This window comes from Macrosteles quadrilineatus, unplaced genomic scaffold, assembly GCF_028750875.1.
Source record: "Macrosteles quadrilineatus isolate MER2022 unplaced genomic scaffold, UCM_ALF_1.0 Scaffold_3__2_contigs__length_128488019, whole genome shotgun sequence".
Lineage (NCBI taxonomy): Eukaryota > Metazoa > Arthropoda > Insecta > Hemiptera > Cicadellidae > Macrosteles > Macrosteles quadrilineatus.
In genome coordinates, this window is record NW_026542596.1 from 120,553,680 (window position 1) to 120,625,768 (window position 72,089).

General features: G+C 34.3%; 2 protein-coding genes and 1 long non-coding RNA gene across 4 annotated transcripts; 2 read left to right on the top strand and 1 right to left on the bottom strand.

The window, feature by feature from the left end:
* Window positions 1–9,063: 9,063 nt before the first annotated feature.
* Window positions 9,064–13,346, top strand: LOC128990057 (uncharacterized). The gene is made up of 3 exons (XR_008490484.1): window positions 9,064–9,183; window positions 10,679–10,956; window positions 12,747–13,346. It is a non-coding gene; the product is annotated as an uncharacterized LOC128990057 (long non-coding RNA).
* A 744-nt stretch (window positions 13,347–14,090) lies between these two features.
* On the bottom strand, window positions 14,091–34,700 carry LOC128991080 (E3 ubiquitin-protein ligase RAD18-like). 2 transcript variants are annotated; one of them, XM_054413808.1, is made up of 9 exons: window positions 34,500–34,700; window positions 29,562–29,657; window positions 26,888–26,966; window positions 20,867–21,542; window positions 19,420–19,563; window positions 19,044–19,155; window positions 18,539–18,602; window positions 16,979–17,605; window positions 14,091–15,222 (listed from the first exon to the last, which is right to left on the bottom strand). In XM_054413808.1, exons 2-9 carry the CDS (start codon window positions 29,634–29,636, stop codon window positions 14,963–14,965), a joined length of 2,037 nt encoding a protein of 678 aa, XP_054269783.1. In that variant the 5' UTR covers window positions 29,637–29,657; window positions 34,500–34,700; the 3' UTR covers window positions 14,091–14,962. The 2 variants fall into 2 exon arrangements, with proteins under 2 accessions (XP_054269783.1, XP_054269784.1); XM_054413809.1 differs by having other exon boundaries at window positions 34,431–34,700.
* A 2,509-nt stretch (window positions 34,701–37,209) lies between these two features.
* LOC128988642 (glutamate dehydrogenase, mitochondrial-like) lies at window positions 37,210–57,132 on the top strand. Its single transcript, XM_054410125.1, has 9 exons — window positions 37,210–38,070; window positions 45,356–45,556; window positions 45,964–46,050; window positions 46,770–46,957; window positions 47,362–47,478; window positions 49,146–49,307; window positions 51,918–52,122; window positions 53,312–53,466; window positions 54,189–57,132. The coding sequence occupies exons 1-9, from the start codon at window positions 37,656–37,658 to the stop codon at window positions 54,303–54,305; spliced, it is 1,647 nt and encodes a 548-aa protein (XP_054266100.1). The 5' UTR covers window positions 37,210–37,655; the 3' UTR covers window positions 54,306–57,132.
* The last annotated feature ends 14,957 nt before the right edge of the window (window positions 57,133–72,089 follow it).

Consider the following 72,089-nt stretch of genomic DNA (forward strand, 5'->3'; position numbering starts at 1 on the left):
TTTAAATAGGCCTATACAATTTTTTGAATTTTCTTTGTTAGGCCTACCAATAACCGTACAAAAATACTTCAATATACTAAGTTTAAATTATTTGTTTTTTTGAGCTCTTTAAAAAGGTCTAGAGAGAAATGGGGAATTTTGTGTTTTGAGGGTCAAAAATTAGAAAAACCATTTTTTACCGAATAAAATCACCCGTAAAACCCCGTTCCCATTGTCCGATCATGCTGGTTTGCGAACTCATTCAAGTTTAGCCTGCCTTACACCTTCAAACCAAATTGAATCAAAATCGGACAAAAAATATTCATGTTATCGCGTTCATGGATATATATAATATACATATGTAAAAATTTGAACGAATGATGTTTTTGGTCTCTGGGGACATTTAACATGAAAAAGTAAAACGGTCCCGGGCCTAGGTCTTACCAAGCCACCTACTATAATAGGTTCCCTAGGGAAATTCGCTAAAAGATGCATATAAAATTTAATTCGTTGATTAACCAAATCCGATTTGTTTTAACAGGTTGCAAAAGCAAATTAACTGTCAAACTTGAACCTCCAAGTGAAATATAAAATTTAAAAAATTACAATCTGTCATACGTAAATTCCTATTTAGAGTATATAGGTATATAGCCTAGTATACAAATATTTATTGAATTAACAAATTATACAAGAATTTATCTATTAGAATTAGGCGTACTATAGCTATAATTTGAATAGTAAAAATAATACTACTTTGATAGCAGACTATATCAGCAAAAATAACAAAAAAAAGTACATAAAACAACAAGCATGAAGACCATGCTGTCGTAAATTATTTTAATATGATACAGTTGTTTAATGAGATGAGCCTTAGGCTTAGAACTTATCTGCACAGGAAAACATATGAATACTATTAAATGGTTGAACATAATTTTACACAATTCACTATGTTTGTGGAACAATAGATTTTTTAAACTAATTAAATACCTGAGCAATCCCCGAGCCCATTAACCCTCCTCCAATCACTGTCACATGGTTTATTGAAGCCGAAACACTCGTTGACTTGGAAAATCCTCTCACAAACACGGAAAATGGAAGAGACATTTTAACAAATGATGAGTTTTAGAATCCGGCAATATCACTGAAACAAAATATAAAACACTCAAGTAATCAGAAGATAAGAAAGAGGTTCAATGTACAAAAGTTACATTGGTTACCGAGTGTACTTCCTGATAAGATTTTGTCAGCTGCTTGTTCTAATTATTTGTACTTCCTGTTTAGTATTGGAAACAAAAAAAATTTCACACTTTATACTTTATATTTTATAAACTACAAATATTAGGCCTCTAACTAAAATTTCTGGCACTGAGCTTACAGTGATGAACAAAAATTCAAGAAATATATTACCAAAATATTACTACATACAGCACATACAATTTAACTACCGTAGGTTACTGTAAGTTATTCAAGAATATTTTATTTCAAACATTTTGAGTGTTTTAACCTTCAAAATGCCTAGCCTACTAGGATTGTTAAACAAAAAGTTATTTTACAATTGAATGGTACTTAATGGTAATGCCAAAACTACTGTATACCATCTTTACACTTTTATTTGTAAAATTAGAAGGTTCCTGTATATAACTTACTTTGTTATTTAATACAAGTTCTTACAATTCTTACAAGTCTCTTGAATATTTCGTGGTATTTAACTATTTCTCCTGCTCATAATTCATAAATGAGCCACGCCATTCCATCTGTTGACCGATATGGCTCATTCATGGAATAAGTTAATCAATAAAAAAACCAACAGTAACTTAGCCTATGTAGGCTACAGGGTGCCGGTAAGTAAACAGCCAAACTCCAGTAAATTACAAAAAGTATGAGTTAAAAATTAAAAGAAAATCTAGAATTAATTTTTTTCAAAATCCCTTTCTTAACCAGATACCTATCTGCCATTTTGTTCTTTAAGTTAGCAAATTACCCTGTAGGGAAGTAGCTACCGTAAGTGACATGGTAAGTTAAGACCTAGACCTGGGACCTACATAATTTTTCAATGTCTCTAGAGGCCAAAAATACAATTCTTACAAATTGTTATACATAATATGTACACAATTTATTATATACACCGGTACGTCCGTGAACGTGATAGCTTGAAAAAAATTTGTCTTGAAGGTGTAGGGCGGGATGAACTTGAATGAGTTTACAAACCAGCTTGATCGGACCATGGGAACGTGGTTTTATGGGGTAAAAAAGGATTTTTCTCAATTTTGACCGCAAAACATAAATTCCTCAATATGTTAACCATTTTAAAGTGATTAAAAAATAAATAATTTAGTATATTGAAGTGTTTTTTTATGGTTATGTCTATTGGTTACGGAAAACTTTCAAAAAATTGCCAAATTTAAAATTCCTAGGTAGGTATATTATTTTTATGGGATATCGAGTAAACCGTTGTAGTTTCCTTGTTTATGGATATATTTTGATCAAACTTGGCAAATTTATTTTTATTTAAAATAGGCTACTAAGCTAAATAGGCTATGCCTATTAATATTTCTCTAAACAACACACTATTACCCTCCCTGTATCAGTGAACCTAGGTAGGCCTACTTGTTAAACCTAATGTTGTTTCGATATATTTAATTGAAAATTCAATCAGACTAGCCTATTGGAAATTTGCTTTGTCTGTAGGTTTGCTGTGGTGGGGGTATATTACATGCTATCTTTGAACTGTTCCAGTAATGTTTATGAAAGTTGGGTATGAATTAGGCCTATTTTAATGTCACAGTTTTGTCAGTTAGTTTCTCCGTCACTTGGAGGCGTAGGGGTTGGCGATCCCATTGCTCGGTGGCTAGCCATTGCACACAGCCTCCCTACTCTTCAACTGAGCAGGGTCTGTCTGTTCACTCCAAGTTTTTCTTCTTCTTCCCAAGCATGAACCAACTGTCTTTCATATCTTTCTATCTCTGCTCGATTCTTCTTCCAACTTCTGCGCCCTCCTTTTCCTTCTTTTGTTATAGAACAAACCCAGGTGTTAGGTGGACCGTGCTGAGGGGAGGATGGCACCAGGCCTCTTTTGTAGGTATGGTGGTCCCGTTACCTGCAGGATACCAGGCGCCCTTCTGTAGTAAGCAGCCTTGCCTGGGCATGTAGGGGCTTTGTCCAGGTCGACTTCAGATCCCTGGCGAAAAACACATGGGAACGCGGGCTAGTACCGCAAGTCATGGAAAGGCAGGTAAAATGCCCTGACCTTTGAAGAACTACCCACCCAAAACCAGGAGAACCTGGGTGGAAAGGACGATCCTTGTAGAGTAGGGCAGAGCGGGGCAGGAACCCGCTGGTCACTTCTTAGAACAGGGCATGGAACTGTTAAAGAATGTTAACAGGTTTTCTAACTGACATTGAAAGCTCAGAGGTCATCTGGGAAAAAAAGAAAATCGTTCAGGAAAGTGACTGCCGATTCTATCAATCAGGGGAAGAAACACCCAGATTGGCTGAATGTGATGCGGTTGGGCAAAAGAGAGCCAAGAGCTTGGGATTGCACCAAGTAAGTTAAGTTAGCAGTTGGAGATTTTAAGCAGTTAGAACCCCACCTGACACTAAGCTTCAATATTATTCGTATCACTATCAGTTCTTCCTTCACTTTATTTACAGTAGGACTACCTAATGTTAAGTTACAGACAAGATTTTTTTTAAACATTATTTTATAAATTGTTCATTATTCATCTTGATGATCTTCACAAACAGTAACTTACCGGTACCTAACTTACTTAAAATATTAACACAATAAATAATTTAACCCTCCAAGTGTCCCTAGTTTAGGCCTTAATGTCCACCTATTTTTGGCGCATTTGCAAGGTTTTATTAAAACGGATCTGAGAAGCTTAAAACAATGTTAATTCTAATGTTCTATATACCATTTTGTTTGGAAAATCATGGGCTTCAATATTATATATAAAACATAAGGAACATTTTAAAAAAACAAAAATTTTTAGGTAAAAAAAATATAATTTCAAAAATTTTCAAAAAAAAAATAAGTTCGCGCTCAATGAAATTGTATAAATTATAGGCCTATAAATATTTGAAAATAGCCACTTTGTTCTAAATTTTATGAGGATTACAAATATATAATAATATAAGGAAGTAGATTTGCAAATAAATAAGTTATGGGCAAAAAACTGATTTCAGTACATAGCGTTTAGCTAAGAATGCATAGCCTAACCATAGCTAGGAATCTGGATGATAATTTACATCAATATCACTACCTACTTCTTCAGGATCATCAACCAGCACTTCAAAACCACTTAAATCTTCTTATAATGCACCACGTATATCACTACTTTTGATTTTTAACATTAAAACAATGATAAACGTAATAAAACACATCAGTCATCGGTCCGGGGGAACCTAGCTGTTTACAAATACACGCAGCTGTCTGCTACAATATTTTCGGAACTAAAATGAATAGCGCTTAGAGACAGACCTCTGGAGAAAGCTTAGAATATTACGGAAAGAACGATACCTAACTCGATCCAGTTCAATCCGATTCAGTCAGTCATAGAGCCTTCGCCGTAAACGATGTCTGCGTGTCGAAAAATCGACAAGTAACACTACACAAAGTGTGCTGCTTGTCGAATTTTCGTCAAGTAACACTGGGAGGGTTAAATAGCCTAACAAAAACACTATTTATTTTAGTCTGAACAATCCCACAATAGGACGCCGGCAGAGCGACCGACGGTCCTGCGTCGGATGAGTGTAGGCCTAGCTTGTAGGCTAGGTCTTTTTATTAATTATATTTTACCTAACGATGGTCTGTACATTTAACTTGCAAGTTAAGCTTTATGTAGGCCTAGGCCTAGACCCAATGTTTTCAGCAATAACAATTTCGAATACATAGTTCTCAGTGGAGGTTTGGTTACCGTTAGTTTGGGAGTTAGTTGGCCTTAAGGTACTAACTTAAGAGTGAAATCATAGTTAGCAGATCGCCTGGGGTTTGATGAAATATGCCGTTGATAGAGGTAATACCATTCCTAGGCTTAAGTTGGGCCTGGTACAGTGTCTTAACTGGGCTCAGAGGCTATCTCATATTTACTAATCGAATCAATAGTTTCAATCGATAAGTAGCCCAATATTCCTTAACCCTCTATCTGGCGCTGGTCGATTTTCGACCACTAAAACGTGAGTTCTCAGTGGCGCTGGTCGATTATAGACCAAGATGACATGGGTCGGGTTTTTCTATTATTAAAATATGAAAACAGTTTTAAAACGCAATAAATCGTATATCATTAAAAAGATGAGATTCTGAGGATTCATTTTCATGCATAAAACATTATTGAGTGAGTATTATGTAGCGAGAAACGGTAGTTTGAAAAACTAGAGAGTTCAAAATAGATTTTGGCGGTGGAAAGTTTTGGTCACCTGACTACGAAAACAGCTGTTTTTGGTGATTGTCAATTTAATTGTACACAATACCTATTTGTACATATTCTTAAACTACAATAAATTCCCTACAATTCCCTGTGAATCTATAAGGTTGATTGTAAAAATTTTATTTGTTTTTAAAAATGTCATAAATATTATGTTTTTGTAAAAAAATCTTCAAAATTTTACATTCCGACGTAAATTTCTCCGACATTTTAGAATTCAACTAAATATAACTATATATTTTCAGAAAGATCTTTTTATTACCTATTGTACAGTATCATTTCATTTTTTGTTGATGCATTCTATTATTTCCTACGTGACAAAAAGAAATTTGGTAGTTTTTCAAAAAAGAAAATATGTATAAAGAATTAATTTTTTTATAATTTTATTTTTATGAGTATTTAAAAAACATTGATATTTCGACGTAAGGAATCATATTTCACACAAACTTTACATTTAGATAAAATGTATAAAAGATTATTCTGTGGTTTTCTTGTGGGTTGTTTTTGAAATTTCTAATTTGCATAATCCAAAAATTTGCAAACCTTTTGCTACTACGCCTTAACGCATTGCTAGGAAAAGAATATTTTTATATTATTACTAGCTGACCCGGCGAACTTCGTATCGCCTAAGTTATAGGTTTCCCCTAAGACAGACCGATGGAAAGAAAGTACCGCTACGTTTAATTTTCAAGATGATCTCGTTCGCATCGCTCAATCACGTCCTGGTTGAAGTTCGTTCGCTACGCTCACTCACCTTTGGGTTGGAGCTCGTTCGCTACGCTCACTCACCTTTAGGTTGGAGCTCGTTCGCTGCGCTCACTTGCCTTCAGGTTAGCTCGTTCGCTACGCTAACTCGCCTCCAGGTTGAAGTTCGTTCGCTACGCTCACTCACCTTTGGGTTGGAGCTCGTTCGCTACGCTCACTCACCTTTAGGTTGGAGCTCGTTCGCTGCGCTCACTTGCCTTCAGGTTAGCTCGTTCGCTACGCTAACTCGCCTCCAGGTTGTAGTTCGTTCGCTACGCTCACTCACCTTTGGGTTGGAGCTCGTTCGCTACGCTCACTCACCTTTAGGTTGGAGCTCGTTCGCTGAGCTCACTTGCCTTCAGGTTAGCTCGTTCGCTACGCTAACTCGCCTCCAGGTTGAAGTTCGTTCGCTACGCTCACTCACCTTTGGGTTGGAGCTCGTTCGCTGCGCTCACTTGCCTTCAGGTTAGCTCGTTCGCTACGCTAACTCACCTCCAGGTTTAAGTTCGTTCGCTACGCTCACTTACCTTTTGGTTGCAAATTAGCTGTTGTCATAAATGTAAAAGAAATAATAGTGCTGCAACCTGTTGGTAATCCTTGTAACTTTAATGGTATTGAACATCATAGAACAGAACCAACTTGTTTAATTGAAACAGCTGTTAAGATTCATTAATTCCATTTCTCATAAGGTTAACATGGGAAACTCCAGAGCCACTGGGGCGGAGCCCTTTTAAGAATTTCGAAACGGGAAATAGTTTACTTTCTATTCGCATACCTACAGAATATACACACCAAATTTCATAACGATCGGTGAAGTCGTTCCGGAGGAGTTTGCAGACAAACACTGTGACACGAGAATTTTATATATTAGATATTCTAAATTCATCACTGAAATAGAAAATATATATATGTGTGTACTTATATTCACAAATAAATGTTCTGTGGCAAAATATATGATACCACTACAAAAGCGCCAAAATATACCCGCCACTGGTGAATAAAATGACCGCCAGATCTAAGGTTAATTTATAGCCTCTATTCATTGAATTTGAATGGTGAGATTTGAACTCACCGGGCTTCTTGGACCAACCTCTAAAAGACTAGGCCTACTTTACTTTGTAAAAAAATAGACTAATAAAAACTTACCAATATCAAAGATAATATTGCAAAGTTAAGATTGTTGCCTATGTATCTCTTTTTACATCCACGTCCACCCCAATATCTTGAGCTATCGAAATTTAATCTACCGTACCGTACCTACACTTCTACAGAGACAGGTGACAGGTTAATTCATTAGGAGACAAGACGTGACGTGACGTAAGACGACGACGACAGAAACAGACATGATAAACAGGACTGGACTGGCACTGGAATGACTGGGACTGGAATGGGCTGGATCTGAACTGAACCAAAATAGGACGAGAAAGAGACTAGACCTAACTATTGCATTGATTAAATATTTTGTTACGTCAGTGGCATTTTTATTTAAGTCAAATTTAGATTTAAAACAAATCCATTAAAGTTTTGTGGATTAGTTGGGGATCGTAACCGTCTCTCCCGCACCGAAGTCCGAGACGCAATTTGTAACAGCAGTAAGGGCCATACTAACTGGGGGGATACTCTGTGGATTATATCGTTTTTTATTGCTAAAAATATTGAAGACGACATTTTGTTACGGCCAAAAACAATTTATTCCTAAATAAACTTTTTTTCAATAAAGGTTTATTTGAAAGTAGCTTCCAGACTAGGGACGGGAAATGTTATTGGGCCTAGGGCGCCCAAATGATAGATCCGGCCCTGTTCCACCCCCATGTTACAGTTGTCACCAGTTAAAAAAAAAATTAAATAAACAAATGAAGTGAGCCACCAACAGATTGTGCTGATGTGAGGTAACTTACTCTGATTTCTGTAGATATGATGATTTAAAGATATACTTAACATCTTTTATGTCACATCAACTATCTCAGTAAAAAATAAATTAACACATACTTTCTCCCATTAGCTTGCTATTAACCCTATGATGGGCGGTAGAAAGTTTAGTATTTTATGGGTAAAATCACAAAAGTTGCAATAACTTAACATTTTTCACAGCAATGTACTTTAGTACATCTTTAGTACATTTTTTAGCAGCGAGTACTTTAGGGTTTGCTGCTACGTGGGGATTAATAAAGGGGCAATAAAGCCTGTGTTTATTGAAATGTTAATAGTATGAAATAAACAATCTTGATCAAAATACATATCCCTAAACAAGCACAATACAAACAGTTTATTTATTCTCCATAAAAATAGCAAGGGAATTTTAAATTAACAGTTTTTTTTGTTTTCTGTAATCATTAAATGCTCTTGTTTTCTCTGTAATCGTTAGGCTCTGTTTTCTCTCTGTAACATACTATAAATTATATCTTTTTAAGCTCTAGAAGATAGTTTGGAAAGAAGTTAAACATTTTATGTTTTGAGGGTCAAAAATGGGAAAAATCTATTTTACCACATAAAACGTCATTCTCATAGTCCGATAATGATGGTTCATGAACTCATCCAGATAAATGTAAATTACACGTTTGTACCGAATTACATTGAGAATTTTGGTGATTTTTACTTGATTCATCGTGCTAATATGATTTTGATTAGATGGTGTTTTTTATCTCTAGCAAAATCTAGAAATGAAAAAGTAAATCGGTCCCAGATCTAGATCTTGTCTTTTAACCGACAGTAATTTACTTAAACCCATATGCACTTGAAATGACTTTACATGTAATTAAAATTAGGAAAATTATTCATCATCACCATTAACGGTATTAAGTAGGTAAACAAACATCCTGAATAAGATTTAACTATAATATTTAATTAAAGCTTTGACACATTTAATAGAGTTGGGTCATTATGGAACAGATTACCCAAGTTACAAACAGGATTACAGCAAGGCAGCCATAAGAGTGCAGCACTTGTAGGGTTAGTGAACCTCCATAACCTAAGGAGGAACTTTGGCACCGATTCATCCACCAACACAGGGAGCTCCTCATGATATAGAACCAGAAAGGTAGGATGAGCTTAAATTTTAACAAACAACTTTGCTTAAAGATATAACTCTAAAATATGTCATTCAAATTCGGCACGTAATTTAATTGTATTTAATTTTATATTAAAGAAAGGTATGATTTTCTGCAAACTCCTATAGCTTGTACAATATATTATTTTTTATAAAAAAATCCGTAATTCACGTATATTCCTAGCGCAAAGGAAAACTGCAAACTTACTAAAAAGTCTATTTTAAAACTTTAACATAGAATCATAACAAACAATAACATATTAGCTCAGATCTTTTAAATTAACTGGTTAATTTATTGAAAGATGTAGATTTTACCTATGATAAATCAACTAAATTTTAAATTATTAACGTTGAGGCACATAAGGCCTAAAATAATAAACAAGAGGGTATATAGGATTTGACCGATTGAATAACAGAGTGGTAGGAGTAGGAGTCTTCTTCTTTAGATCCACAGGAAATGTAAATATTCCCTTTGATATTGGGATATTAATTAATAACACTCTAAGGTCATTCTCTAACAGTAAAACACTAGTATTTAAGCCGTTCTTATACAAATCCAGCAAAAGAATTGTGGTCTGATTGTTAATACATATAAATTAAAAGAAAACAAAAAGTATGCTGCACCCAATTTTTTTTTCATTTTAGCGAATTTCCCATATAGGGAATAAGCTATTACCGTAGTACTCATGGTAAGACCTGGACCCGGGACCGATTTAATTTTTCATTTTGAGGTCCCTAGAGGCCAAAAACACCATCCGTTCAATTCATATATATATATAGAGCGATAACTCGAGCAAAAATTATCCGATTTTGATGAAATTTGGTACAAACGTGTAAACCTACGTTTATTTGAACGAGTTCACGATCCAGCATAATCGGACCATGGGAACGGGGGTTTATGGGGTTTTTATGGGGTAAAAACAGGGTTTTCCCATTTTGACTCTAAAAACAAAAAAATTGCAATTTCTTTTTTAGAGATTTTGTAGAGATTTTGCAAACCGTTTTGTAGAGCTTAAAAAAAGAAATAATTTAGTATATTTAAGCACTGTTGTATGCCTAACGGTCACGGAGAAAATTCAAAAATAGTGTAATATGTAAAATTCCCATGTTATTCTTATGGAGAAAATGAAAATTGTTGTAGTTAACTTGTTCATGGATATATATTGATAAAATTTGGCAAATTTATTAATTTCATCCTATAGATACTATTGACGTATGGTCAAAAAACACTTTTTACCTTCCCCGTAGCAGCAAACCTAAGCACTTGTTAAATCTAATGTTATTTAAATAGGGAATAAATACGTCTTATTTATGGAAATATTTTAGTAAAAATGTAATCAGACAAGTTGAAATTCGCTTAGTCTGCAGGTTTGCTGTGGCAGGGGTATTTGTTAATTAATAGCGATAGTAAAAAAAAATAATATCCAACTTAATAAAGACATTACTTAGCATTGTTAACACAAAGTAACATTTTTACTACTTCCAGATAAAATATAATGAAGAAGCGCAGGGTTGCTCCAACCACCTATTCAGCATCGAGATCCGCCAAGAAACAACCTGAAGAAAAGATTGAGAAGGAGCCTGTGGATGATGATGAGGAAACTGGCTTTTCTCATTGGCTCAAGACAGGGCAAGGTGTTGAGTTTATGAAGTACTTTGTCATTCTAAACTCTCTGGGGGTTTTCCTGACTTTGGGCTGGCCTTCCATCTCCAAGAGCTATCACATCTTGAGATCTTTATTTTTTGAGGAAGAGGACTACTAGGGTAAGTAATATTAAGTAGAAAACCTTTTAGGCACTAAGATGTGCATTGACATTATATATTTGGTGAAAAATGTTCTTTCTAACAAAATTGTTTTGAATACCTGACACAAATATTACCAGCATGGATGTTAAAACAGTTACATTAAAACGATTAAAAGACAGTGACTATGTTATCGAGGACCTACTGATGAAGCGATTATGACATAATTACTGTATATGCCAAAAAGTCTTCCTTACAAGTTTAAAACTAGTTGTGGCAATAAGAACACAATTTTATAAAATATTTGGACATTAACTGTGCCATTAAAAAGCTTCCTTATGAATGTGGTTTCTTTTTAGCGAATTTCCCATATACGGAATAAGCTATTGCTAACATTGTTATTGATTCAATATTTTTTGGAATGTCAATGATTACCAAATAACATTATGGGATCTGGTTGATCAAACATTTTTTTCAAGGAAAAGCATGATGAAATTTGATTTATAAATCTTTTGTCGCAAAGGAAGTGTGAAAAAAGAAGCTACATTCTCAGAAAATCAAAACGAATTATTTGGATTGTTTGCTGTATGGACTGAGTGTAGTTAAGTTTTGAATATCATTAGTTGCAACTGTATTTTCATATTCTAACTAAACTGCAGTTTGTATTCACACCTCCTTGCATACTTTTTTTGCTTATACTGGAAAAAAATTTAATTATTTTCCTTAAGACATTAATTAACACGCCATATAAGTGACAGGTCATGAAGACCTGTGTGGTTTAATTAATAATAAACTTGATTGAGTTTTTTTTTCTTATAGCGAATTTCCCTATAGGGAAGTAGCTGTTACCATAGGTGGCACGGTAAGACCTAGGCCCAGGACTGATTTATTTTTTCATTTTGATGTCCCCAGAACCCAAAAACACCAGCTATTCAAGATTTTTTCATCTATATCCATATGTATATAATATAGATTTATTATGTGACTGTGAAAACGATAACTGAAATAATTTTTGTATGATTTTGATGAAATTCGGCTTGAAGGTGTAGGGCGTGATAAACTTGAATGCGTTAACGAAACACCATGATCAGACACCGAGAAGTTGGGAAATTTTGTGTTTTCAGGGTCAAAAATGAGAGAAACCAATTCCATAGCTGTGTATCTTGTATACTAGTCTTCTGTTAGAATTTTTAAATAAGCTTTTCTGACTTCGCATGTTTAATTTCAGAAAAAGTAAAAACTCTTTTTTAACATTCAAGTGGGTTTCTATTTTATTCAAAACTATTTACCATTCAAATACTAATTTTATTATTTTGTTAAAATCTTTTTAGTGGGTTAAAATTGGATTCTCTCATTTTCGACCCTGAAAACACAAAATTTCCTAATTTCTCTCTAGACCATTTTGAAGAGCTTAAAAAACCAATAATTTATAGTGGTATGTTTAAGTTTTTTTTACAATTATTAGTTACGGAGAAAATTAAAAAAATTGGGAATTTAAAATTCCTATGTTAATCTTATGGAGAATATTGAATATTGTAAACTGTTGCAGATTGCTTGTTAATTGATATATTTTGATTAAACTTGGTAAATTTATTTATTTTATGCTAAGCTATTATTAATATTCTACTAAAAACATACTTTATTATCCTCCCTGTAGTGGCAAACCTAGGTACTCGTTAAACCTATTAAAAAAAGAATTTATTGGAAATCAAATCAGGCAAATGAAAATTTGCTTAGACTGCAGGTTTGCTGTGGCAGGGATATTTAAATGTTCAAATATTGAGGATTTTTGTAAAAATTTGGCCTTTCAGATACACAATGGCTGTGGGAAGTGCTGTCACGAGCTTCTTCGTCCTAGTCGTAGTTCTGCTGTACAGTGCCATGGTATGGAGAAGTCTCGACCAATACTTTAGAGATGAGTTCAAAAAGCACCTCCAACAAGACAAAAACTATCAGAAGATGCAACAAGAGAAATTGGAAATGTTGAAAGAAATGGATTCTATGGAGGAGAAAACAAAGTTTGATGAGGGTTTTGTGCCTGACCAAAAAGAGGGGTGTAGCAGGGAGAAAATGCCTGCAGACAAATATAAAAATCAAGAAAACACTGAAGATTACGTGGATGATGGTGAAATGTGCCCTTTTGTGCTTCCTTTGAGTGTAAACGATGATGATAAAGGGTGAAGTACAATAATCGTGTTAGAACTTAAAATCTCATAAAGTGCTAGATTAGTTCTCCATAATCGATTGTCCCTGTTCCACCATGTGTAGTTTTGAAAATTGTAAATGTGTTTACAACCTGTAAATGTTACCGTTAAGATACTGTTTATGAATTAAATGTTGAATTTGGTTTTCCACAAAAGTTTACGTAAACCTTGAAACCATCCACTAACTTTCTGGCTTCAATTTATTATGAGCTGGAAGAATTTGGTGTCCAAGGTTCCTAATTAGTGCAGCAGCTAATCTCCACCCAAAATAGTGGTTTGAAAGTAATGGTATCAGCCTTGGAATACAAACAATCTTTTTAGGATCTGCTTTCCAGTAAAAGTGTTGATTCTGTCATGGAAACAAAATATTACTGGTGTGTACACTAAGGTTTAGACAGTCTCAAACAAACATATAGCATAGGTGGTTAGGTTGATTCATTAGTATGACTGGTATAGCTTGAAAATGGACTCAAATAGGTTCTTAAAAGGCTGGAAGTATTGGCTGATGTTTTGGTTTTACTAAAATGTTTGGCCTGCCGCACCAGGCCAAAATGTCCGTCACTTTCTGGATAGCCGTCATTTTGAACATTTCACTGACCTTTGTGTGATTACTAACAATGTCATCACATTCATTTAACTTTATACCTGAGGTGTTTTAAAGTTGGGTTGAAAATAAAAATATAATTATAAATAGTATAAACCAAATTTTTTACTGTTTACAAAATACAACAGGACATTTTCCTTTTGAGGTAAATACAAAAACTATAATATATACTAGTAAAGCAACAATTATGTCAAAAATATGTTTGGAAAGAATAGTTAAAATAATTTTCAGTACATTAACAAATTTACAGATTTATAATGAGTATAAAAAACACAAAATACACATTTACAACATAATATAAGGTGATAAACTATTTAAGTAGAGTAACAATATATTTATATAGATAATTTTGTTCGTTTGTAAACACTAAGCTTACTCTGAGGACCTGTAATGTTAAGAATACAATTTTTTATTGATTAGCCTTTAAGGTTTTTAAAGGCACTTTATCTTTTAAGTAAAAAATAATAATACCTTGTAATTGTATTCAATATGATGGAAAATCCGTAAACCCCATCTCATAATGTTGTAAATTAGCTATAATAAAATACTGACAACAAGTAAAGCAGGGTATATGTTTTAAATACTGTCACAGAAAATACTATTCTCTATTGACAACAGAACTGATAAGTCTAACTTCAACCAAATTAAAACCCAAAAAGTAAATTCATTCATCAATCAATTTTTTGTAACAAAGCCACAACAAAAGGAAAAATTTGAGAGGGTACATTAAAAAAATGATTGCGTAACAACAATAATTAATTTTTTAATTTAATTTAGCAGATTTTTAAATTTTTTAGCCCTTACAAAAATATTTTGCAGGCCTCAATTAATTTTTAATCCGCCACCCAATTCAAAACACCAAAAATGTTTCCATAATTAACATATTTTTTAAGAAGAAAATATTTCAAGATCCCACCTTCAAAAGATTGAATGTGCACAGCTATAAAACAATGTTTTCAAAATATATTTTTAATGTTTTTAAAATTTTGTTTTAATTATGCTGAGATTTTTTGCGTTTTCAGGAGTTTTGAACCATCTCTTTTACCAAATTTTAAATCACAATTTGATTATAGTTATTTTTCAATTAAAAAAGATTAATAAAGAGAAATCTCAGCTTTTTTGTAATTGTTAACCAAATACCCTTAGAAAGTGGATTTGTGATGGATTCTTGATCGGTTTTGTTTAGATAAAACTTACAGTTTACAAGTTAACTAATTGCTCACTTGTGCACTCTCCGTCTTGATCGTCTTGGACTAGGGATTTCATTTATGACTGGACTTTCTTTCCTTTTTCGTTGATTCCTTGTCCCAGGTTTCCTCTGAGGTATTAACACTTCTTCACTGTCCCCTTGTTCTTGATCTTCTGTGTTGACCACAAAGTCTGGATCATTGTCAGGGTTTTCTGTCCCTTCAACTTTCTCGGTAAACTCCAGTCCACAATTTTCAGAGGTTCGTTCGACTTGATTGCACAACTCAGTATCTGGAAGGAAATTAAAACATAGATAATGTATATGAAAATAAATGGTATCAGCAATCTGACACATGCTTTCTCCCATAAGCTTGTCAACAACCTTTATCATGGGTTTCTATGAGGTGGGAATATGGTTTTATAGGGGAAATCACAAAAGTTGCAATAACTTTTGAACCGTAATTGTTACAGCAATGGGGGGTTGCACTTGTTTAGAATTATAGGGACCATAACACATTAATTTTAATCAAACCAGCTTTTTTCTTAATATCAAATGTACACATCCACACACACAGACATAACTTCGAAAACCACCTTTTTGGGTTCAGGGGGACACAAAATGGATATATCGACTCAAAACTCAAATGTTGACGAAAAAAATACTTTCTCCAATACTATCGTATAGGGGGAGAAAGTAAAAAACAATCAATGTTTACAAAGTCACATAGAAGTCAAATGAAAAACTAGGTAGGCTAATATTTGAATCTTTGCTGATCTGGAGCTACATTACAAGAAATTGGTAAGAAATTTCAAACTTTAAATATCCTATTATTAAAAAATATGTCAAGTAGAAATGTTAACTTGATTAAATTATTGCTGTACAATGACCAATGATAAGTTTGATGAGCTTTGTACAGATGCGAGGAGGATAACTACAGTTGTGGGTAGGTTACGGTAAACCAAGGGTAGGGTCCGTTTCCTGAATACAACAAAAACATGTGATATTGTGATTTCTCTTAGGATTACCGCAAACTTCATTCCGAATTTCATGCAAATTTGCAGTAATTTTTAACCAAGCCACAATTTTCCATTGTTTAATTTGTACTAGAGGTCGTCCAGTGGTTGAAAACTAGACCAAAAATGTAATGTACGGACTTCCCTATTTTTACTTTCACCCCACGCTATAAATAAAACATGTGATAGGAATTTCTTCCATTTGTTTTTATTTTCTGTTTATATTCCGTTGTAATTACGTCACCAGCATGGCAACCCATAATAACTAGTTAATTTTTAAAATTTTAAATTAGTTTTATTTTTGAGCCAATTTTAATTTATAAAGGGATTTAGCACATCTACAAGAAAATATCTTTACGCCACACTACACTATTTTGACGAACTTCCCACGCATGGATTTAGTCCAGAAAACAGCTGTTTGCCGCCAGCTTAATCAAATGGGGTTTCATTACGTACTACTGTACTGCAATGAGTTTTACCGGACACCAATCAGCTGATTATACTGTATTTAGGTGGCAATGAGTGTTATAAACAAACACACCTCTCTTAGAGGTTATGACTAGTGATTTTTTGTCCTTTAGTTGGTGGTAATATATAAGGATCTGTACAGATTAAGTAGTATGGCGTAAACTATCGTACATCACTCGTCCAAAATGTGTGTACTGGACCCGTATGGTAATCCCGTAATCGACTTCGTCTCGAATGGGAATGATCACACTCATCCGGTAAACAATTATTTTCAGGACTAGTAACGTAATATACTATTCTAACAGGATGCGTTGCGTATATTTTCCCTGCGATGCACAGGAGCTGAGAATAAAGGTTTTCAAGAAACATGATTGCCTATTTATATTTAGATTTCTAATTTTAAAGCCAGTAATAAAAGACCAGCTGATTGGCTTGTTAACAATAGTCAGCTAACACCAAACTCAATCCTTGGTTTACAACGGCCAGTCCACAACTATAGTTAAAACACATCATCAATCATTAACTTATGTTTTTATTAAGTTATCATAATTAAAACTTAACTTACCTAAATTTTGATCTATGAGAATACTAATACTATTGTCGCTTTCACTCTCCGAGTGGGTTCTAATTATACAACTAGGTGCTGGAGGTCTGGAGGGGGAAGAGTTAAACAAATCTTCTGCATCACAAAAATCATCACCTTCATCTAACACTCTTGCACTTTCTTGAAACTTGGTGTCTTCTTCTCCATAACATTCTAGCTCATTCGCTTCAGCCTCAAAATCATCCCCCTCATCCAACAGGCTCACACCGCAATCTTTATTAGACCTATCTTTTTTAAAAGTTTTTGAATCATGGTTGATGTCTGGTTGGAAAATATCACAAATAGAATCATCCGAGAGCTGGTCAAGATTTTCAGGAGTGACCGTTTCTGCAGCTCGGTCATTTTCTACAGCTTTGGTAGTCCATGAATCAAGTACAGGCGATGAAGATCTTGAACACAAGTCAACCAAAATTTCTAAAGGTCCATTTGAATTGTTAGATATCTTCTCACGATCCTTCGTCTTCCGATCGTCTTCACCCTCATCATCACTAGAGAGCCTGTTTATGGGTCGCAAGGGTTTAATGTTACGTCCTTCCCTCTGTCGCATAGCTTCAATAAGTTTCTTGAAACTGTCCTTGTTTTCTTGAACTGAAAATAATTAAAAAGTTTGATTTTTAATCAAAAATAAACAAAAGTAAGTACAAAATCTCCATTAACTTTTTTGGAACTTTTTTGTCAATTCACTACAATTACATAGTTTGTACATAACTATGTACAACCGAAGTTTTTAGTTACATCTTGGTTCTAACCTAAACTAACCCAAAATAACCTCATCCTAAATAGGATTTTTAGATAGTTACAATATTTAACCTGAAAAAAATATAGTGGTTGTGAATTAACAAATAAAGTCAATTTTTGTTTTGATTCTTGTTTGTGTCTATTACAATAAAAACACTAACACCCTAGAAAAATGTTGTATTTATTTAATAAAATGAAAGAAACAGAGAATACATTGTAGTTTCACGAGGTTGACGGCCTCTTTTAACCTTACATTTGCTCATCCATATAGGGCTTGAGCTGTGTGAAACGTATCGGGCCAAGCAAGAGGAGAGCCGGTACAGTACAAGGTTGAACTGAACTGATAAACTTGGTGGCAGATATCAGGATCCGAACACAAGATATCGCTGTCATAGATTCAAACTCTGTCACATTAACAACTGAGCCACCAAAGTACTGCCAACCTAACGTGCTAATTATTTATTCAGCTCTGTAACCTTAATGATCTATTTAGGATTATTTTGTAAGTACCGACTATTAGAGAAGGGAAGGGAAGATGGAAGGGGAAAAGTTCTACATCAATCAAACAAATAATTTGTATCTTGAATCCAAAACTACCAATTGATATAAGATGTCAAGACAGTAAAAAAATTAAATGATAAATTACAAGTATTTTTTTCCTTTCTAGGATTACATTTTACATACGGTAGACCTAACTTTGTAGCAGTATGTTATTGCATTTTAGGGAAACACATAATCGACTCTTATTTTAGTACTAAGAGCAGAATGGAATTGTTCACTTACTGTACTTATTATTTTCCTCTTCAATGACCTTGGGATCAGATTTCTTGGTGACAACTCTCTGAAACTAATATGTTGAGGTAAATATTAAAAAAAAAACTCAACATAAAGACAAAGAACATACATGTTTATTAACACACAGAAGCTCTCAATAAAAGCTTACTTGAAAAAATAACAAGAGTAAATTATTTTGTTAAATTTTTTAGAATAGCCCAATGGAGTTTGCTGGACCATTGAGAATAATTTTAGAACCCTTGATGATTTACGTGTAGTGCTCTTTGAATCTTGTTTGATAGTAGAGAAACAGGGATTAAGATAAATCTTTTACAAAAACAACAAAAATACCAATGAATTCATTTTACAAATTAAACCCCATGAAATTTCCACCAGTGCTTACTAAAAAAAAACAATATTAATTGTTCAGAATAAGAAAACACATATACCCACTCAAGAAAAGTGTATACAAAGAATATCACAAATATAAGAGTTAATGTTTAAAATAGGTTACCTGTAGAGGTTGTGGATTTTGTTGTTTTTCTTCTCTTTCTACTTGCCGAATCAAGTCTGCGATGGATCTTGGATTTGCAGAATCACATTCTGAATTGTATAGAACAATATACCTGTGGCAGAAACAACTAACAAATGTAGAAACAATAAATTAACTGCCATAGAAAACTTGATATCAAACATAGTAAAGTAAAAGATTAAAAGGGAGCGTTTATGTATGGATGTCAAAAACAATTATATCAATATTCCTCAAGAAGATTTTAATAGTTAATTTCTAGTTTCAATACAGGAACCTATCTACATTTTAGTATTTAGGGCAATAAAACCAAATATGATTAAATATACTGTATTTTTATGATTATTTTGTCTCATCTTACCTTTGAATCCTTGCAATTAGAGATTTTTTATCACCTTGCGTGTTCAGGCCATACTCTTTAAGTTTCTTTCTCAAATCTTTTTCCGCCATCATATGCCACACCATTTTGGCTAACGGCTTTCTTTTAGGTACATTCTTCACAGGACTAAAACAGAATCAAACAAAAATGATTTGCTTAATTGCGACACAATAAAAAAAAAAAATAAATAACTCCTTTGTATTTACAATCCGATACAGGTTTTTAAATTAATTTTAATATTAATTTTTTCTGTTTAAAAGTAGTTATTATAGAGTACAGTAATATATCCTTAGGAAATATACCTACATTAATCAAAATGATTAATACACAGGTCTGGTAACATGTTAAACAACACTGTTTTATGATAATACTATAATTAATTATTTTACAAGTATCTTTTTTTACCTACTGATCTGAGGGGTTGAACTGGTTGATTTCAACTGATGATTCTCCTCCCCCCCTCACAACATTGGCAATAATTTTAACTACCGTTAAATGGTGTTGGTGTCCCAAAACATTTCCTAAACCAGTGTCTACTAACTATTTAAAAACATCTTGTGTGCATTGCCGCCAATTGTAAAGACTTAACTGATAACAACTTGAGTTATATTGTATCATTCATATTTTAACCCAAATACGAGCCAATGATGGGTGTGGAATGGAGTGAGATGATCTGTGTAACTTTGTTAACTGACTAAGATACGCAATTTCATTAGTCAGGACCATTTGCTTAAAGCCCAATGATCAGGAACAGCTGGGTCCAGTTTTAAACCGGATCAGAAAGCTACCAGTACTGGATTTTTCAGGATTCTCTTTGTTCTAAAGCATTAAATAATGTAATGAGTGTATTATAGCCATATGATGACAATTACAACTATCGTAATGGCCAGCCACAAAGATCTCAGATAATGTTTCTCAAACAATTATTAAATGACAGCCTTAATGACAAAACTTTTACTTGTTCACTACATTGTTTGAAAGTACCATTTATGTTGGCTTTGCTTATATCTTACAAAATTATAAGTTTTGTAATGCTCCACAACTGGGGCAAAGAGAATACTTTGTAAGGATTGCCTGGGTAGCCTAGTGGTGATAGTGTTCTCCTTCAAATCTGAAGGTCGCTGCTGGTACAAGGGGGTTACTGAACCTAGATGTAATTTGTCATCTGGGCTATCAACTATGATGCTATCTAACGATAAGGACGCCAAACATAGTAACAAAACCAGGGTTTGAATCGTTCTCTTAAAAATTTCAATAGCATGGATAAATATTTAAAAGAAACAACTAAGAATACCCAAAGCTGTAGCCTATAGTATATGGTTTCTCATAGTAACTCCTACTTTAAGAATCTACTTTATTCTCACTGCTTTCTGCAAAGTACTAACTATTGATATAATTAGTTCAGAATAAAAACGCAAGTCAGTATTACCTTCTTGCAGGTTTGTCTGCGTTCGCCAAACAATTGTCAAGATGAGTATTAATATTCCTCTCAGGTATCCCAACCAAACAAACAGGGCAAGTAACCAGTGGGACATCCGTTTTGGCTTGGATCGAGGTCGGTTCCTTCAGGAACATTGTGGGAACTGTTGGTATGTTCAGATCATGGTCTTCAGATCCAGGAAGAGGAGTGGAGTCTACATCGTGGCTACAAGTAGGCCCATTGGTGGCAGGAGATCCAAGGATGTCCTCTAATCGCTTTGAAATTTGTGATTTCTTCACACTTGAACTAGGAGTGCTCATCAAAGAAAAGTTTAACTTCCCTTTGGATGAGGTTGCCTGTGTGGATACATTTTTACCGTTCTTTGGCGTTTCAGTAGGTAAGCCTATCTTCTTTGCCGTACTGTTCTTAGGCGTTTCAGTAGGTAGGGCTATTTTCTTTGTCGTGTTACTTTGTGAAGGTGTCAGGGTTGGAACCGGCTTTTCATTACAGTTGAGAACTGCTGCGATTTTCAACTGTTTTATTAGTTTATCCCGTATGCGAAGAAATAGTTCAACAAGTCTGTCTAGTATCCTGTTATTTCTTAAGCTTGTTTCAAAAACTTCTTCGAAACATACAGGGCAGGCTGTTTTGAAAGATAGATATTTCCGGATGCAGATCGAGCAATCTACAAAAAAGAAACAGGTTAGGGATGTTACAAGTTTTCTGTTTTCTTTATGAACTACAGGTGATAACACTTGACTTTAAAATGGACTTAAAATGTCTTTGATGCAAAGTATTAGATTTTTTCCTTAAGAGTGGGTCCCAGTAAAACAAAATCCCGAAATGGCTGAAATTGGCACACTAGCGCGCGTGGAGTGCAGCGGACATTTGTTGAACTACGTGCGTGGCAGTCTCCTCGACGTCACAGGCATGTATCGATCGATAAGTGACTCACGGCGCGGGCGCGGTGTTGCCGAACCCTCGCCAGGCGCTAAGCAATGTATGGCAACGCCGCATTAGCACTGGCGATGAACGAACTGCGTCAGTGGACTCGACGGCGATTCCACCCTGCTCCTGCTCGGAGTGACGTAGTGCACTAAAGTCACTTCCATCGCTTATTTACTTAGAACACTCGATTTTGCTCACTGCTCTTCGTTGTTAGTGGGTTTATCTAGGGTGGTTATTTAGCCTGTTACAATTTTATATCATAGAGAATGCTATGGGAAAATAATCAGTTTTGAAACAAAAGTTTTGAAGTGAAACAAGGATCATACAAAATTTTCTAAAGCAATAATTGAAATTTCTTATTAAAACCCTATAGTTTATCATGTTTTCGGATAGAACATGCAATGTAAACACTTTTTTATTCGTGATATTTATTCCATAAACCCACTAGTTTAGGAGATACAGCCTATGAAAAAATGACTTCCGGTCTACTTTTTGTATCATGCAGCTCCTAAACGAGAAAGTTTAGCGCAAAAATGCGAAGAGTAAAAAAGTGTTGTACGAAAGAAAAATAGTGGAACAATGCTCATGAAAAATAAGCAAAAACAGGGTGAATAATATTTAATTAAATTGATCTGTTATATGTACATGGTGTAACATTATCAATTCTGAGATTACTCAAAAATGAAACAAGTTAAGTAATTACATTAATGAATGGTAAATCGGATCCAACACATGTTAAATTTCTGTATATATTAGGTTAGTTTAGTTTTAGTTTGACTTGAGTAAGTTTGAAAATCATGTATATGAAACTCGCTTGTAAATAAAGGCTTTTTATTTATTTATTATTTATTTATGTTGGAAACATTAGTTGAAGATCAAGTTTTCTAAATAACTTACCAACGTAAATACTGTTCAACTTTACAATCATGGTGGATGGCATAGGCCTAACTAAAACAACACTTGACAAACATACAATTTGTGAAACATTTACACTAGGCTTGTAGAACATCACAAAATGAAGTTATTTGCAATCTGTTTAATGCATAAGTTACAGATTTTTGTGATAAGTTACCGATGACGTTAATTGTGATAGTTGTGATACTAGATACAGTTATGGAACACCTGCTTAGCATATAATAATAATGCAAATATTTTTTTTTCAGTTATTTGAGCAAATTTTTTGTAGTTGAACAATTTAAGGGGGGAAGATGAATTAATCTTTATAATTATAATAACATCAGCAATGTTAATTAATTCATCTACATTCAAATACCGGTATCCTCCTCAACTCCCAGAAAATCAATTCAACAACTTGAGGCCTAAACATAATCATAGTATCAAAAGTATTTATTGCAACCATTGCAACTGTCCGCTCCTCTTTGACCGATTGAAAACGTATATTATCAACAACCACAGATAGTTCAGTGCTATGATAAGGAATTCACAGTCTGGAGGTCCCGGGTTCAAGATCCGCTGGGGAAGATAATTTTGATTCTAGTTTTTTTCTCAAAATTTGTTTTTATGAACTATTTAATCAAAATGCTCAACTGATATATATGCATTTCACACAAAATCTTTATCATTTCGTGTTTAGGATATGCCCATGGGATGGCTGGTCCTATGTGAAAACAATTTTCAACTTGTTGCAAAGTCAATTTTAAAATTGTTGTCAAAACAGTTTTTAAATTGTTGTAAAACTGTTGCAATATAGTTGTAAAACAATTTTTAAAATATTTTAAATTTTGCCGGTTGTTAACTATACTCATATTAATAACAGTTTTAATATAAGTTTAAAATTGATATTAAAACAATTTTTTTCTCGTTTTTCTGCTACTTGGGACATCAACATTTCTTATAATACTTAAAATTTCTTATAAAACTTATCTTCTATTTCATTTTAATTTCAACCCCCACACTCCATTGTCAGTCCTTTCCATTATAACGTTAAGCCTTTTAAATTTCATTGCATCTTTGTTCATTTGTTTCAATAAAACACCTTTTGTAATTCGTATATATTTTTTTAACTTATTAACTTATTTTTATTTAACTTTGTTAACTTATTAACTTTAAACATTGATAGAATAGGCCTAGCCTAAATGAATATTGTGAGATGAGTTTACAATTTCGGGAAGTAAACATTTCATATTCATATAAAAGGTTTCAAGTTTTTCTTTCATGTTTACTTCCCAAAAGTCATCGTCCCGATCAATTTTTACAGTTTTTAGACCTTTTGGTGTCCAAATGGCAAGTTTCCTCCCAACCTTTCGAAATTAGTTCTTCATGTTTGTCATACGTTTTCCGGTTCATGGCACGAACATTCATTGCAGACAGCAGCCGTTCTAAGGCGACAAATCCTCCACCATTGGTAATAGAACCGGCTACTGCTGCACTGTTTATGTCCATTGACATTGCATCTCCCCGAGGTTCAGGCCCGGCGCATATTGAGACGCAGTCGGAGCAGCACAGCGTAGTGCAGCGCAGGGCAGTATTTTGTAAACCATGTATTTGCTAGGACACGCGCATATTATGGCGCAGCGCAGGGCAGGGCAGTGCAGTCCCGCACGTGGACTGCGCGCACTTGTGATCGAGTCACAAGTGTCTGTGCCGCATTGCTCACCTGCGCCGGGTTTACTAGTGTTTTGTGACGGATCTAGAGGATAATTAATAGAAATTGTGCGTTTTTATCCAGTTTTTACGTTACCAGTCATAGTAAGTATATAAAGAGTAATTACAAGAATGAAATCTGGGAAAAAATACGAAAATCACTAAACTTTGTAAATTTTTTCGCCCATTTTTTCTTGTTCTCTGGTGAAGAAGAAACAATAAATCTAGATCAGAACCTGAATCTGAATCAAAACTCAAATCCTAATATTTAACTTAACAACATGTTCATACGAGAAACTGTCACTCCTATACGAGAACTGTACGACACTGCTTCCCAATATGCGATGTCAACTGTGCAACACAGACTTTTTGCTCAATTCTGCCCTGTGCTGTGCTGCACTGCCCGGACCGTGCCGCACAGCTCAATATGCGCCTGGGCTTAGAGGTAACAAATTTCCATCCTCTTCCCCACAGCTCATCGCCTCATCAGCAATCAGCTCCTCAACATCACTACTTAGTTTTCTTTTTCTACTTCCCACAACACCAAAATCTCTCAATATTCTCCACTCAGCCAACCTTTCACCACCTCTGTTTTTCGCCTTTCTTCGCAACGGTCGTTTTTTATTTCCTATAATACCACACCCGTAAATAAAAAGAAGCACACGAAATGACTTTCTACATTTGTAAGTAAGTAGCACTACGAATTATTACTAGGGAACTCTAAACGTCACTGGACTTGTGGACACAGCAGACCAAATAGGTTGCTAGCCTAGAACATAACCTCACAGTTCACAATAATATCTGGGATGGAATTGGCACGTTTTTTTCAACATTATCACGTGACTTGCGAAAATAAGAAATATAAGGTGTAGGGATGGGGCGAGTGCAATGTGTCTCGTGGTTACAGTGTGTACGGCCGAGACGTCGGCCAAGGTGGGAGGGGGTAACTATCTGTGCTGTGATCGACCTAGAGGTTTAGGAGATTTCCTTCCCTACTGATAACATCTTGTCTCGGTGGTGGTCGGTGGTGTAGTGGTTAGCGCACCGGAGAAACGATCTAAAGGTTACCGGTTCGAAACCTCAGGAGGCACAAACTTTTTGATTCGATTTCTTCATTATCGTTATAGTTTATAGTTTGGATAGGTTATGACAGTTTGATTTTATAATTATAAATTATGTTATTGAATTTTAGGCATTTAAAATTGTATTTTATAAACAGAACAATTTTTTATACCAGCAGACTAATTCGTTCAAAAATACATCTGTAAATATTAGTTAAATTATGAAATTTGCCCGTTATCACATGAAACGAATATAATTTAATGCCTTAAATGTATATATTGTATTAAAATATTTTATATTTCTACTAAACTGTATCTAGTTTCCAATCATTGCCTGGGACAGGAAGGCTCTGGCATATCATTTATATTGATTGTACACATGTTGGTTTTGTACTTATATCAGTATAGAACTAAGAAATAGTATTTGATAAATTTACAACATATTTTATACTTGTATTCAAATTTAAAATGTATTCAACACCACACCATTTCTTACTGTCCCCAGTTCATTTCCTTTCTTTCAATAACTATAACTATGACAACAATAATCATAACAATAATTTCGTAACGATATTTGTTCCACATTAAATAAAAAAGCTATAAAATTAGCAGCGCATGATGAATGTAGAACCATAATAACCTGATTTGAACTCCCGCCAAATGCGCGAGCGTGCTGCTATCTCACGGAGAACTGCCAGACTACTACGCCGAATTACCGCCGCGACGCGCAGCAAAAACATGCATTTTCTTAAACCATATCACGTGCACAGTTTACGTCGGATCTTCTTGAAACAAACTTTATTCGATAGATAATTAAATTTTGTAGGGGGTTTGCTTTTTCGAATTTCAAATATTCCTTTAGAAAATCCTCCACAAATTTGTAAACTTAAACAAGCGTATTTTTGCTATAATTATTTTAATATTTCTTTAATCAAAAAAATAAAAAGCAAACCCCCTGTAGAATTGTATTCTCTTTCCAATGACACATCAAACGTAGTTCTATGTTAAAAAATAACGGCGCTATATGGTTCAAAAGATTACATTGTTCTTATGGGGCATCAATCCAATATGGCCGACTGCTACTGCCCACTCTTAAGAATAAAACTATTATTTTCTCACTAAGAAGTATTTTTTTTTAGAGAAGTTTATTTAGAGTAGACATGTGCAAAATGTATATAAAAATAACTTTTTTCAATATTATGACATTATTTCGTCACAGGCTATGGACCCATCCAGAAAATTTAGATAGGCATGTTTCATTGGATAATTACTCCAACGCAATCTTCACTTTCAAAACATAATTAGGTAAAATAATTTGAGTTAAAATATATAATTATATTAAGGAAACCTCCTAGATTCCAACACTAGTAAGTTAAATCAACCCAGATCGCAATTAAGGTATCCTTATCATGCTTACATGAATGAGCGCATGGTGTGACCATTACAGTTTTGAAGTATTCATAGCAGATTCCGCAGCGAAGGCAGTCGTCGATTAACTGCAACAAAACAATTCAATTTCATTCAGGGTGTCTACTACATTCTGGATAAAAAATTCATGGACAGTTCCCGTACATTTAAGGACACTTTGCCGTAACCTTTGTCGATGTCATTACCGAATAATTTTCCTGATTTGTCAAACTCTATTAATCTTGTGATTCACTGTAGTTGTACCAGAGTGAAAAGTAAATAATAATAGATAAGAGTTAAATTTCAAAATAGAAATTTATTGAAAGTAAACAAACATAGGCCTACCTATACTTTAGGTAAAGCTTTTATAGTGTAACAGAGAAACGCAATCATTGTCTCCTGCGATAGCGACAAATATCTCCATCGGTCACGGAAACATCATAACATAGCTTAAACTGAGTAACAATGAGGTTATAATAGCAGCAAAGTCACTATCATCATTCTAGTTCATAAGATTTAGATTGCTTAAAGCATACAACTCAATAAATAAATATGGGAAACAAAAAAAATTGAAACTTGAATAGCCAACAATGTAAGACAAAGATACAGAAAATGCAATGACATAATTTGAAACCAAGTAGGCCTACATAGCGATAAAACATTAATGCAAACAACAATGCAAGTGGTTTTGTCAATTGAAAGATAAAATATCTATAAAAAAGGGTTTAACTTACAAAATAAGACTGTAGATTATTTACATGTTTAATATGAAACCATAAACAGTTTTATGATGGCACTAGGCAATGGCCGCGGCAAAAGTAAGAAGTGAAATTTAACAGCCATTATAAAACTAAAATTGAAACTTTGCAAAAACATTTATGACGACTAGACAAAGCTACAAAAAAATTATGGACATTTTTAAAATTCAAAAAACAACATGGCGGCCATTTAAAATTTAAAATTTTGTTTCTTAAATAACTCAAAAACTGTTGAGTTTACAAAAAATTTACAATAATAACTTTTTTTTAAGAAAATTAAATTACAAATCGATTGACACCTTAATCTTTAAGATTGGATGAATATTAACTGAGATATGACAGTTTTAGTAATACGTGACCGCTGGAGGTTAAGTGTAGTGCATGCCGAGGCATGCGGCCTAAGTCTGCCACAACAATGCAACAGTCTCCGTCCACTTTGCAAGTTATTTTTAAACAATTTTAGATAATTTCAAAGAATAATAAAATATTACATAACCCCAAAAGTGTTTTTTAATCAATTATCAATCATTAGGATGGCTTGAAAATTGCACACATTTTTACTGTCTTTAAAATTCACACTTAACACCCAAACGAGTACACTTTAAAAGTGAATGTAAAAAGTTAGAGGAACTGACTCCATTGAATAAACAATAACATCTTCAGACAACAATACAATCAGCTGATTATTTTGTAAACAAGTACGTTGACTTTCACCACAGCTGATTTAAAAAGTTTGGGTGTTAAGTGTGAATTTTAAAGACAGTAAAAATGTGTGCAATTTTCAAGCCATCCTAATGATTGATAATTGATAAAAAAAATACTTTTGGGGTTATGTAATATTTTATTATTCTTTGAAATAATCTAAAATCGTTTAAAAATAACTTGCAAAGTGGACGGCGACTGTTGCATTGTTGTGGCAGACTTAGGCCGCATGCACTACACCTAACCTCCAGCGGTCACGTATTACTAAAACTGTCATATCTCAGTTAATATTCATCCAATCTTAAAGATTAAGGTGTCAATCGATTTGTAATTAAAATTTTGTTAAAAAAGTTATAGGCTTACTTGTAAATTTTTTGTAAACTCAACGGTTTTTGAGTTATTTAAGAAACAAAATTTTAAATGGCCGCCATTTTGTTTTTTGAATTTTAAAAATGTCCATAATTCTTTTGTGGCTTTGTCTAGTTGTCATAAATGGTTTTGCAAAGTTTCAATTTCGTATCTCTTACCACTTTTTAGAAAACAATTAATAAGAAAAAAAAAAACAAAATGGCGGCCGTGTGAGTAACTAAGGACTTCCAGTCAATTTAAATATTATGTTTGGATTTGTTTCTTACCCAGGAACAATACCCTAAAATATCCAACACAAATTCTGAAACACCCTGTATAAACTACAAACTCAGGGAAAATATTAACTCAATTTGATTTGATTTTTCTTACTGGGATTTTTTTAAATAGATTCCTAAACTTTTCAATTACATCTAGTTACAGTTTTGTTTTAATAATACTATACCTGTTTAAAAAAAAATAGATAAAATGTTTAATGTGGTAATCATCATTTTTCAATTGAGATGGGGAAGCCATCTAGGTGCGTATTTTAACTCAAATATGAGAGAAGGACGAGCGTAGAATGAAGTGAGATGCCCTTTTGTAACTTTGTTACTAAGACCAGCTGTTTCATTAAACTTAGTCAGAACTATTTATTAAAAGCACAATGATTAAGGACAGCTGGGCTCAGTTTCGAACCAAAGCTATGACACTTTCCTCAAGGTCGAACCGGCGACCTTATGATTGCTAGGCAAGCTCTATTTACTGAGCTACCGTGCTATTTCTAAAAATATCAAGAGAATCCTCCACTTAAGAAACAGCTTAGTTTAAATTAATAAATAAGTAGCAACTTGTACTTGCACAAAATAGATTACTTACTTTTAGCTCTGAAAAGTCCTTTGGCCAGCAGATATCAGGACCGAAAGACAATGTATTAATATTTTCAATTTGCATTTTTTTTTATGATGGGGAAACCTGAAAAGTAATGAAAGAATACGAATTGGAAACATACGATAAAGTATAAAAGACTACACATAATATACTGGTACTATACATAAGTTATGTCTTGAGTAATATTTTCTCGTAGAAATTAAATTACCGGTATTCTTAACTTATTGTTTTTAAATTGTAGTTTTTTAATGGTCCGCTCTTATCTTATTATTTATATTACCACCATTTTGCATTTCACATGTCTGCCTGCACCCTATAAAAAATGTAGGCTATTGTTTGTAAAATGGTTCTTATTAAATAAGTACAGTAGGCCTACTCTATGAAATTTCACGTTATATGATATGATGGTAAAGCCTGGTTTACATTGGTCAAGTAAAAGGGCGTTTAGAAAGGCAAGTTGGTACTCAACTTGACCAGTGTAGACAATTTAACGAGTCAAGTGACAAGTGAGTCGAGTGCCAGACCCAGCTGGCGGACACGTCGAGTAGTTTTGGCCGGGAAACAGCCACTCGACCAATTTTGAGCACTTGCCCTTCTCCTACTACCATGTCTACTGTCTCAAGTCGCATTTAAGCAATCTTATATATATGTTTTTGTTATTTTTAAGTTGATATAAATAATATTTTGACATGAAGTGGACAGAAGAGGAAACAATAAAGTATTTTGAGTTGTATCGTGATGCAGAATGTTTGTTAAATATCGCAAGCCCTACTTACAAAAACAAACAAATGCCACAAACAGCAATTGACAACCTTGTAAATGATATGGGTAAAGAAGGCCTTCGTGTACAAGAAGCGAAGCAGAAAATTAAAAACATAAGGTCTACATGTAGCCTACAACCAAGAAGGAACTAATAAAAATTTTAAAATTTTCCAAATTCCCTATTTAGGCCTATTTCTTTTTACCAATTAATCAACCTCCTCTACTAACATATTGTACACCCTTTTCAAGCATCTTCGAAATGTAACACATATAATTAGCCTACAGGGCATTTTACGTACCTAAATGAATTATTCTTATTCTTATACGTATAATTTACACAACTGTACATGTACGGTAACCATAAAAATATTAACTTTAGGTAGGTACCAACTAACTTAGGCCTGGTTTACACGGGTCAAGTACGGCGGGCGAGTCAGTGTGCGAGTTGCCACTCGCTCTCTCTCTAGCTCGCTTGTTGTTTCGAATTTAACAGGCGAGTCAAGTAACGGGCGAGACAGAAAAATACCCCCGCCGCAGCAAACCTGCAGGCTAAGCGAGTTTCAACTTGTCTGATTACATATTTAGTAAACTTTTTCCATAAATAAGAAATATTTATTTCCAATTTAAATAGCATTAGATTTAACGAGTGCTTAGGTTTGCTGCTACGGGGAAGGTAAACAGTGTTTTTTGACCAAACCTCAATAGTAGCCTATAGGATGAAATAAATAAATTTGCCAAATTTGATCAAAATATAATCCATAAACAAGTAAACTACAACAGTTTTCATTTTCTCCATAAGAATAACATGGGAATTTTAAATTTGCCCTTTTTTTAATTTTCTCCGTAACTCTTAGGCATGCAACAATGCTTCAATATGGTAAATTATTTCTTTTTTTAAGCTCTACAAAATGGTTGGAAAAGAAATTCCAAAATTTTATGTTTTTAGAGTCTAAGTCTTCATGGGTCCCCCCATAAACCCCCGTTCCCATGGTCCGATCATGCTGGTTCGCGAACTCGTTCGAATAAATGTAGGTTTACACGTTTATACCAAATTTCATCAAAATCGGATAATTTTTGTTCAAGGTATCGTGCTAACGGACACACACATATATATATAGGCTAACTTAAGTAAATGTGAAAGTTTGTGTTTGTTTATTTGTTTGTTTGTCTGTTTGTTTGAAGTTCAATCACGCATTAACTACTGGACGGATTGGGCTGAAATTTGGCATGATGATAGCTCAAATTCCCGATTAACATATAGGCATATTCTTATCTCAAAAATCCTTTCGGGCTCCGCCCCAGTGGCTCTGAAGTTCCCCATGTTAACCTTATGAGTATTCATATTTAAAGGGAATTGTAGAATTTAGTCAGCTGTTTCAACTGAAAAAGTTGGTTATATGATTTGCAAAAGCATTAAAAATTTATAAGATTTACCAACAGGGTGCAGCACTATTATTTTTTTGATCATTTATGAAAACAGCTAATTTGAACTAAGCAGCAGCAAAAAACTGTAATATGAGAACTGTCAAAGTACGATTGTTTACAGTTATGTTTATTTTTTGATTTCATGAATAATTTGTGATATTTAGCAAATTTTTAAAATTTGTTTTTATCTATTGTTTAGGTGAAGTGGTAGAACATTATGACTATTGTAGATGTGTCATACTATAGTATACTGTAAATTTAAAGAAGCAAATTTTATCAAACTGTGTCTTCCACCATTGCAAACGCAAAGCTTGAGTATAACTGGAATAATCATTGTATACTTATATGCCAACCCCGTACGAAGGACAGGTATGACTGCTATATATATATAAATATATATGAATTTGAACGGATGGTGTTTTTGGCCTCTGGGGACCTCAAAACAAAAAAGTAAATCGGTCTCGGGTCCAGGTCTCACTATGAGACCTACGGTAATAGCTTATTCCCTATATGGGAAATTTGCTAAAAAGGTCAGTTGGGGAGCGACTCGAGTGGTTTAGTTGAAAACCGAGTTGCTCGGCCCAGTAACTACCCCCACACAATTTGCCCGCGAAACATCTTTTTACTACTGTCAAGTGAGTGCAGCGACCAGATAATTAAATTTATATTAGCTGAGTGAGTCAGTATTGAGATTAGTTCAGACTTCAGTCAGAGCAGGCCTACTCACTCGACACTCAATGGTTCAGTTGAACAGTTGATTCTGTGTTCTGTGTTGCATTGTCTTGCTGTGGGTGAATCTACTCTTAATAGGCCTAGGCTATTCAGTTTTTAAAATCTTTGTACAACTAAAGATCTGTAGTTCTACTGGATCGATTTGATTAATTAATGGTTAGTTAGAAAGCTCACTCCCTAAACATGTTTTCCATAAGAAGTACATAGAAAACGATGTTTTCAAATTTTTTTTATTTGGAGGCAACTTTTGACTGCCTTTATTGAATTTTTACAAGAAATTATAGTAATTTGTAGCAAATTATATTCTCTTTCAGAATATCACCTTCCATTTTAATTGATTTCCTCACCATTTAAAAGTTAGCCTATTTGCAAAAAAGCTAAGCAACCTCTGAATTTAAGTACAGTATATTGTAGGCCTAAAGTGTTAAATTCAGTTTTAATTTTCTGTAATCAAATTCAGTGATTTAAGTTCTAAATTCAGCATTAAACTCTTCCCCGTGCCATTAAACTCAAACATCATTTAACACGTTATGGCCTACCTTTACCTTTACCTTCCGTCATGAACTTTTACCAGAGAAAACTGGATTGTTCATGTCAATAAAAAATTAAAACAACACGTTTTCAAGCTACAGTAACGGTAACTACAACGGAATACCCTACACTAGGTACACCGTAGAGAAGTAATAAAAATTACTTATTGTTTTAAACTTAGGCTAATCTAAGGCTTACCTTACGATCCAATTGATTTATAGTGGAGACTGGAGGCCTATTGGATCGTAAGGTGAGCCTTAGATTATAACAATGATTAATAACAGTCCAGAGGCTATTTCTAAAAAAAAAAATAATAATTAAGGTACTTCTCTATGCCCCCTGCCTACACTGTCCCTGTCAGAAATAGGAATGCCTGTGAACAGTCAAGTATTGGGCGAGTTTAAACAAATCAACAACTGGGCCGAACAACTCGCCTGCAATACTCGACCCGTGTAAACCAGGGTTTAAACCCACTTTTCTAAAATATGTTAAATAAGCTTAGCCAAGTAACTGGGCCGAGCCATTTCAGCCGAGCTTACTCGACCAATAAACCAGGCTTAAAGATTATAAACAGCAGAGTTGTCCATAGGTTGATCGAAACGGCACACGGAAGATTTCTCAGGTGCCGTTTGACGTCACTAACTGCTGACGTCACTTTGAGGGAACACCAATACCGCAACGATACGGTTATGAACCATCGGCCTCGGTGGTGCAGTGGATAGCGTTGCGGGCTGATAATCCGAATGTTCCGGGTTCGAATCCCGCCGCAGCACTAACTTTTTATCAAAAATTTTTTCATATCAGCAAGTTTGGTTTGTTTGGTTAGGTTATTACAGTTTAATTTTATAATAAAAAAATTAGAAAATTGAATTTTAGGCAATTATAATTTTATTTTATGAACAAAACTATTTTTTAGATTAGTAAACCTTTATTCGAGTTTTCCATTATCAGCACGTTTGGTTAGGTTATGACAGTATAATTTAATAATAGAAAATTATAAAATTGTCTGTTTCTTCAGACGGCAGTTAGCGACGTCAAACGGCACCTGAGAAATCTTCCATGTGCCCCACCGTAGATTGATATCAAATCAAATCAAAACAAAATATCTGTATTCATACAAGACAAGTACATGTTAGTACATCTGAATAGTGTCAACTTAGCTATTTAAATTAACATTTGCTTAGTTATTCAAATACTCTTCTATGGAATATAATACTTTGCAACCCAAGTAATTTTTTAGTTTTAGTTTAAATTTTGAACTGCTTATTTGACACTTTAATTCTTTTGGCAATTAAAAGAATAGGCCTAGCCTAGCCTACAATTGAAAATACCATAACCTAAGGCTAGTTTTGGTTTGATATCATGAATCGGATATCAGAGTAGCCGAAAATAATAAGACCAAATTACCATAATAAGAATAGAATTGCTTGTTCCCTTACGATACACTATAGGATTTAAAGATGAAGCCCATTTCACCTGTGAATGTAGGTTAGAGTACTGAGAGTTCTAGGCCTATTGGAGCAAGTACTTTGGGGGGTCTATTATGAAACAAATTTACCATAAAATAGGTCTATCCTTAAAGCTATTTTTTGCACCAGTAACATTCAGGGAATTCGCCAGTTTTTGAACATTATTAAATTGAATACGAACACAAACATAACCTGTTGGTTGATTTGACTTATTTCAAACTCAAACTACAAACTCAGTCTCCGTACAGAAATAAGAACTAGAACAAAGAATGAAATGAAGCTAGATTGGAATGGAATTTGGAATTGGAAACTTCAACCATTGATAAAACCATAGTAAAAAAAATATACGCATAGACTAACCAACACAAGATACCAACACAAGATGGTCTATGATAAAACCATCGTTTTATCTATCTATGATAAAACATAGTCCTTCACTTGGACTTTGGAGAAAAGAAAGGTAGCCGCGTTTACACCGGAGTTAATAACACGTGTTTTTAACAAAAAGTTATTAACATAACAGAATCGCCCAAAAATTTATCTTAACAAAAGTTAATAACTCGTGTTTTTAACAGAAAATTCCTCGTTATTAACAAGATTTATGTTATCCATCAAAAGTCGGTAAAGATCAAAGGAAATGTGTTATGTTTTTAACAAATGTTAATAACAAAAGTTAATGGTCTCTTTTAGCGCGTTAACTTTTGTTAATAACAGGTCCCTCTATTTTTTCCCCCGCAACCTCCGCGCCCAGCATTGTGCTACAGAGAGCACGCTGGGCGCTAGTCGGCCCTCAGTACCAACTGCAGCAGACGAAACACGTGCGTGGAATCAAATAAAATCATTTATAAGCCAGAATTAACAAAATATTGTACAATTTGTATTGGCTAAGTCATCATTAAATAAAAGTTAGCTTATATATACCATAGATAAAACATACTTTCTTAGTGTTACTTACTTTACTTTCTTGTGTTGGTTAGTCTATGTATATACTTAGGAACTATTTACAGAGGTCTTATACAGTACTTAAAGTTATACAGTTTTATATACATATCTAGGCTAGATCACTATTCATCGAGCTGATTTTATTTACAAATTCTTGGACGCTGTAACAGGTAAACTTAACCAACAAAGATTTTAATTGTTTTTTGAATTTTAACAGGTTTGGTTCAAGTTTAAGAGGAAGTGGAAGTGAGTTAAAAAGTGTTATGCCATTGCACAGTAAGTGCTTCTTGAAAAATGTTGTTAAATGTTTAGAAATTGGTAATGTATGTGAATTGCGCAATGTGTATTGGTTTTTTACAGAAAAGTCAAATTTAGAAAGTTTTTGAAAATTGAAAATTTGAACTGAGTTTTTTTTATGTATTTGATATGGTCATGAAATCTAAGATTCTCGTCTAAGATCAATCCAAGGAACTTGACATTTGGTGTAGGGTGTACCTCAGTTTCGTCCAGAAGGAGACTACTAGCATTCTACTAGTAAAACCACTGTTTGATCGGTTTGAATGATTTGATAAACGGAAGTTAATGAGCTGTGTTTTGTCTGTGTTGATTTTCAATAAACTGGCGGAGTGACTTAATGTTTTTAAGATAAATGTTTTTAACAAAAACTGAAGTACAAAATAATTTGTTAATAACTTTCTGTTATTAACTTTTGTTAATAACTGCCGGTTAATAACAAAAGTTAATTAACTTTATGTTATTAACTCCAGTGTAAACGCGGCTTAAAGGTAAGCTATATAAAAAAAAACTGATCTCCGTCTTTCCCGCCAATTTATTGTGGGTCGTTTGTCCGTTTGTCTCGCCCAACCAAAAACACACAATTAAGAATTAGTATACTATCACGGCCGCCTTTCAGACTCGGCCGGCAGGCCTTAGTCATTGCTTGTATAACACTAGTGTTATATAGTCAATGCCTTAGCCATCCTTCTTAGACGGGTCACACTAGGCTATAATTTCCAACTTGGCTTAACACAAAAGGACAAAAGCAACTGTCTAATTTTTTTAATAATTAGAGGTTTACTAATTCTACTAATTCCTGGCATGTATGTAGTGACATTCTTAAAACCTTTTTGTATGTTTCTGATTAATCTTTTAGTGCGTTTAAAAACGTGGCATTTTTTAAAAAGTATTTTTATTTATAAATTATTTGTATCCAGTGCCTGGTCCACTAAGGTCTCTTCTTACGGTTAAGTATCTTTTAATAAAATTATTTCTTTTTCACACACATCCTCAATATTAAGTGCTGGTTTATGAGCACCCAAAAAGGACGAAAAGGAAGAACTGAGCTTTAAACTAGGTGATTAAAAGTAGTGTATTTGTAGCAAAGTATAAACATCAAATTAAGCAGCTTACAATCAAATTTGTTGCAAAACCTCACAGCTGTTACTTCTCACACATCGTTAATATCACGATCACCAGCGAGCGACTGAAGAAGAGCAGCGTAGTGTGACCCGTGCAAAAGCCGCTGCTTGGTGGTGCTGGTGCCAGCCGCTGATCACTTCACTAGCGGCTGGCGAGTGGCGAGCAGCCTAGTGTGACCCGTGCTTTAGGTTTTCGTTCTCTTTCAATCTCAATCCACTTCAATTGCGATGCACAGCGCAGAATGTACGTAACGTAAACTAACGCTAAACGTAACGTAATCGCTATATTTGTTGTCTTTGTCTTCTTCTTCTTGACACTTGTCACTTCACTTGTCATCTTGCATCTTGTCATCATCCTGCCTGCATCCTCTCAAACGTTCACGTTAGCGTAAAAGCAAAAAAATTCGAAGTGAAACGATTAAATTTTAGTTAATTTTTAATTTAGCATCGTAAGCTTGGAGAATTTGAGATCTGTCTGTGTGCAAATACAATTTTATTTGAGTTTTTGGGCTGTATCCTCCGGTTTTCGTGGGTGAAGTGATGTCTTCTTGTTCATCTTGAACAGTGTCGGCGATTGACATTTAGGCCTAGTTATAAATTAATTTACACTTTCGTTGTTGCAGATACAACTACTCTTGTCATTTATTTTTGTTTAAAGAGGTCACACGTTTTATAACTTAAAGTTGTCCAATTTTGTGGTGGTTAAAATCCTCACAATAATAGCCTAGGCCTAATTACCTACTACTAGTAGGCCTGTCTGAAGTGAGTATACTTAAGTTACTACAGCCTAGGCCTGTTCCAAAATGTTTAATCTGATGAATATTTCTAAAATGCGTAATATTAGGACAGGAAAATGTGATATAAACAAAATGATGAGGCACTCGCCACCTCTATTCCTGGCTTCACAACGGGCAATTCATGAGATCCCTGATAGACTGAAAGAAGTCCCTACTGCAGAAAATCCAAGGTTTTTTGATATGGTTGAATATTTTTTTCATCGTGCATGTCAAATTGCTGAAGATCAATTAGTAGAAGATATGAAGACCAAACTCTCTCTTGAAGACAAAAAGAAGAAAGTTAAAGGAATATTGATGGGAATGCAGCCTTGTGACCACATAATTGAAATCAATTTTCCTGTGCGCCGTGATAGTGGAGATTATGAAATGATTCAAGGCTATCGCGCTCAACACAGTACTCACCGAACCCCTTGCAAAGGAGGTAAGGATGCTTAGCCTCACTGAATAGGCCTACTCTTCTAAATGTAACTTGGGCTAAGTAAGTTAAGTTAATCTTATCTTGTAGCCTAGGCCTATACGTTTTTAAACAAGTTCTTAAGAATTTATTAGGTAGGCCTTAGTGTAAACTAACTTACGGACAGCCCTAGGCATACAACTGTGTTAAAAAACATACCACATGGGTAATTATATCGACCTCCGGACCTCACGTGAAATTAAAATTTTTTTTTTCAAAATGGTCGAAATTTAACTTTTGGGACGGGGCGGGTTACAGCGAAAGACAAGTTGTTGATTTTTTTGTGAAACACCGTGTTATTAAGGGTGAAATTGAATGTCCCAAGTGTGGTGAAGTAATACAGTTGGACAAAGAACTCCTCCAGTTCCGGTGCCGCAAGCGTGTTTCACTAAATAAAAAGAAAAAGGTTCCGTGCGACTGGAAAGGTAGTGCAAAAGCTGGGACTTTCCTCGACCATTCCCGCTTGCCTATTCTTAAAGTTTGGAGGATAGTACTTTACTTGCTCCACCAAAATCCTCCCCGGCAAACTTTCCTCCAAACCACCCTTGACATTGGGCCAAACACAGCTGTTGACTGGTTTTCGTTTTATCGAGAGGTCCTGCAGTTCCACAATAAACAACACCAAAAAAGGTTAGGTGGGCCCGGTTGCGTTGTCGAAATCGACGAAGCAAAATTCGGCAAACGCAAGTACAACCGAGGTAGGCTAGTCAAAGGGCAGTGGGTACTGGGAGGGGTAGTAAGAGGAACTGGGGAAAGCTTTTTTATCCCTGTGCCCGACCGTACCAGGCAGACCCTCGTTAAACTTGTTCGAAAGTACGTCCGACCGGGATCAATAATAATTACTGATTGTTGGCGGGCGTACTATACGCTACAAAGCAGGTTCAGATATCTAACAGTGAACCACAGTAAGAACTTTGTGGACCCGGATTCTGGGGCACATATACTAATAACATCGAGAGACGTTGGCGCGATATCCGGGCAGCTATACCTAAGTACGGCAAGGCTGAAAAAACATTTCATTGGTTACCTGGCGGAGTACCTGTTCAAAGCACGCTACCACTACAGATTTCGCCCTCACTGCTTTTTCACGGCCGCCGGGGAGTTATACCCACCCACCCACTAACTCTGGTAAGGTTATTATCCTAGGTTAGGTTAGGTTAGGTTAGGTTAGGTTAGGTTAGGTTGGGTTAGTTTACATAGGTACAGTACTCATGTTATTGACAAACTAACCTAAACTAACCTAACCTAACCCAACCTAACCTAAGTTTCTAAGTTAGGTTAGGTTAGTTTAGGTTAGGTTAAGTTTGGTTAGGTTAGGTAAGGTTAAGTTAGGTTAGGTTAGGTTCGGTTGGATTAGTTTACATAGTTACAATACTCATGTTATTGATAAACTAACCTAACCTAACCTAACCTAAAGTAACCTAACCTAACCCAACCTAACCTAACCTAACCACTTTGGTTAGGTTACTTTAGGTTAGGTTAGTTTACATATTTACAATACTCATGTTATTGTTAAACTAACCTAACCTAACCTAACCTAACCTAACCTTACCTAACCTAAAGTAACCTAACCTAACCTAAAGTAACCTAACCAAAGTGGTTAGGTTAGGTTAGGTTGGGTTAGGTTAGGTTAGGTTAGGTTACTTTAGGTTAGGTTAGGTTACTTTAGGTTAGGTTAGTCAGGTTAGGTTCGGTTGGGTTAGTTTACATATTTACAATACTCATGTTATTGTTAAACTAACCTAACCTAACCTAACCTAACCAATCCTAACCTAAAATAAAGCCCGCATTCCACAATGGCTTAGAGTCTCCCGCAACGCTAGCGCTATGTGGTAGTATAAGAGTAGCCAGCGGCCCGCTTTTTCGGTGTTATTTTACTTAATAGTGGTCCGATCGTAATAAAAATTACATATTCTTGTTCAGGAGGAAATTCCGCACAATTTGAGTACCCACAACATGGGTTTTGAGCAAAAAAAAAAATTTGGGAAAACGGGACGTTTCCGAAAAAAACGACAATCATTTTTGAAATCAGCGTGAAATTTCGACCATTTTGAAAAAAAAAATTTTAATTTCGCGTGAGGTCCGGAGGTCGATATAATTACCAATACATGAACCATCGAAGTATATTAGGCCTAACACAACTGGAACTCTAAGTACGAGATCACGAAAGCGCGCCGTTGCAGCAGGCTTCCCCCACCACCATGTGGGACCCAGCGAATTTTAGCCAATTCACCGAATAGTGTGCAAAGTTGTTAACTCGCTCCTAGCCTTCAATAACACAGATTAAGTTGGTACAAGAATGTTTATATTCGTAATTCCAAAGGGCGCGCTTTACCCGCAGTAGAAATCCTGCGATCGTTGTTGCTAACGCCAGTTACGCCGTTATGAGTTGGGAGCGCTAGGAGCGATGCGGCGAGAGGGGAAATGGCAAGATGGCCGCAACTGGCAAGCAACGAACTCCGGGCTGCACAGCGCTTGAGACTGAGATGGCTCTCGCACGCGCAGTCGCGCCCGCCCGCGCACCACTCACTGCCAGCCACGGCCACAGTAGACCAGCGCTTTTCGGTAGCCTTGCCTCGTCGCATCAACACAACCACACAACTCAAACTAGGCTACTACTGGGTGTAAGCGCTCCGATGTCGCGTACAGTATAATCATAGACTAAGCAACAAGTTTGTTTCATCTATGGTAGAATGTAGCGAAGTAAGCTATGTTTGTTATTCAAAATTATTACTTTTTTTCTACACCATTAGACATCTTAAAATTATGGACATTGGCAGTAAAAAAAGGAAATTTGTGTACATGACGTACAAATACACATTATAATTTGTCCTTCACTATATGCAAAGTATACACAACAAATACATAAAGGGTACCTAATATTATTTTATTTTCCAACAGGACCCTAGTCCACATCCTGGATTACATGGCAACTATTTAAAAACTCGGTAGGATTATAAAATTATTTGAAAATATATTTATTAATAAGGATTTGATGATTGAGTTGATTATGGATTATAGATTTTGATGATTTGATGAATTAAATCTCGGATATAGACCCTAATAGAATTTATATCCTATCTCTGATGGGTAGCCCTCTTGGGTATCTGGGATCAATAAGTTCTGGCAGAATGCATTTGAAATAGAAGTCAGTTAGTGGATTTTCCATATTCTTCCTCCAGAACTCATCGTCTCTCATGATCTTCTCCACTGACAAACCATGAGGTGTCCAAACTACAAACAAACAGTATTTCAATTTTGTTAATTTATATTATTACAGTATCTTGATTACTATTTTATTTTTTATATACAATAATAATGATTGTGCAACATTGAATTTCGTTTATAAAAATGCAAATCGTGACGTTAATGGCTGTTTACAGCGTTTTAATGAGTTTGTCATCTGTTTTTATACTATATTGGATTAACCGTATTTTTCATTACCCCCCCCTCTCCCTATTAACTCAGGTAATCGAGTATCTACAGATAAGTTCAAAGTATTGTAACCTATGCTACTTGCTACTTGATTGTATTTTAACGAGCTTTATGTCAACAAAGCGGTTTGTGCTAACTCGCGGTGTAGCTGGAAGTGTCTGTACCACGTGTTATCTATTATCTATCGCAGCAGTTGAGCCATTCCGTGCCCTTTCTCTTAGATCTCACGACTTGCTAATCTTAAATAATAACTTTCTACACGAATCCTAAACTATCCTAAAATCCTATTTTAACTAATTTAATTAAATAATATAACTATTACGGCGACTTCGTAATATATTTTGGATTGTTGTCACGTTGAACACTGTTGCAATTAGCTTTAGCCCCCCCCCCCCATTTGAATTTTTTTAGCCCCCCCCCCCAAGAATTTCAATGACGCAGTCTGCGTCACAGCCCCCCCTTGTGGGCACCCCTGCGCTTGCAGATACTAGGCTGAAAAAAAATTGGTAGTTTAAATAATGATTAGGTTACCTTTTTTAAACCTTTTAATGATTATATCCCGCTTATGGTAATCTAAAACACATTTAAAAAATTGCCCGCGCGTTTATTGTATTGAGTATAAACAACTGGTACTAATAATTTGATTTTTAACAATGGCCCCCTGTTATTTACTTATCCGGTACACACAGATCTAAGATTTATTTGTACATTGTTTATTACTATATTTCACTGCACAAAGTACTAGCTGATATAGATTGTATAGATTTTTGCTATGGATTATAAACAAAACAATGACAGTCTGTTGGTAGCTATAACCCTTATAACAGTTGTTGCCTTATTTGTCATAAGTTCGCCTTATTTTGACAATGACCTTCAAACCTATAAAGACAGTTACGGTACTTATTTTATCTGCTTATTGATTCCTAAACATAATTAACAATAATAATAACAATAATATAACAAACCACTCACCAAATATTTCTCTTTCTTTCCCACCACTTATCAAGATTCTTCGCTGTAGACCTTTTCCTTTTAGTGGAAAGTGTCAAATGTCGTTTGACACGAGTTTTCCTTGAAGTTCCAGGCATTTAAAAACTCACTTTTAACTATCTCTAAACTTCACAAACACAGTTATGCTACCAGTACACTATCGCCAAACATTCGCCCGAATGTTTCGCCGAATGTTCGCGTTAGTTTGCGACCGCGAATGTTGACGAATGTGAAGCCCAAACGATCCCGAACTAACCAAGTACACTATCGGCTAACTTCGGCCGAACTGTGTTGAGTCCAATATTGCGTATTCGTGGCAAAACATTCGCACCAAATCGCACCAAACCCCAAACCGCTAACGTCAAAGACTATTCTAGAAAATTATAGAGGAAATTCTATGATTTCCGTTACAGTAGTTTGAGTTAGACACCACTTGAATGTATCCTATGTTTCTTACTTCTCTGTGGCTTCGTAATGTAAAATTAATGCCAATTTGTTTTATTAAAATGTTTGTTTTCTTAAGCGATACTTTATTTATGTATATAGGCTATGCAATTAAATCATCCCACGGCCACAGAACAGACTCACTACGGTATAGTTCCAAAAATAACAGTGATTCCTCATTAGAACACTCCATACTTTGTACAATTTATCTATATAAGATCTAGTAGTAAATAATTGATTAACAAAAACTAAAAGTATCTCTAACTACACCACCGCTGCAGTAAATACTGTAGAAAGAGTGTCCATGACTACGAATGACAGCGAGTGTGTACTGGCTGTGTTCGTGCCCGTCTGCGATCGGCATTCGTCCTAGTTCGTCTCCTTTGATTCGTGACGGGAGACTGCCAAAAAAGCGAGCGCACCCGAACACGAATGTTGGCGATGCGAACTACCCCAAATGTACACGAGCACACCGAGTACACTATCGCGCTCGTCTTAGGCCCCTATTACACGAGGTAGCCTGGCGACGCACTGGCCACCAAACCTATAACCAGTTGAGTAGCCAGAATTTTACCGCCGTGGCGCCGTTGTTGTGAGTGCTTGTCTTGCACTTGTACTTGTTATGAGCGGTGTTTACAGTGAATAATGAGTGATTATAAGTATCTTCTCCTTCTGTTACTTCTGAAGAAAAGGAGGCAAAGGAAGAGAAAAATGTACGTTCATCCAATGCTTAGTGCAAGAGAATCAAAAGGGTTATATTACGCCCTTTTTGATGAGCTCTGTGCGGACAATACAAAATTTTTCAATTATTTTCGTATGTCACAATCTAGTTTCTTTGAGTTGTTAGGTCTCACAACACACAGCACAACAGTGTGCAAGTACCCCCGTGATATGAACTGACCGAGTGGCGACGTGATACTGGCGACCTAGTGTAATAAGCTCCATATGCTACAACGCAGCGTCGCCAATATGGGTAGCCAGTGGCTACCACAGTGGCGACGGGGCTCGGTAGCCAGTCGGTCGCCAAAGTGTGGCTGCGTCGCTGGCTATCCTCGTGTAATAACATCCATAAGAATCAATGTGTTCAATGTACCCATGACAAGCTGAGTAGCCAGTTTGGTCGCTGGCGACGTCGCCAGGCTACCTCGTGTAATAGGGGCCTTAGTTCGCCTACATTCGGCGATAGTGTACTGCAGGCATTAAACACAGAGGTAGAGTAGCGCCGGGTTTGACAGATGGAAACACGTGGATCAAGCATTGGAGGGGTGAGAAGCGGTGCTGAGAGGGGGATTTCCGGCGAGCTTCCCCGAGCTGCCGCTAGACGCCGGCACCGCACAGTGGTAATTTTTAATTTGCAGAGGTTTCCAAGATTACTCTTTTCGAATTAACCAATAATGATAGCTACGCACTCTAAACGGATTATAGTAGTAAAAAGACCAATCTATAGTTCTGCGTTTTTAAAATTTTCAAATAACGTTTTTTAAATAAGTTACGGCTAGTCGAAAAGGCCCTTTTTTCTTGTAATAAAACTCAAGTTTATAAGGTGTGTAATAAAGATAATTGAAATATAGAAACGCAGAACTATAGAAAATTTCATCCTCTTTAATATGAGACCTTAAATTTGATTCTATCTTCAATGTAGCAGGTGAAAAGAGAAATCTTGCAAACCCTTGCATTCGGTTGCGCGTCAGGGGTAAAGCGCGCCCTTAAATTCAGAATGTAACGATATCAAAAAAATTTACTTTTAACTTTTAAATAGCCTAGAATTGCCATACCAGTAGTTAAAAAGAGTTTACAATTTCTACATTATTACATGAAAAAGTTAGTATGCGAGGATAAGGAAGTATTTTATTTTTGGGCCAGAAGACAACTTTAAGCGACAAAGTTGTAACTTAGTTGAAGAGATGATTTTCAACTTGTGATCGAGCAATTTACAATTAAGTTTGTAGTTTGTTTGTAGGGTAGTAGAGTGATTAATAGCGCAACGAGGTTGATTTTATGTCGCACCAACCTCCTCAGTCCTGCAACTCTTTATGTTAAGAGGCTTCGTGTAATTTAAACTAAACTTATGTGAAATTTTGAAGATATCACCACAATGGTTACGATAGGCAGGCCTAACTTTAAGTTAAGTTAATGGTGAAGACTTAAATGATGCCATAAGAGTTAGGGTAACTATTAGGAATGCCACAAGTGTGTCTAATTTGCAGATTAACTTATGTTGAAGATGCAGCTTATGCTGTCTTAATATTTTATGCATAGGAGAAGTTTTGTAGCCTAGGTAGGCTACTTAGGATATCATCTTTTTTCTACGATACAATTCCTTCATAAACAAAGTGTGTAAGTTCAGACTTATAGTACCTAAACCAAATAATTTTTATTACAGGTATCCGTTTTTCTGAAGAAGTATCAAGAGATGAAGTGAAAGCTCTTTCTGCTCTCATGACCTTTAAGTGTGCTTGCGTTGATGTTCCTTTTGGAGGGGCAAAAGCTGGAGTCAAAATCGACCCAAAAAAATACAGTGAGTTTGAACTTGAAAGGATCACACGAAGATTTACATTGGAGTTGGCCAAGAAAGGATTTATTGGTAAGTCAACTTTAGCTTAAATAAGTTCAAAATTGACTTAAAAGGTCTTGGCTCTCAAATAATCAACTTAATTTTTGTTTTAAAAACTTGTAGTTTAGGAATTTTAGCATGATATGTTTCAACATAACTTAAGTGATTAACTTATAATTAAATTGTAGGCTACCTCCATGCAAAATGTAATACTAAGTGTGCTTATTATTAGGATTTATCATTTTCATTGTTTAGATCAACTGTTTTTTTTTATCAATAATTTTAGCCTCTGGATTGCTTATATAATCAAATAGATAACGTAAGGATTGCTAAGGTAAGAGTTTACGTTATCTATTTGGTTTTTTTAGTTTCTGTTTGAAATGGATAAATTAGTAGACCTACAGGCTTAATTACAGCAATTCTTTGCTCTATTTCAGGACCTGGTGTGGACGTCCCTGCTCCTGATATGGGTACTGGCGAGCGTGAAATGTCGTGGATTGCCGACACTTACGCCAAAACCATTGGTTTGTACAAGATAATGCTCACGATAAAATTAGTCCCCCGGTAAAAGTTTGAGTAGAATTATGAAAATCCTTCTATGATGTAGCCTATATTTACTTAGCCCAATAGAACGGGTAAGGTTTCTTAACTGGGCTACGCTAATATCAATTGAAACTATCAATTTGATTAGTTAAACCTTAATCCGATTTTTTCATTACCAGCAAGTTTGGTTAGTTATGGTATGACAATTTCATTTTAAAATTGATACAGCTAAAAATATAGATTATTAATCATTTTCAATCAATAGTTTCAATTGACATTAGCGTAGCCCAGTTAAGACATGTACCCGTAGAACTGTAACAATCTTATTCAAAAATTGACCGTAATTGAAAATGAATGTGCCTCTATTTCATAACTTATAATACAAGCTTTAAACAATTCTTACACATTTCACTCCTTAACGGTTTTTATACAGAATAAAATGGTAGATTGAATCCCTCCAAAAAGTAGAGATCTCATTTTGTTGAAAATAACTAGGCCTATGCCAAAGAAAATTCTGGTAGTCACACACAAGCTCCTAGCAATATAATAGAAGGTTAAAGCACACACAACACTAGGTCTACTTATAATTTTACTGTTTTGAGAAAACAGAAACCATTAGATTGTGCTGTATGAGAAATAAACTGCCACATTTCTTGTTATGTTTCAAAATGGAAATTATACTGCTCATATGGACTTGCAGGTCATCTGGACATAAACGCTCATGCATGTGTGACTGGTAAGCCTATCCAACAGGGAGGTATACATGGTCGTATCTCTGCCACTGGCCGAGGAGTGTTTCACGGCTTGGAAAACTTCATCATGGAGGCTAACTACATGAGCATGATTGGGACCACGCCGGGTTGGGGTGGAAAAACCTTCATTGTTCAGGTTTGGAGTTGACTATATAGTTGAATTTTTAAACTTCTATCTGTACTGTACAACTAAAATTCTTGGTAATAGTTGTATAGCATCACATAGTTAAAATAGTGTTTTTTGTCTAGTTACAGTATTTTTCACACTGAGCCAATAAATACAGTCCATTTTTGTTTGAACCTTTCCCAATTCATCGTCACTTTTTTACCTGGTTCGTAAAGTCATTTTAACAACTAATAGCCGTTGGATTGAAAAACCTAGGCCTATTAACACAATCGTCTAGTGGTATGACTCCCAGTGTTGTTCCTTGAGCCTTCCCCTATCATCCTAATTGACACTAGTTATATTTACCTCATTTAAATTTTGAACCACCCATTAAAATTTATCAGCTGTTCTTAAAACATGTTATCATGTCTTAGGGTTTTGGAAACGTGGGTCTTCACACAATGAGATACCTCCACAGGGCTGGAGCTACTTGTATTGGTGTTATTGAAAGGGATGGTTCAATCTTCAACCCTGAAGGAATCGACCCTAAGGTACCCAATTTACCTACTCACATTTCTATAGTTAGTTTTTTTTGTTTTGTGTTTGTAGTCAATGGTTTGTTTTAAACTATTGTATATACATTTTATTCACTATTGCTACAGGGTAATACCGTAGAAATATTTATTAGTTACCGTACTAGTGATTGAAACGGTTTGGTTATATCAAAATCTCTTTACGTATTCATTTTGTACACACATACATAGTGTCATAAAATAGATGTGAGTCACAAAAAAAAAAAAAAAAAACAAAAAACAAAAAAAACATTGTAGAACAAAAAGATACTTTATACCATCTAACTACAATACTATACCATAACTAACTTCTATACCATAAACTCTACAATAAAACTAATTTTGATGAGTAAATGGCTTAAAATTGTGTTAAAATACATAACACTTAGTATTTATTTTAACATTACTCTTAAGAGAAACAAATTTACTTTACTAAAATAAACTTCTACATTATTTTGAAGCATTTTTCGTCTGGATTACCTTTAATCAATTTTAGTAAGTTAACCGGTTTAAAAACTTGATCCCATGTGGGTTGTTTTTTTTTCTAAAAATGTTTATGTTGGGATATAAGTATACCTAGGCCTACTTTATACTCTATACTCTATACTTCTTGTCAAGTAATTTATAGTTAACTGCTGTAGCATTTGTAATGTTATCAACATTTTGATAAAGGGTCTAATTGCTTACTGATAAAACCTATTTATGAATAATTATTTTGGTATAAATTGCTATATGTTTTATTTGTCCAATTAATTCAAGGTTTTATATCTATGTTTGATTAGCTAGCTAAAATTAATTGGTAGAAGAAAAATACTTTTTAGAAGTAAGGCAGTTTATGTTTGTCACAAAAAAATTATACGTAACAACAAATACAATTAATTGATGAAATAGTCTTTAGCCAAAAAATGTTATTAAAGTACTTAAAAAAGTTTGCATTGATTGAATATGATAAAGTAATACTGTAGGCCTACTGCAATTCATACATAATAATGTTACAATTTTATTGCTGTAGGCCCTAATATCATGATCATTTCTCATAGTCATAGAAAAATCATCACGGATATCCTGGATGAATAAATCCCAGGGGTCATGGAAAAATTACCATTGTCTTCCGGGACCCCGCAAAATCCTGAACGCATACCAGGCTAGCTAAATAGACATCATCATCTTCTTTGCAACATATTGAACATCTGCTGTTGTGAAAATACATTGTGATTGTAAAAGTTCGGCTCTCGAGCAATTTTCTGACTTAGTGCTCGATCTCTCTAGCTTGTAGGCAAGGCTCGACTCGCCAAAAATTGAGCCACTCGCATTGTCACACACCTCTATAGAAATGTATGGCTTTTAATGGGTCCTAAAGTCAGATATCCCAAGGAGTCGGTTATTTATTTTTTTTGTCCTAGGTCGTTAGGCACGATCCTGAAATTGTTTATCGCATTACTTCAGGCTAGACCTAGGGGTTGCGGCATTATCACTTAGATAAAATCCATTGGTCATTTGGCAGGATTTGAACCTGGACCTCAGGTACTGACGTCCCTCGCTCTACTGTAACCACTAGACCAGCTCGCTCCCCAAGAGGAGTCGGTTATGCTAAGGTCGTTTGTGAAGGGTTCTACTGTATATTATATAATCATTTGATTTTGCAGAAACTAGAAGACTACCGCATTGAAACTGGATCAATCGTAGGATTCCCCGGAGCCCAACCTTACCAGGGAGAGAATCTGATGTTTGAGAAATGTGACATTTTCATTCCTGCTGCCCTTGAAAAAGTGATTACCAAGGACAATGCCCATAAGCTGCAGTGTAAGGTAGGACTCAAATAACTAAAAGTAAATATAGTTGGGTAGCTGAGTTGTTATAGTGCTTAGTGAAAAGGTTGTCAGTTCAATACTAAGATAATCCAGAAGTTTTTTGATGTTTCAAAACTGGAACCAGCCGCCCTTGGTCTTACAATACAACGAATGGTCTTGGCTAAGTAAACAGCTGATCTTAGACAGTAACATAGCTATCATTTCATACGCGAAACACTAAATATATCTTCGACTTAGTCTTGGCCTTAAATTACGCACCCTGGTGAGTCAGACTAGAAATCTAATATAATCTTAGTGATTGGTCAATATTATTGGGAATGAACTACTTTTCAAATCGTTGCATGGTTCAACTAGTATGATCGGTGGACAACAAACTTGAAATCTTATAGTTTTGATTGGTCTGAAGAGACCTTCTGATGAATTGATTTATTTAACTGTCTTTAATTTTAAGGTTTTCTTGTGTCAAATGTTGAACACATTTTGTTTGTTATCTTACTAATTAGTGTAGTACGAATGAACCTAGAACCAGTTTTTACAAAATCAGACATTACTGCAAGGAGGAACTCTCTCTCCAAGTACGAAATTAGCGTCCACTCGAGGAAAAAAATGTTCTGAAATCTATTTTTTTTTACATTAGGGAAGAAGGAATGGGTACATAATGAACTTGTCCACGAAAACCCAAGAAAAGAGTTCCAGGCTGTTGACAGCTCACAAAAAGTTCACAACACAATTAATTTTATATTTTGTCCTACTTCTTTTTAAAGAAGCCCGCTCTGTCAGAGTAAAATATAAAATTAATTGTGTTGTCAACGTTTTGAGTGCTGTCAACTCTTGGGCAAGTTAGTTGTTTATCCATTCATTCTTCTTTAAAGTACCGTATATCTAAGTCTAGCGCTCTTTCCTAAGAAAAGCCAAATTTTTAGAATTTTTATCTTAGGTAATCTTTTTCATTATAAATCTTTTATTTTTTATCAGAATAAGTATTCTCCTTGAAAATTATTTTGTGTTTCTGATTTCTAGGTGAATTATGTTGGTGATGAATTGTGTTGAAGAAGTATATTTTATGTTTTAAACATCTTGTGTAGGCCTACATATGAAGTGTGGAGTGAAATTGCAAATGTTGACTGTCAAACTGTTTTCGGGACATGAGATGACTCTGTTAAAAATACTTCATTAATAAAATTGGCAAAGTGTAACTTACATTAGAACAATGTATAATGTGGAAAAAAATGACAGAAAAACTGTTATCGAATGAGCTTATTACCCAATGATAAAAATGTTTTTCAGTTTGGTTATTTTGAGACGCATATCCTTATTTACTTAATTTTAAAGATAGCAATGCCATTGTTCTCCCCCCAGTAACAAGTTGCAGTGGTATTGTTTACGAGTTTGAATGAACTCTGCTGTTGCTGATAACTGATGAACCGAGATAGGTTATCTTCCATGCTAGCCCGAGCGTTAAATAATATAAAAAAGTTAAGTACCTTCATGCAAGAGTTGTTGATATAATTAGCAGTGTAAAAATAGAAATGGTCAATAGGGCTACACGTTTTGTCTTAAATAATACATCATAGACTTTGTTTTGTTCTAAGATTATGGAACTGCTGATCAATAATGGAATAACTGTATCCTTATCAATGATTTTTTGGTCAATAAACTAATACAGAATAGTTTCAAAGCATTGCAAAATGAATAATTCCAGTATTTTCTACTTTAAGATAGGCTATTTAAATTAGTTTTCAAATATTTTGTACAAGATATTTTAAAATTAAATTAAATATTTTTATCCTCAGCCGTTTTTGTAGCATGATATCATTTTATGTTGTTGACTTAATGAAAATGTAAGTTATGGAGGACTTTTCAATGGTGTCTTAACCATTTGCATGATATTTTACTTGACAAAGACCGGCTTAAGTTGTTCTCCTGTCTTGTTGGAGGCAGTGACCAAAGTAAAGCGGATTTTGCATACATATCGCAGTATGACTGAAGCGGACAGCCGACCTAGTAGGGAAAGTTTATATTATATCAAATCAACGAGAACTAGGCTATGGTAATCCCCGCTAGTCTTAAACATGACAATCAGCAAGTACAAGTTTAATCTTTGCAATTAATATAATTGATGTACGCTTGCTGCTTACCTCTTTCTCTCTCTCTCTGTGTAAATGTGTACAGCCTTCTGAAAACCTTCTAAGCAGTGTTTCTGTTCGCAACATTTTTATCACAAAAACTGGGAGTTTTTACTATGCGGGGGGGTTAAATCGAGATGCGGGATAAAATGGGAATTTAGGCTCTAACGCTTATTTTTCTTTTTTACTAACTTCTAGTTAAAAAACTAGCCTCAATCGATAGAATTGTTTTAGTATAGTACTATTGCAAGGTTTATACAGTTATTTCAATATAGGTGAAAACGATCACTCGGGATAAAACAGGATTTTTTACAAAAATAAGCAGGATAAAAGAACTTTTCATTAAGCTATAGTAGGATAAAATGGGATTTTCTTGACTAGGTGAGGGGAATTGTTGTTTTTGTTTGTATGGAAATACTGCCCATAAGCCGCTTATTCACATTAACAAACACCTATTACAAAAATACTTTCTTTACGACAGATTATCGGTGAGGCAGCCAATGGCCCGACCACACCGGCCGCGGACGCTATTCTCCTGGAACGCAACATCCTGGTCATACCTGACTTGTACATCAACGCTGGAGGTGTCACTGTGTCCTTTTTCGAGTGGTTGAAGAATCTCAACCACGTGTCTTACGGCAGACTGACATTCAAGTACGAGCGGGAGTCCAACTACCACCTGCTCGGTAAGTGATTTGAGTTTTCCAACAGTGTGTAATTTTACCTAAAACTTAGAGAAACTACATCCTTAGAACTGGCTCTTAGGAAATACATCGGACCTTATCCGTTAATTCACTACCACTATATAATTTGTTTGTAAAATACTATTGAAGTTTTACATGTCTTGGTTCTAAACCCAACCCAACCCAACATAACATTAACTTAGACACAGGATTTGTAGACAATTATGACATTTCAACATGATCAATTTAGTGTCAGTGAATTTATGTAAAAGATCCAACAAGTTACACAAAAATCTATTTGGATATCACAAGAGAATTAGTGATAATTTTCTTCTCTATGAGTAACTTTTCTTTTAGAAGCATTTTTCAAAGTGTCAAGACTGTAATGAATCAATCTTATAGTTAAACAATTGAGCCCATCAAATGAATCCATTTCTTGGTCAGCTCATGTAGAAGATTAATGCTTAATTGCCTATGGCTTTGGTAAATTGCCTAAGAAAGTGAAGTTTTGGTTCTTAAATCTTCAACTTCTTGCATTTTGAAACCCAACCAATGTTTTTTTTAACCTTTTTAACCCTGTATAGGTATAATTTGTTTTGTAAAAAAAATTAAAAACAAAAATAAAAGATTTATAGTTCGAGTAGAGTTAAAGAGTGTAATGTACAGTATCTTCATTGTCTTAATTTGAAAAAGAGTTGGACTGCCTCCAGAGTACTGTATTATTCTTAAAAATGGTTTGAATACCTGCATAAAGTAATCCTTGGCTGCTGTTGTGGCAACTAGTTTACGTTTATGGATCCATATTCAGCCCTACAAGGATTCAATCACACTCACTTTATTTGAAGGCCGTCAATTGTCAGTAAAGTTTGGTAAAAACCAGTAGATGAAAAACAAACAAACAATTGAAATAAATATGTATGCATAAATAAAGAGAGAGTCTAGACGTATAGTTCTTTCGTCCTCTTTGTTTTTCCTATACTGTACGTACATATTCCATTTGTGTGTGATGTATTTCTTTTATTTGTTTTTACTGAACATTATTGATGGCTTTCAAATGAAGTGATTTATGTTGACCGCTTGTAGACCTAAAGATGCATCCAGGGATTACTTAATGCAGGTATTTAAACCATAATAAAGGTTGTATCTCAGATTCATTGAGAAGTTTTATTAAAGTTATTTTTCCATGATTTAGAGTCCGTCCAAGAGTCTTTAGAGAGGCGGTTTGGTCGGGTGGGAGGTCGCATTCCAGTGACTCCTTCAGAAGCTTTCCAGAAGAGAATCGCAGGAGCTTCAGAGAAAGACATTGTACATTCTGGTCTTGACTACACAATGGAGCGGTCAGCTCGAGTAAGTTTACGTCAAGTATTTCTTTAGAAAAATTCTTTTCCTGTATTAAAAATTTATGGACAACTTAAAAGCTTTTGGCGGACATGTTGGCTATCATTATCAGCATCTACTATAAACGATCTATTACCGATACTAAGAAACGGTGGTATCGAGAATCGACACATACCTAATGGAGTATTTAATTTTTTTAATTTGCTATGGTAACTTTATGTTCAAAAACTGCGGTTGAAGTTCCAATTAATTAACTAGTAACATATTACTTTATATCATTGTAAGACTGACTATTGATAATGTTTACAAGTTACTTTTATATTAGGGCCTACCTGTTTTATGGTTAGTAGGTCTACATGATAGCCTTCTACATTCACTGCCTGAACAATTTTCAGGTGTTACAGAAGTTTATTGTAGGCGATGTTTAAATATTAGGCCTAGTCATAAAATATATGTCTGTCTCCTAAAACGTTTCTGAAGTATCCAATGAATCATTTTCATTGTATAGGCCTAATTAGACGTATTGAATGAGAATGAGATTTTTATTTGCCAGTTGATATTCCATACAAATACATTGGCACGTCAAATTTCAATATTGCAATTCGGAAAGTCTGTCTTGCATCATGTACCTATAAGAATAGTCAGTCATTAAATATTAGTCTATTAATATTGGCCAAAATGTGCTACCAACTATTAGTACTGATAGTAACTTGTGGTTAACTCATGTTTAGGCTATCATGAAAACTGCAACGAAATACAACTTGGGCTTGGATTTGCGAACTGCTGCATACGTTAACTCAATCGAGAAGATCTACACCACTTACAAAGGAGCTGGACTTGCTTTTTAAAATGAAAATCTGAACATATCTTTGGGTGGAGATCTACAAATCACCTCACAAAATGTTGGTCAGGTTTGAAGCAAAGTACGATTTGTTCTTGAATTTATTAGGTTAAGTTTGTTTTGCTTTATTTTTTGGTATTGGTGCTTATGATTTTACCTGTATTTGGCATTTACTTTAATAACCTCACGTGACTCCGCGATTTAAGTGATATTAAGTTTTGAATTGTTTAGTCATTAGGCCTACTGATGTATAAACCATTCTGATCCATTTCTGGGATAGTAATAGTGAGGTTCAAATGAAGAATAATTCTCACTTTTACCTCTTGATCAAATAAGAGTTTTTAAGGCTTGAACACTAAACTATAAAATGACATTTATATACTTACAGAGCCATTTTCTTCAAGGGGTTTTCTTGAAATAAACGTTTGTTTGGTAATAAAAAATCATAACTTCAACACCAATTTTTAACTTTTTATCAATAATTATTAAAATAAAAGGTGTATGTTATAAAGGACGTAGTAATATTAACACCTTGAATAACCTTGGTTTAGGTTTACACAGTGGCGGATCCAGAGGGGGGGCGAGGGGGGCGACCGCCCCAACCTCGGGCTTCCATATACATATATTTTTTACTGCATGTAATACAGTAGTGCATACAAATTGCGTAAAATAATTTGTCACACTAACTTTGGACAAAGAAATGGTAAAAAACTGTGAAAGAACTGTGAGGAGACTTAGTTTACACACATTTTTCGGAGGGGTACCCCCGAACCGCCCCTGACTCCCTGGTTCGCCCCCCCCCCTTGTGACTGCTCTAGATCCGCCACTGGGTTTACACCTTGAAAAAATGATTTGAATTGAGATTATAATAATTTTAAATTCCTAAATTTTATTTGCCAATCCTAAGAAAATGCAATATTTGTAAGCATATCCAACAACTAGTTACAAGGGACGTCAATATCAATGCTGTTGCTCAAATAGTAACAAATCAGATGTACGTTTTTGCCCTCACTTATAGTTTGACAATGGTCTTCAAGACCTTATAGAAAAACGTCCTCCCTTCAAGGTTTCAATATTCAATATTGTAAACCTCTACTATATAATGTTCCTTTTTATCACTTTCCCTAGGATGGCCTTACATAACCAAATTTTTGTATTTAATTGTAATTGTATTTAGTTTTATAGTCATTGTTTTTTTACTTTGTAGTTAGAAAGTCATAAATTTTATTGTATACCTAAAACTTGAAGAATTTACAATGTTGTAGCCCGATATTTTTTTTTAAATCGGGAAATTAGACTAGCAAACTCAATTGAGACGGTTCTACTTTTTGATTTGATATTTTAAACTTTAATTTCATTAATGGCAAAACCACGTGTTCTCTTGGTCAATTGAATTGAACTAATTGTAAATTGATTTCAAACCATCAAATAATATTGCATTTCAAACTAGAACTAGACAATGTCAGCAACATTTTCACAGAATCTGACAAGCTTTATATTTTTAGCAAATTTCTAGGCTGTCACAAAAATGTGTTATTAAGCTTTATTTTGGATACAAGAAAGACGATATTATGCGAAAGATCTGCGCTAGTGATTGTGATATTATTTTACTGAATAGGATTTTTTTTAGAAAATTGCTTTCTGTTACCAATTTGAAAGTTTTTGAGGTACTTGAATCTAAAATGTATGTAGGAAGTTTGTTTTGCACTGGTAGAAATTGTGTAGAATATTTGTGGTCACACTGCTCTCTGTTCATTTAATTCACTTAGTGATTTATGGAATTGCACTCATTCAATGTTGGTACTCAAAGTCAGTGAATGTGTGTTACGAACGAGAAGTTTGTGGTAAGGAAGTTTGTTTGAAAAGAGTAGTTTATATCATTTCGTGAACAATAGTTTAAAGTTATACACTTTGGTTGCTTCATAGAGCACTTTTTCAATGTTGATACTTAATACAATTGTTGCAAAGTTGTTATCTGTAATATGTTATACTCAGAATCGTGTACAAAACTGATTTCCGATTTTTTTTCTGGCTCCATCATTCCAATGGTGTATTATACTATACTGTTATACATTCCTGATTGCTATAAGATTTTGTTATGTTTTATCAAAAGCCTATTTTTACCTATTTTTTCCTATTTTTACTTAAGAATGTTTTCCATTAATTGTAATTTCTTAATTCCCATCGTATGTTTTTATTCAATTATTTTATTTCCTACAGACCAAATCATTCCATTATTTTTTAATACCTTGTGGAACAAATATTATGTACTTGCAGTTTTAAGAATCTTTTGGCACAGATAAATAATGATTGTAAAGGTAACTTTCAGCCTGTGTTAAAATCCCAATGTCTTCACTCTGATCCCCCTTTCAAGCTAATGTTTATGTGTAGGCTACTCATTTGAATACCAAGCTATCAGCCGTATTGTAACAGCATACGTGAGGTTTACACTTCTGACATAATTATGTTTCCTTTGCATTCATTATTTCTCTGTGCTATCGGTTATTTTTTTTTATGGATTTTATTTAAGTATAATTTTTAATTTTCATAAGCTCGGACGAATTTCTCTGTCCTTGATGTATACTCTTAGTTTGTAACTTAACCACACTGTGCCAACGTATACATTACAACTTACAACTCATTGATTATATTTTATACTAATGTTGCTCTGTGTAAGATAAATCCATGGAATTACTACTCTGTGTTCATATACAAAGTTTCCAATTTAGTTTGGTTTATGAATTTACTTGGGCATTTCCAACCAAGCCACGAATTAACAATTTTAGTGTAATTGCGTTAATGTTTTATAATTCTATTAAAATGCTGTACTTAAAGTGTCTGTTTTTTTCCTTGCAAAACACTGTGACATATTAAATATTTTACACACAATTACAGTCTATACTTACTGTGCAATAAGTACAATACTTCATAGAGAATGCAATTGTGTTGTAATTGATTACACTTAATGCAGAATCGTCAGTTAATAATGGCGATGAGGAATGAAACCTGCAACTTAAATGAAATGTACTAGCTTCTTTCTGCATATTTAGTGTGCTTTTACGCTACAAGTGGAACCTCAACCTGGAGGCGAGTTAGCGTAGTGAACGAGCTAACCTGAAGGCAAGTGAGCGCAGCGAACAAGCTCCAACCTAAAGGTGAGTGAGCGTAGCGAACGAGCTCCAACCTAAAGGTGAGTGAGCGTAGCGAACGAACTTCAACCAGGACGTGATTGAGCCATGCGAACGAGATCATCTTGAAAATTAAGAAGTTAAACGGGGCAAAGCCCGCGGGTTACAGCTAGTCTATAAGTATAAAAGAGGATGTTTGTATATATATTTGGCAGTGATAAACTCAGACACCGCTGAACCGATTGCCACGAAACTTGGTACATACTTGTAGAATTTCATGGAATAGGTTTATACACCATCAATTTCGTGATCCGTCCAATCGGCTCCGCCCAAGTGGCTCTGGAGTTTCCCATGTTAACCTTATGAGAAATGGAATTAATGAATCTTAACAGCTGTTTCAATTAAACATGTTGGTTCTGTTCTATGATGTTCAATAGCATTAAAGTTACAAGGATTACCAACAGGGTGCAGCACTATTATTTCTTTTACATTTATGACAACAGCTAATTTGCAACCAAAAGGTGAGTGAGCATAGCGAACGAACTTCAACCTGGAGGCGAGTTAGCGTAGTGAACGAGCTAACCTGAAGGCAAGTGAGCGTAGCGAACGAGCTCCAACCTAAAGGTGAGTGATTGTAGCGAACGAACTTCAACCAGGACATGATTGAGCCATGCGAACGAGATCATCTTGAAAATACTGTCATTAATAACCATGAATGAAAATAACCATTAATAATTAAGCTAGCATAACCTAGCATTAATATAAGAGCAATAATAAAGAATCGGTCATCCTTTGTACTATATGTGTTTCATTAGTTGTCGTACGTATTTTAATTTAGCTATAAGCACTTCATATACAATAAGACAATTAAACGTTACGGTACTAAATTATAAATAGTCAAAGGCAAGACAAAGTCTGCCGGGTTCAGCTAGTTAGAGTCTACAGGCTAATAGATACACAATAAAGGAACACAAAACAAACTTTAAGGACTTGGACTGACATTTCTCTTCTACCTTCTCTCTGAAGAAGTCCTACTTCAGGACAAAATGTCAGTGTTGTGTTTTGTAGTTTCTTCTATTGTTTATTTATTAGCTCCTGGACTCTAATATTCTCTGGTAAGCATAGCTGAACTCTATTCCTTTCATACAACTCCTTGCACTTAAGATTCAGTTTTGGAAAGTGTGTATAACCAAGGGCCATCACGCGAGCTCATTCACGTGCGATAATCTAATACCCAGCTTGTATACTCTACTTCACCCAGCGGTAAAGACACCGACTTGTCCAACTTTGCTTAGGCTTGTCAAACGAATCAATTTTAGGACACAAACATCCAGCAAAGACACATCACACAAAACCTTGAAAAGAGCGCCTGTGCGAAGGGGCATGAAACTTGTCTGTTGTATTGGTTAGTGTGTTTTGGTTTGGACCCTTTTGTAGATTGTATTAACTGCCTTCTTAAACAACCACATAAGCCCTGTACAAACTCAATTAATGTCAAGTCTATCACATGCAAAGAGCCAGCATTAAACAGGAACTTTTCGAGGTATAGGTAACAGACCAATATATGCCAATATTCCAGTTTTATGGCAGTTTTTGCACGAACATATTAATGTTTTAATCTTTAGTAAGAGAGCCATTAGAATTCTTTTGAGAGGCAGATTATGGAAACTAAGTTTATCGAATAATTTTATTACAAACGTCTGTAATTTAATATGGGTTCAAAAATTATTGCTGTGTCTGTACGACTTAACTAGGACAAAGCTAAAGTGTAACACATGCTACTGTACTAGGGTTACAATTAGTTGAGGCCGTTTTGCTTTGCGGAGATCATGTATTTAGTTTCATATTAGCTTGTTCTGCACCACGTGTTGTCCCACATTTTAAACTTGGTTTTTGTTTCAGGACAGGTAGGTATTACATAAACAGTTAGTACAGTAATCATGAAATGTCTACTGCAGTTAAACTTTGAAAAAAAGAGTTGCTGCAAGAATTTTCTTTTACTTAGAATTATAATTTTGATTGTATAGAAAAGCAGGGTTGACGGTAGCTGTTTGAATGTACACGAATAGTTAAAAGATTAATTGCAAATAGACTGCAGTAAATAAACATCTAGGTACATCTAATGAGATGTGAATGTAAATTTGTAACACCTTATTAATCTGTATATGTTATCTTTGGTTCCTCTTTAGTTGTATCCAAAAGTTTCCAAAATTTTTGTCATGTTTGTTTATAATTAGGGAAAGAAACTAAGGTTTTTAAGACAGATACCTCAAACTCAAAGAAACCTATTTTTATGACTATTTATATCCATACCATTTATACTTTTGTAACTTTTCCTTTAGTTAATAATGTTACCCAGTTTCAAGAAATTTAGCAAAGTTACATTTAATTTTGCTGGTTGCCTTCTGTCATTGAAGTTTCCGTCTAAAAAAAATCCATAAAGTATTTGAGATCTTCTTTGCATTCTGCAAAGAATACCTTGTCATCTACAAACCTCTGCACTAATTTAAAATTGCCTATTTTGACTTACAGTTTTCCTTCCTAATCTCTTTTGAATGTAAAATAAAACTACAGGGATAGTAGCGTTTTAACTGAATATAAACCTGCCAAGTTTAAATAATTGAAAGTTTCTCCTAAAACTTTACTGCTAGTTTATATACCCTATCCACTGTGTTCATCCAACAGGAAATACAGTTGTAAAAAATTGTAACAGGAACACAAAGGGGTTATAAAGTATTGAAGGATGAAGTAACAGTTGCGTCAGCTGTTACCATGTTTGCCAACTTTCACACACGTGTGTCAACCAACATGTGGATGAGTAACTTTTACACTCCAGATAATGAATTCTATTTTGTTTCAAACTAATTTCAACCCAAAATTTGATCTACGGGTTGAAAGTTTTTATGTAAATTTACGGCTTTGTTCTTAAAGTTCATTATTAAAAAAAAAATTATTTTAATTTGTAGGTAAAATATGGGCTTTTCCTATCGCAAGTGTTTTCAACTATATTACGATTCTGGAGGTAAGGGAGCTCCTCCAGTTTTCAAGTAATTTTCAATCCTAACCTAACATTAAATTAGGGTTACATAGATTGTTACCCACATACCGAATTTTGACAAAATCGGACCACAAGTCCATAGGCATAACTAGGATGTCCCTAAAAGGGGTGTCTGGGAGGTATTCCATAGCCACCAGGGAAGAGAGGGGGTCCCACTCAGGAAACTTTGAAAAATTATATCTGAAAACTCGCATATTTAGAGACATATACAACAAATTTTTCATTGTAGAGAATAATTTATGATTGTAAAAATAATCACATTTTATGGTCAAGGAGGGTTCAAACCCCTAACCCCCCCCCCCTGGATACGCCACAGCACAAGTAGCCTGTAGATCTGTACACATCCACACACTCACAGACATGACTCCGAAAACCACTTTTTTGGGTTCAAGGGCCCAAAATAGATATTTCCACCCAAAACTCGAAAACTATAGGCACTGTTTCCATTTACTATGTTATGGGAGGGGGGGGGGGTAGTGGGGGTAGAAAGTAAAAACAAATTACAAAGACATTCTGATTTTTTTATCAAGTTTTGTTAGAGTCTGTGTTGTAGTTTCTAGACAGACTCAATTCTATGACTGAATTTCCTACAGGAATATGCAAATTTGGACACAGAGTTGTCTGACGAGTGTCAAGTGCTAAGACAAAGCCAGTGTTTTACATTACAATGTGGCTACCAGCCAGACCCTGTCCAAGCCAAGCTGCCATGAATAATCATATCCTCGCTGCCTTTTTATTTTCTTATGATTTTACTATAAAAATATCCACATCAAAATCGTTTATCGAAGTGCATGTTCATCACAATCTATTCAAGCAATGACCTGATATAATTCAAAACCAATAAGTAATACAATCTTAGTCTCAGTAATGCAATAAGTAAATTTATGAAATAATTTCATTTTATAGTACCTGTACTGTATATTGTTTATGTTTAGTCGTAAACAAGTTTTACTGTATAGACAGACTCAAAATACATAATTCTTATAAATCCATAGGTTAATCAAATTAAGCTTAACTAAACTCTAAGAAACTTCATGTTTCTTATTCTTACTACAGGATAGTTTTAGAGGGTTGCAGCATTATCACATAAATAAGACTCATTGGTGGGATTTGAACCTATGAAACCAAAGTCCCGCTCCACCACTATAGGCCAGCTTGCTATGGTTTGTTACTATCAGACTAGGATAACGAGAAAGAAACAATTAGAAATAGAGTGAATGATTTTGTTTGGACTGATTAATAGGAAGATTTTAATCTGCAAGTTTCATGGAATTCATAGTACATTTTAAAAGACTAGTTATCTCAACTGTATTAAAACAATTAAAAAGTGTGGAACCATAGTTGACTTAAAGAAAGTGAACTATAAATAACTAGTTTTTATGTTTTTGGACCCAAACACTATTGTTAATTCTATCAAAAACAAACTTTTTGTTAGATAGCTCACCATTAATCGAGACAAATGATATCAGGATCTATAATTGTTCCGCATTGTTTGGGATTGGACCATCAAATTTTGAACTTGAAGGCAGCATGATAACAACTCGGCTACCCAGTTGTAAAGTTTTGAAGACAACTAAGTTTTAGAAAAAAAAAACGTCATAAAAAACTAAAATCACTGGGTCTTATTAAGTTAAACAATATTTTATAAAACCTAACATAAAATAAAACTCACATTTATTTTACCAATTTAACAAAAAAGTTATCCAAATTGTTGACTTCGAGTTTTATTACTATAAAAAGTTGCAAATTCCAACAAACCAAATAAAACATCTTCATGAAAATTTCTTAGACGACTACAAAATGGTAATAAACAACAGCAATATTACCAAGAAAGAATAGTTCTAGAGTTCACTTACCCTAGACAATAAAGAACCAGAACAAATGCTGTGATTTTACAGCGGAAAACGAACATTTTCCAGGGCCTGCAGACCTATTCTGATGCAAATAACCTCCCCTCTTGAACCTTAGTGTTCTGTAAATTACCTACAGTTTTTGTAAAATGGTGGTTTCTAGTTAAAGTATATGTAGAAATATTTAATGGCAGGGTAGCCGAGTGGTTATAGTGCTCGCCTAACAATCAAAAGGTCGTCGGTTCGATCCTGAGAAAAGTCAGTAGCTTTTTGATGGTTCGAAACTGGTACCAGCTGTTCCTGATCATTGGGCAAAATGATCCTGGCTACTGAAACAGCTGATCTTAGTCAGTAGACCTATTGTCGGGACCACATAAGTTTGCAGTTAAGGGAGGAGCCTATTTACCATATGGTTTTCAATGAACCAATGAGAACGGTGTGGTGTTGCCAAATCTAACAATACCAGCTGATTTGAAAATATAGTTTTGTATATTTTAATTAGTGTTGTCAATGGGTGATGTGGCAACGTCGCACTAGCCTCGTTTTGTGATTGGCTGCCACCAAATGCAAACTAACATGGTCCCGACAATAACAAAGTTACAGAGATCATCTCACTCCATTCTACACCAGCGAACACAGAATAAAAATTCTACACTCATCCTTCACTCATTTGGGAATACACACCTAGGTGGCGTCCCCATGATTGATTGATTGATTTAAACACTCCCTAAACAGATAAGATAAAATAAAATCTTGAAAAAATATACATTTGGGAAGAAGTTATAAACTAATCCGCGAGATAATAATACAATTCGTCATTAAATACTGGTGTAAAATAATGTATCATTTCATGTAACCTAGTTTCGACTTCCTTGATAAAATATGTTCGAAAAAGGTCTTGACCAAATAAAAAGCAAGATTTTTAAAATCTAATGTAAAATAAAAGAGAAACATTCAGTTGATAACAGTTCACTTTTTAGATGTTACCGGTACCAACATAAAGTCAGTGGATTAACTTAAGTAAACAGTGCCACAACTATTTAGTCTGTTAACTATCACAGATTTTGATCGCATTAATTATCGGACCCAATCTAAGTTAAGGTCCAAGTTAATCACCCAAAGTGGTTCAAATTACTTCTCAGTAAAACAATATCAAAGCTTGTTTGAGATTAAGACTCTATCAATGAATTATCAATATTTAACAAAATTACTAAAATACAATTTTTCACAAGTTTATACTCTCCAAAACCTAACCTGGAAAATATTTCAAATCATTTCAGAAATATATTATTTTTACCTTACTTGAATAGATCTTATTTATTTCCCTTTCTTAACTTGATTATATACGTAGCCTACTTTTGGCGTTGTTAGCTGAATTCATTAGAAACTTGCTTTGCTCATAACAATAGTTCATAGTTTAATAGTTTGATGGATCAAACAGTACACTTGACAAATGTTTATGTTTACTTTAGTATTTTCCAACTAATTTTGAAACAATGTTAAATGCATTTCTTAATTTTAGCTAATTTCCCATATAGGGAATAAGATGTTACCGTAGTACTCATGGTAAGACCTGGCCCCGGGACTGATTTACTTTTTCGTTTTGAGGTCCCTAGAGGCCTCATATAAATATGTGTGTGTGTGCGTGTGTGTGTGTGTGTCCGTTAGCACGATAACTCAAGCAAAAATTATCCAATTTTGATGACATTTGGTATAAAAGTATAAACCTACATTCATTCGAACGAGTTCGCGAACCAGCATGATCGGACTATGTTAGCAGGAGCTTATGGGGGGTTTTATTGGGTAAAAATATGGGTTTCCTAATTTTGAACCTAAAAACACAAAATTTCACAATTTCTTTCCAAAACATTTTGTAGAGCTTAAAAAAAAATAATTTAGTATACTGAAGCGTTATTATGCGCCTAATGGTTACAGAGAAAATTCCAAAAAATTTAAAATTTAAAATTCTAATGTTATTCTTATGAAGAATACGCCAACTGTTGTTGTTTGCTTGTTTATGAACATATTTTGATCGAATTTGGAAAATACATTAATTTCTTACTAAACTATTAACATTTTACAACAAAAACACTTTTTTGCCTCCCTGTTGCAGCAAACCTAAGTACTCGTTAATCTAATTATATTTAAATAGGGATTAAATGTGATATTATTAGGAGACATTTTAGTGTAAATCCAATCAGGCAAATGGAAATTCGCTTAGTCTGCAGGTTTGCTGTGGAGGGGGTATTTTTACTAAAGATAGTTTTATGAAGTTAAACTCACGTCATGAGAGTTATATATTGGGCATAGTGGAATGTTATCGCCTGGGTTGTAATTCAAAGCTAAAATAATATAGGTAAGTTGATTGACCAGTTTCTTATTTAATTTGCTCAAATACGTTCTCGCACTATAAAAATAAGCTTGTTGTTTTACTCTATAATGAAGACTGTCTAGCTGGAAGATAATAAACCACAAACTAATTTAGATTTTAAAAAATCATTGAAATTGGTATCATCACTCAATTACATTTGGTTAACGCTGTAGTGGAAACGTGTTCATCAGAGCGGCAATTGTAAAAGTAACTTTCCGAAAAGAACAATTTGAATAATGTTTATTCAGATCCTTTAAAAGTTGGCATTGGTTGGATGCAAATAAACAAAGTTGAATGGAATTTCTTTTCTATAACAAAGTTTAAATGAAGGGCATTACCACTTGACGACTTTTGTTAGCCATGAAAAATACAAAGTGTTCTGCATCCAGTGGGAAGTTAGTTTTACAATTGTTGTTGAACTTTAGAATTAGGTCTACCGCAGTTTGTGTGGTATGCATTTCATAAGTGTTAATTTGCAGTAGAGTTCATTTAAAAAAGGTTTTGTTATTTAGTAATAATTTTAAGGCTATTTTGGGGCGTTATTAAGATTTCTATAAATTACAACTTCAAACACAAACAAGCCAGAAGAGTTGATTGTTTTCCATCCTCAGCTTTACCTCGTTAGACTAGAGATTATGCAAAGGAAATCACTCTGTAGGCCCTAGTAATGAAATGTACAACTGTATTTACTCAGATCCACATAATCCACACCAGGGAGTATCGCATCCACAGTGCATGCCTATAAATATCCACAATTAGTGTTCAGGGTATCAGCTTTTCATTAAAAAAGCTGTTCATCTACTGATATTACCGAAGAAAATAATCCCAGCGTATGTTCTTACTAATAGTAATAATCCAACACCAAAGTTACTGACTTTAAATGTGAGGTACTTGGAAGGAGATGTTTAGTAGGAAAACACGTAAGAGTTTGTCTTGCACACTTCAGGTATTCCTATCAATATTAGTTTGCCGTTGTGAAAGCAACGTACAAGTAGAGGATTCTCCATTTAGGTCAACACAAGTCTAGTGATAAATTCAATATTGAGTTATATGACTTGTGTCTTTGGAGGGTTCTTTAGTAATTGTGTTTCTCTGTTATGTACTCAGAAATGGTTTGTTTATTTTCTAACACATACTGATTACTTCCATTCTTACTTCTTCAAACTTAAATATTAGTAAACATTTTTGTATTTGTAAGGGGTTGGTGGACTCTATTTATCTTTACTTTCTCTGTCCAAATCGTAGTATTCCATAGTTTCTTTAAGTACGGTGATAATATGGATTTTATATTACACTTTATATATTTATTTAATATTTAATTATTATATTTTACTGCCGTTATAGTATTTGTTTCAATAGTAAGCCTGCAATACTCCCCTTCAACAATATTATAAAAGAATATTATACATATTCAGACTTAACATCAGTTAGAATAGAAATATTTATTTGGTTAGTATTATTAGATAACAAACTTTGATATTGAAATAGTTATGGATTGGTTAATTTGTAAAATACACACTGAATAGTGAATATAAAACTTTATCATCTCCAAATTGTACAAACTACATTGAAAAAGTGAGCACACAGTCTTAAGCTCAACCGACCAAAACCGATGTCAAATGTAGTGGAAAACCAAGAGAACAACAATAAGTCTCAGTAGGGCTTTATTGGTTTCTGTCACCGATTTGTACACCAAGTCCTACTTCTTTTTGGGTTTCCTTTGCTTAATGTCTGCTATAAATCCTAGTTCTTAGTTTAGCTGTCGATTCTAATGTTTACTTGACTTCTATGGAGAAACTATATCCACAACTAAATAAATTCAATAGACAATTAATTAATGTTCGTGAAACTAATCATCAGTGATAAATTATTGTTGTTCCGGGCCTTCTTTTTTATATGGAGATTACGCCATACGTGCCAAAAACTCAAGCAACTAAACTGCACGTATGACAAATATTTACATATTTCATGCATCTTCTCAGGTAGGAACAACCCTGGGATATGTCGAGACGAGAGTGTACATCCATATAAACGTCAAACTTGGATTTACTAATAAGTGAATGAGTGATTGAAAATATTCACAAAATAAAATAAAATCTAAGCATAATCGAAAATACAAAACGAAAAAGAAAATCATCTCTTGCAGAGCAAAAATTTGACGGTAAATCAAGATAGATATTAATAGTGGTTTATTTGCCTTGTATTTTCGTCACAGCTCAAACATGTTGTATAGAAGCTACAACCATGGTTTCGACGCCGTTTGCGTCATGGTCACGTAGGACATGTCGAGAATCAAAGCATAGTTGTTGTTGTCATAGTCGGTCGCTTGGACGTCGTCAAAAACACATGAACACAAACACGAACACATACGGACATATTAACATTTAACAAAAGGTTCTCGGGGACGGAATACAGGCCTGTGTTTATTTAACTGTACCGTCGCGGGAGCCGGCTGGAGAACACTGAGGTCGACAACAGTAATATGTCCGTATGTGTTCGTGTTTGTGTTCATGTGTTTTTGACGACGTCCAAGCGACCGACTATGACAACAACAACTATTCTTTGATTCTCGACATGTCCTACGTGACCATGACGCAAACGGCGTCGAAACCATGGTTGTAGCTTCTATACAACATTTTTGAGCTGTGACGAAAATACAAGGTAAATAAACCACTATTAATATTTGTCTTACCAGCTCAGGGGCAAACCACAACAATGAGTAAATCAAGATAGTGTTATTTTTCACCACACTATGATGTTTTTGGCTGTATTACATACGTTAATTGGTGGCTGAAAGTTACGTTTTGCTGGCCATGCCAGCTGTCGCCAATTTGGGGACCGAGCAGGTTTTTACAGGCCGGGGCCGCAAAATCAGCTGTCCGCTTACTTACTTAGAACATGAATGCGTTTTAAATACACAATCAAAATCCATACCATTGCAATATAGAATTGTGTTATTGTCACCGTTGCCTAGCAACTATTTCTTTATATTTTTGCTGATTCCTCAAATTATTTCTAAAGTTGTAGTTGTGTTGACGATCAGTGTGCATTATTATAGTGGTGAATAGTGGTAATAGGGTATAGTGTGGTGAAAAATAGCGTTCGTACCACGGACCGAAATGGTTTTGCAGCTCTCGATCGTTTAAGTTCTCGACTTCGTCTCGAACTTAAAAACTATCTCGAGCCGGCAAAACCTCATTTTCGGCCCTTGGTACGCAATATACTATTACATCAAGTGCCCAAAAACATATGTTGAAAACAATTTAAACCTGTTTGTTTTTTCCTAAACCCTGTAATCGTGATGAATCTCCTGAAGTAAGTTTGTAAACAAAGTTTGTCTTGACGACAACAAATCCCAAGTTGCTGACATACGTGACACAGTCTGTCCCGGTGAATTAGAGAGGTTCAGTAGAAAATAAATTACTCATGGATCAAATCATGTTCCGGGTAGCATAGGATTAGTTTTTTCTACAAACACTATTGTAGTGGTATAGATTAGTTTTATCCAAATTTTATGTTATTTGTACTTTCTAATCGAATTTGTCACATGATTTCTTCACTCAAAAACTGGTGTTGAATGACAAAAATATTTGTAGCAGAAAGAACAAAAGTTTAGACCTTACTATTAATAGGTAAAATATCAGTTTTCTCAGGCTTTAAACAATACACGGATTCAATGAACTTAATAGACAACGGTTTTAATGATAATCTACCAAAATATTGATCGTGTTAATTAAGATTGGTATTGGACTTATTTATGTGAATAATAAAACAGTGTCTTCATTACAATTTTTATATTTTCCAGTTTCAATTTAGTCAATTTGGTCAATAGAGTCATCCTAAAGTCCATCCCTAGTTTAAGAAATATAAATACATTAAAATAGAGGAAGTACAAGAACTGGCTTTCTGTTGGAAAAGAGCCTTTAGGCCAAAAACTATTTTTTAGTTTTAACTTTCATTTATAATACGCTAATTCAAATTATATACTGTTTATTCTAAATTAGTTGACCACTGTAACTAAATTGGGTGATTAAATCACAACATGGTTTTTTTAAAGTAGGCCTACTTACTTTTCAAGTATCGAAGTATCATTAAAAGTTTAGGGTTCTTATTAAATTATGATGTGCAGCTTTTATCCTTAGCTAAAAACATATAATACTCTGGCATTTATTTTTTAAATTAATTTCCTCATCATATACTGTTCTTTTGATGGGATACATTTGAGTTTAAATCAATGTATATATTATTTATGATATGACGGATTTAATATTTTATTAATTACATGGATTAAATAGATTTCATATTTAATTATGCATAAAATCAGTTCAGTTATATAAAATTATATAAATTAAAATTTTATCAATTACATTAATTAATTAAATAATTGAATGGCATTAAGGAAATGCTTTCAAATAATGGGACACAATACAATCTTGAGCGAATTCTTTAACCTCAATTTAAAAGATGCAACTCTGTTTGCAAAAGCATTAAAAAGCTTTTAGGGTAATCGTGTCAATCTCATTTTTATAATTGCAGAAGCAGTTGTGAAAACCCCCTGAAAAGTAGGTTTAGTTATACATTTTATCAGTTGAATCAAACATTGTTAAAATTATAATATGACACAACAGTTTTCTAAATATGTGTATTAGTTTTTTATATCATAGATTTTATGTATACATTTGGATAAAGATTTCGAACAAGTTTTAAACTAAAGAAATATAAAAATAAAAAATAGCAAAACTATCACTTATATTGAAAATGAGTGCACTTTAATATCATCCCCAGCCCACCCTTTTAACATGCTTTAGAAAAAAAAATAAATATATATATATGACCACCACATATCGTCCATGACATATGACACATATCCATCAAAAATAAGTTTTTCAATACTGTGACGCCCTCCCATTCTTTTTTCCGATTGGGTTTATTTTTCCTGAGTTGCCCTTTTATTGATTCTAATTATGGATTTTCTATGTTAAAGACTGATTAAGTTGTTAGTTTTAAATCCGCCACACATCTAATAGAAAATACATAAACCAAAGAGAGATTAATTAAAATGAGCATTACAATTGAGTTTGCTCATATTATAAATGGTTGTGTAATTTTTTTACATTCGATTCAAAGAACCACATTTAAGTTATATTCTGTATCCCCCCTTGTTGTGAATGTAATGCAATACTAAATTAAATAGTTACAATTAAAATATAAGGTCAGTGACATCATAATGTACAAAATTACAACAGATTTAAGGGTAGTGATCTTCATTTACATATAGATGACCTCTAGCAGCCTGTAAAAGATAAGCCCTGGCAGTTTATAAGAAGAAAATAGACACCATCTTCGGTAAATATTGCTCTTGTAAACAATATTTACTGGAATATATTTTCGTTTGTATAAACTATTAATGGAGCTCAAACCAGCATTCAAAGATGTATGAAATATTAAAGTTAAATCAGTTTAAAATATATCTGTGTATATTTTAACACAAAAAGAATTTATATCCTGAAAACGATTTCCCCTATGTTATGGAATTTGGTATAGGCTACAATTTTACCTAGTAAAAAAAGTACTTCAGAAATAGAATCATAAAAATCTTTTTTGATTTTAAATCGTGACCATTTTAATTGTTATAAATAAAATTACTAAAAATGTCTAATTTTATGAAAATATTCTTAGAACAATCTTATTTAGCATTAAAAATGCCCTATCAAACAACACCAAGTACAAAAACATTTAATATAAATAACTGAATATCACATTTTTAGTTGTAGAGGGATTGGTCGAACTTTTTGAACTTGGTGTAGTTTAATATGAGATTTAAAATGTCAAATAAAGGTTTTCTTGGCATATTACAATAAAATAAGCCATTATTTAGTAATTTAAGCTGTACAAATTAAAATGACCGAAATTTTGTAACAAAAAATCAGTTTTATTGATTTTTTTAACACGGTATACTTGATTTTTGTTTTATTTTTACTCATTAAACCTATTCCTAAATTTATTGTGCTTACGGGTCACCTTACATTGTTTTGTTGTATTATTCTGAACAATAATCCATTAGGTTCTTTTTGCCTTAAAATTGGAAAGAATACATTTCGTGTTACTATTATATTGAGTTTTGGTGGTGATGAAGGGGGATTATTGTAAAAGATTAACACTAGATATCAAACAGGATATGGAAAGGGTTTGTTTGGACTAACTTGGTAACAATATTAGGAGAGTAGGGTCTTGAACTTTAGGAAGGTTTTCACTGAAAACCTTTTCACTAGAGGGAAGTTATTTGGATACGTACAAAATTTGATTAATCCAAATGGTGCTACTACCTGTAATGCTGTAACTTACATCTAATTGTGTAAAGATTTATTTTATTAGAAAACTTGAATTGATAAAAAAAAAAAAAAATTCTTTTAGATTAATAACGATTTACTAAAACAAACTCAATGAATATATATTAATTTGTTGTCTCGGTTTGTATGCCATAATATATTCAAACAGATTAAGTTAATGCGGGTATTAAAATAAAACCATCAGGTAATCGAATAGGTGCTTACAGCAGTTAGATACAGAAATATGTTCGCAGATGGACTGGCAGTTACATGAGATACAGTATTACATGGGATACATTAACTGTGACATTGCTGACATTGTAATTAACCTACATATCTAGGATCTGACTTGACAGAGACAATGTTTCACAGTTGGTCGCTCTACTTGACTACATATAGTGCTATACAGTGTAGCGTTAGTATATGGATTGACAGTTACATGTAACCAAAATAACATAAAAATTACATTTAAGTTTATCTTTATTCTAAAATCGCATTGTGTTGACATTTTAGTAAAAATATGTTCAACTAGGAAATTGTAATAGATGCATCTTTCTAAAGTGAACAATTTGAATAATGTTTATTCAGATCCTTTTTAAAGTTGGCATTGGTTGGATGCAAATAAACAAAGTTAAATGGAATTCGTTTTCTGTAACAAAGTTTTCATGAAGAACATTACCAGTTGATGGTTTTAGTTAGTCACGTAGAATATAAAGTGTTCTGCGTCAAGCGACAAGGCAGTTTTTACAGCCATTGTTGTGAGGGACTTTTGAATATTTTATTTCAGTTTATCTGATGAAGTTTAAGTATGAATTTACCAACTAAACTTAAATAGATCTCACATATTACAATACAACATTAGATATTTATATTTAAGAAAGATTTTAAGTAGGAAATGGAGTAGTCTTTGACACTTTACAAATGTATTCTAAGGGTCGTGTTCATTTTTGTTCTGCATTAAAAGACTTAATTTTAATTATGTTAAACCTTATTATAGAGACCATACAGGTAGAAATAAACGAAAAACATATATACTTAAGTACACACTGATCTCT

What these genes read in the sequence shown, in the direction of transcription:
- LOC128991080 (XM_054413808.1), bottom strand. Translation starts at nt 29,636, where the DNA reads ATGCAAATTGAAAATATTAATACATTGTCTTTCGGTCCTGATATCTGC. An exon ending in AAAATCCACAACCTCTACAG is followed by an intron (nt 18,603 to 19,043) that starts GTAACCTATTTT and finishes TCAACATATTAG; the next exon opens with TTTCAGAGAGTTGTCACCAA. An exon ending in AGAGGAAAATAATAAGTACA is followed by an intron (nt 17,606 to 18,538) that starts GTAAGTGAACAA and finishes AATTATTTTCAG; the next exon opens with TTCAAGAAAACAAGGACAGT.
- LOC128988642 (XM_054410125.1), top strand. Translation starts at nt 37,656, where the DNA reads ATGTTTAATCTGATGAATATTTCTAAAATGCGTAATATTAGGACAGGA. An exon ending in CCGAACCCCTTGCAAAGGAG is followed by an intron (nt 38,071 to 45,355) that starts GTAAGGATGCTT and finishes TTTTTATTACAG; the next exon opens with GTATCCGTTTTTCTGAAGAA. An exon ending in GAAAAACCTTCATTGTTCAG is followed by an intron (nt 46,958 to 47,361) that starts GTTTGGAGTTGA and finishes ATCATGTCTTAG; the next exon opens with GGTTTTGGAAACGTGGGTCT.